Here is a 70,950-nt window from a genome sequence, read left to right as displayed (position 1 = left end):
ACGGTGGCGAGGGCCCCCGTGGCAGTGACTTTGACCAGCCTCCTCTGGTCGAGGAGGGATTCACGGTGCAAACTCTTCTCCAGGGCAGGGACAGGTGACCCAGGCCTGGAAGAGGCCGCCCGAGTGCACAGCGGTGGGAGCCGGCGGGACTTTGCTGTGGCCTGGGACCTGGGAGCGGTCACCACCATGCCTTCCTTTGGCAAGGAAAGAGGCACAATCGTCCTCCCCCCCACCATGGGGTAGTGTCTGCGTGGCCTGCCTGGGGCCTCAGAGCCTCTCGAAGTGGAGCTGCCTGGGAATCTTGCTCACCCCAGGGCAGCGGCAGCAGCAGCAGGACTCGTGACCTTTCACCTTGACCTTTCACTGCAGCCTGACCCCTCTGAGGTGGGAGTGAGTGCAGGGGCACAAGGTGGGGGGGTGTCCATGTCAGAGGAGAAAGGGTTTTTAAACCAGAGAAGCCGGAGCACTGAAGACAGTGTTAGCAGCCGCCTCCTGGATTTGCGGGCTTATAGGAGTCAGGAGGCTCCAAGATGTCATCAGGCATGACCCTGGTCCCAGAGCCAGTGAGGGGCAAAGCCAGGCCTCGAACCTTCTTTTCTGATTACCAAGTGAAGAAAGAAAAGCAGACATGTTAGCAGCCAGAGGAGCACCAGGCCATGCCCATCCTCGGGGTGGCAGTGGAGGGAGGGCCTATTCTGCCCTCTGGCCCCTCCCACCTGGGGTTTGATTGCTCTGCAAGTTCAGTGACCTGTTCAGCGACAGTAGGCAAGGCGGGCTGGACTGCCCCCGACAAATACAGGTGTGCCCCACCCCTGAATATATGAGACCCCCAGACCTGGGGGGCTTGTGGCAGTAATTCAAGGAGCCATCTGCATCCCGAGGAGCATTCCAGAGACCTGTTGAACCCAGAGCTGCTTCCCCAGGGACCATTAATGGACACAGATGCCTCCTGCAGAGTCCTCGGTGGCCCTGCCTTCCCCTCCCCCTCCTACAGCCTCCTTCCCACTCCAGGTCCTGCCCCTGGCCCACCCTCGGGGCAGCCCCATGCCCTGTGCAAACACTCATCGCCCCCCCCAAACACTCACACACACACACACACGCACACACACACACACACACACACACGACTTCAGCACCTTCCAGTGCCGACTCGTCACCCCGCATTCTCCATTCCCCATTCTGCATTCTGCCTCTCAGCGACCCTTCCAACGTCCTCTCTCCTTGCTTTCCACCAGAACCGTTCCTTCCAGCTTGTTCCTGTTCCCCACTGCCCTGACGGTAGGATGCCCCACGTGCATTCTTGCTTCGTTCTTTCCCATCCCTCCTGACACCCCACCACCACCTCCTGTTCACACACTTTCCTCCCTCCTCTGGGCCTCCTGAGTTCTACCCCTCTTTCCTGTCCTGCTCCAGCCCCAGCCTCCCTGCACCTTCCCAGGCCGGCCTCTCCCCTCGGAACAAGGGTCCCAGCACCCTTTCCTTCACCCCCTTGGCTCCTCTTCCTCAAGAGCTGGCTGGGCCCCCCAAGGACCCCCCGCAGGAGCTGCCAGGCCAGGGCCTCTTCTCTGATCTCCTAGGGAGGTGCTCAGTGCCTGTCTGTGGGTTGACAATTGTTCTTACATTTACAGTCGTCTTCTCTGAGCAGCGCAGGGAGAATGAGATGGGTTCTCTGAAATTTCCACTCCTGCGTTTTGGAGGGACAAGCCTGCTTGGAAAGTGCATTGCGGGAGAGGCAGGTCAGGCCGCTTCATCCTGAGTGTGGACCCCAGCGCTGTCCTGCTGGGCCATTTGTCCTTCCACAAACCCCACTCTGCTCACCCATTCTCAGCCTCAAGTCCCAGTCTCTATCTGGGGTTAATGGATCTGCCATCTTCCCTTCTCTGGACCGAGAGCTCCTTCTGGGCAAGCCTCCTATCACCACCACAGCACCCGGCCTGTCACTGTAGGCCCCATGGGTGCACCACCTTTGCTCGTGGTGTAGTTACCATGCTGCCTTAAGGTTCAGAGAGGTTTGTGGACTCAGCATGGGTCACCCCGCCGGGAAGGGGCTCAACTGGGGAACAGTGCCTGGCTCAGTAAATACATGTTAAATAAATGATCAAGACACTTTCTATTGTTCCTGAAACGTGGCAGATTTTATTCTCAAAGTGACACTTCCCATCCCCTGCCATCTTTTGCCCAGACTGTGCTCCCTCCTGACTGCCCTCTCCGCTCTCCTCCATGCTGCCATGCCAGGCTCACACCTTCGTGTCCTCCACGATGACTTCTGGGACTACTCCGAGCCCAAATGACCTTCCAGGCCTCCAGTGCCTATGGATGTCACACTGTTTAGTGTGTGTCTTATATGCTTGGGTCTCTTATATCCTTTGTTATTATTCACATGAATATGTCTCATCTCTGAAATCGGACTGTATGACAGATGGAGGAAGGGACTTATCATTTTGAATCACCAAGTGTTCAGGGTGGTACTGATTCCCTGGCAGTTTCTTCACGGAGAATACCCAGAGCTGCCTTAATTTCCATTTTGGAACAAGATGGGTAGCAATGCGTAGTGGTGTGCCCCTCCTCCACCCCCCAGTTATGTCTCTGACTACATTTCTGACCACTCTCCATCTCGCTCACTCTGTTCCAGCCTCCTTGTCATTCCTTGGGGTCTCCAAGTGCTCCTGTGCCTCAGGGCATTTGCACGTGCTGCTCTCTTGGCCCAGACTGTTTTCTGGATATAAGCATGCTCCCTCCATCCCTCATTTCCATCAGGTCTCTGCTCAAATATCACCTTTTTGGAGAGGCCATCCCTGAACTTAGTAAGACAGGAATTCTTTTCTCCATATTAGAGATTCTGCCTGTGGCTGGTACTGTGCCAGGTGATTTGTTGGGCCTGGGCAGGTGAACAAGGCAGATGCAGGCCCTGATAGCATCTGCCTTCCAGCTCTGCCACTGGGTCTCACTGGAAGGGGACACTGCAGGCCTGTAGTGGGGACAGCTCTCCACCCCCCCGGCTTTATCTTCCATTTAAAATCCAGAAAACAGAAGCTGGGGCCGACATAAGCCTGGGGTGCTTTGGAGGGGAGGGGTTCAGTAAACAGCAGGTAGCTCTCTTCCCACCCTCTGTGTCTGCATGCAGCTGTGGGGCCACAGACACCACAGGGGCTTGATACCCCATCCTTCCCCCACCATTCTAGGGTCAAAAGCAGGTCCTCACACTCTGGAAGAGGTCGAAGCTTAGCCCTGGGTTCATTGTAGAATGCGCTGCAGTTCTTCTTTTCACCACCAGATGGCGCCACAGGGCCCAGGGCCAGTCCCTAGCTCCAAAATGCTTCAACCTTAAACCCTGAACCCGTCTGTCTTACTCTTCCTTTCCTTGTATAATAGGTGGAAGCTCCTCCAGAGATTATAAAGCAGGACCCTTTGACCAGGGTGTGAGATGCTTTGAAGGTCCAAGAACTGGGACATTAACTGTTTGTGTGCCGAACGTGGGAGCTGGGTTGTGGGTTAAGCTGACAGAGGAGATGAATGCTGTTACTGTTTGAAAATGGAACCAACAAAACTAACCCAAAGGCTGAGGACACGCGTCAGTGTGCGCATGCGAGTGTGTGTGCACGTGTGTGTGAGACCAGAGCGCCCATGTACATCGGGGTTTCAGAGCTCATCTCTTGTGTCCAGCTGTCTGAGAGCTTGGACTGATAAAACCGTTCCTTGGAGGGTTGGGGAGGGTGAACATTCATATGTGTAGAGGGAGAGGGATGTGGGGACACTTCCGTCCTGACGTGCCTTCTAGTGTGTCTAGTTGTGTGTGTGTGCGGGTGGGAGTACCTAGATCAAGCATTTGTGGCTGTGCTGTGTGTGTCTGCCCCTGCTTTCGTATTTCTGCCCAGATGACGAGGGCTCTGCCCTAAGGGTGAGTAGGTCACCCAGTAGCTGCTCTGAGAACATACGCCATGGACACACATACGGGTGCTGGTGCGCTGAGCCGCTCTGTATTTGATTTTGTGTATGTATGTGCTCTACGTAGGGACTCTCAGGGCCCAGGCAGGAGGTGTGCAGGTGTGTCCGCATGTTGATATGTATGGCATACCCCTTGTGACCTGCCTCTCCTGGGACTCAGGCCAGGCCAGCTAGCTCTCTGGCTATTTTACTTCTCCATGACCCAGTGTCCTCCCAGGCTGCCCACTCCTCAGTCAACATTGCCCCTGCCTTTCACCTTGGCCAAGGATACCTTAGGGGAGATTGTTTATTTCTTCAATTAAAAGAAGAAGGGCCCTGGGCTTCCCTGGTGGCGCAGTGGTTGAGAATCTGCCTGCCAATGCAGGGGACACGGGTTCGAGCCCTGGTCTGGGAAGATCCCACATGCCGCGGAGCAACTAGGCCCGTGAGCCACAAGTACTGAGCCTGCGCGTCTGGAGCCTGTGCTCTGCAACGAGAGAGGCCGCGACAGTGAAAGGCCCGCGCACGGCGATGAAGAGTGGCCCCCGCTTGCCGCAACTGGAGAAAGCCCTCGCACAGAAACGAAGACTCAACACAGCCATAAATAAATAAATAAATAAAATGTAAAATGATAAAAAAAGAAGAAGAAGGGCCCTGGGAGGCTGCACACTCAAAATTACCACATTTTAAAATGCTCTGGGGCTTCCCTGGTGGCGCAGTGGTTGAGAATCTGCCTGCCAATGCAGGGGACACGGGTTCGAGCCCTGGTCTGGGAGGATCCCACATGCCGCGGAGCAACTAGGCCCATGCACCACAACTACTGAGCCTGCGCATCTGGAGCCTGTGCTCCGCAACAAGAGAGGCCGCAATAGTGAGAGGCCCGCGCACCGTGATGAAGAGTGGCCCCCGCTTGCCGCAACTAGAGGAAGCCCTCGCACAGAAACGAAGACCCAACACAGCCAAAAATAAATATAAAAATAAATAAATAAATAAAAGATTACTATAAAATGCTCTGACCTTCATGAAACCATAAATCTCACAGGGGTGTCTCAGCTACCCTACCCCCTAACCTGGGTTCCTCCCTGCTCTGAACTAAGGGGTTCACAGCCTCCCCAGACTTGGTTGGGGAGATCTGAGCTTTTCCTCTATGTGGCCAGAGAGACCCCGTGTGTCTCTGTTTGCATGTGTAATTGTGTGTTAATCTTTCGGTTCCTACAGGTCTTTTCTGCCTCAATGTGTTATTCCGGAAAGTCTAGAAAGCAGGAAAACAAGATTCCAACACCCCTTCCCTGGCTGTGTGACCTTGGACAAGACCCCTAACTTCTCTGGGCCTCAGACTCCTCCCTGGTAAAATGAAGCTGATGTACCCTATGATCGGAAACTCCTTCCTGCTCTGACGCTGTGAGATCTGAGATCCTTTAAGTAGAACCTTATACAGTGAGTACAGAAGGAGTCAGCATTATCCCCATTTTACAGATGAAGGGCAGCAAGATCTCTCCTGAGACACTGCTCTTTCCACAAGGCCACCCTGAAACAGGCAAAGATGGAAAGAGCATCAGGAACACAGACACACGCTCACCACTGTGGGCTGCGATCTTTCAGAACACCCCCAAATAGCCAGGAGGAAATTGATGAGAACTTGTCTCACAGCCCTACACAGTAATTATTAGTGTTCGTAATGATACCCCAAGGCATTACATTCCCCTGAAATGCCTTCGGAATCATCAAAGAAAGATTAAACCATGCCTAGTATAATTGCTTTTTGAAATATCTTCTATTTTATTCTCTTGCTTGGAAAATTGATAACCTATGGATTTTCAATTAACGTTAAGTTACAAAGAACATTCAGTTTACCCAAGTATCCCATCCATTTTCTGTTCCCTTTTAGGAGGGGTTTATTATCCATCTCAGGCTGAATCCCCCAAAGATGACAGTATTTTGGGGCTGGAAAAATCATGGATCGGTCATTGGAGGCCCTAGCTACAGCCCTTTCTAAGACTGTTGACCCTGCAAGTCACCTAGCCTCTCCCAGCCTCGGTTTCCCCACCTGTACAAAAATGGAGTAATGCCAGCCCTGCTCCCTCAGGGTCACTGCTAGAATCGAGTAGGTTACGGGTGTGTTTGTGAATGTCATGTCTGTGCCAATGAGAGATACACGGGAAGCACTTGAGAATTGCTTGATAAGATCTCGGGCTCAGCCAACAAAACTGCTAGCTTGGGCAAGGAACACTGGACAGGTTTCCTGGACCCATGGATTTCCCAACAGCAACCTGTGCAGCTCTGGGCAAGTCACTAGGCCTCCCTGGGCCTCGGTTTCGTCATCTGTAAAATGGGGAGCAGGCAGACTTGGAGGAGACCAGAAATTGCAAAGTGGCAGTTCAAGAACCAAACTGTGAGGGACAAAGTGAGAGAGTGGCATGGACATATATACACTACCAAATGTAAAATCGATAGCTAGTGGGAAGCAGCCGCATAGCACAGGGAGATCAGCTCGGTGCTTTGTGACCACCTAAAGGGGTGGGATAGGGAGGGTGGAAGGGAGGGAGACGCCAGAGGGAAGAGATATGGGGATATATGTATATGTATATCTGATTCACTTTGTTATAAAGCAGAAACTAACACACCATTGTAAAGCAATTATACTCCAATAAAGACGGTAAAAAAAAAAAAAGAACCAAATTGTGCCCACAGGGCTTTTTTTTTTTTTTCCTGCTGCACTGCACAGCTTACGAGATCTTAGTTCCCCGACCAGGGATTGAACCCAGGCCCTCAGCAGTGAAAACCCTGAGTCCTAACCACTGAACCTCCAGGGAATTCTCGGACTAGCAGTGTTTTAAATTCATTACCAATATTTAAAAACTGAGAGATCGGGGGCTTCACTGGTGGTGCAGTGGTTGAGAATCTGCCTGCCAATGCAGGGGACACGGGTTCAAGCCCTGGTCTGGGAAGATCCCACATGCCGCGGAGCAACTAGGCCCGTGAGCCACAACTACTGAGCCTGCGTGTCTGGAGCCTGTGCTCCGCAACAAAAGAGGCCACGACAGTGAGAGGCCCGCGCACCGCAATGAAGAGCGGCCCCCGCTTGCCGCAACTAGAGAAAGCCCTCGCACAGAAACGAAGACCCAACACACACAAAAATAAATAAATTAATTAATTAAAAAACAAAAAACAAAAAACTGAGAGATCATACAATTACCAGATCAGAAAAAAAATCACAAGAAAAAAAGCCTGATTAAAAAATCGGCAGAGGATCTGAATAGACATTTTCCCAAAGAAGACATACAGATGGCCAACAGACACATGAAAAGATACTCAACATCATTAATCATCAGGGGAATGCAAATCAAAACCACAATGAGGTACCACCTCACACCTGTCAGAATGACTATCAACAAAAAGACAAAAAATAACAAGCGCTGGTGAGGATGTGGAGAAAAGGGAACACTCGTACACCGTTGGTGGGATTGTAAATGGGAGCAGCCACTATGGGAAACAGTATGGAGGGTCCTCAAAAAATTAAAAATAGAACTGCCATACAATCCAGCAATTTTACTTCTGGGTATTTACACAAAGAAAATGAAAACACAAATTCAAAAAGATATATGCACCCAATGTTCATTACAGCATTATTTACAATAGCCAAGCTATGGAAGCAACCAAAGTGTCCATTGACAGATGAATGGATAAAGATGTGAAATATATATATATATATATATATATATATAATAAAAAAATGAAATCTTGCTGTTTGTGACAACATAGATGGATCTAAAGGGTATTATGCTAAGTGAAATAAGTCAGACAAAGACAAAACAAAATCTGTACGATCTCACTTACATGTAGAATCTAAAAATCAAAACGAACAAACAAAACAAAATGAAAAGAGACTCATAGGACTTCCCTGGTGGCGCAGTGGTTAAGAATCCACCTGCCAAAGCAGGGGACACGGGTTCGAGCCCTGGTCCGGGAAGATCCCACATGCTGTGGAGCAACTAAGCCCGTGTGCCACAGCTACTGAACCTGCACTCTAGAGCCCACAAGCCACAACTACTGAGCCCATGTGCCACAAGTACTGAAGCCCACATGCCTAGAGCCCATGATCACAACAAGAGAAGCCACTGCAATGAGAAGCCTGCGCACCGCAATGAAAAGTAGTCCCCACTCACTGCAACTAGAGAAAGTCCACGCACAGCAACAAAGACCCAACGCAGCCATAAATAAATAAATAAATGTATTAAAAAAAAAAAGAGAGAGAGACTCATAGATACAGAGAACAAATGGGTGGTTGCCAGAAATAGGTACAGGAGATTAAGAGGTACAAATCTCCAGTTATAAAATAAATAAGCATAAGGAATATATTCAATAATATTGTAATAACTTTGTATGGGGACAGATGGTTACTAGACTTACCGTGGTGATCATCTCAGAATGTATGCAAATGTCAAATCACTATGTAGTACACCTGAAACTAACATAATATTGTACATCAACTAGATTTCCCTTATAAAATAAATAAATATAAATAAATGAATAAAAATTGAGAGATTACATTAAAAATCTAGAATCATGGTTTTTTAAAAAAAGAAAGAAAGAAAAGAAAAGATCTGGTTAAACCAAGTCAAGTTCTTGCAACGCAAAAGTGGCCAGTGTCAAGCAGCTGTTGGGCCCCCTCTATCTCTCACTCTACCCCTGTGTCTCCCAGCTGGCTCTCCTAGCTTGTGTTTACTTGCCCACCCACCCCTCCCCGGCCCCTGTGGGTTCATGACCCCTAGATCTAGAGGTCTCGAAGCCTTTAGGCCTTGACAGTCACAGTTCCCTCAGGGATGCTGCCCTTTGTCCTAAGGAGAAAGAGTGACACGGGAGCTGCCCAGGGCCACTCTTCTCACCTGGCCCCGGGCTCTGGAAGGGCACATTCCTTTTGCACCTTCCAAGCCGATGCAGAGCAAAGCACCTTTGAGGAAACCCCCACCCCCCCACCCTCCCCAGCCCTCACAGGCCTCGCAGCCAGAGCCAGTAACTCACAGCTGTGGTTACCCGCGCGCTGATTTCTGTTTTAAAAAATACTGCTGGATAAACAGTGAGGGAAACCCGAGCTGTTCCCACACCACATAAATCCCCGGTTTGCTGTCCTATCTGGTTAGCTGGTTTTCCCCCAAATAATAGCACTCCTGCCTTGCATCAAGGACTGGAAAAGTGCGCCCTGGGAAGTGGGCCTGGGAGTCTCCCAGGCTGGCGCCCGGCCCAGGCCTCCCTCCTTCTCTCTTTCAGCACTTCCTGCCCAGGGCACTCACCTTTGTCCTCACTCCCTTCACCTGCACGCCCTTCCTCCTCCCCCTCCTCCTGTCTGCTTTGTCTCACTCCAAAGGCCTCCACGGGAGACCTTCCTGGGGGACCCTGGGCTCCTCTTGCAACCAGAAAGCCCACAGCCAAAGTTAAACCTACCCGACCACCACCCCTCCCCCTGGAATGCCCCCTTGAGAGTTTCCTTCCAGAGCCTTCTGTCAAAGTGCAAATATCCCCGTCTCAGAAAGTAAGGTCAGAGCCTTCTCCATCTTGAAGATTAGTTTTGCCTTAGATTAGGGTTTCCAGACCTAGGGGGGAGAAAAAGACAGCCAGTTAAATTTGAATTTCATATGAACAACAAATACTTTTTCAGCTTAAGTGTGTCCCCAGTATTGCATGGAATGTATTTAACTGGGCTCCCTGTATTTTTTCTGGCTGCCCTAACTTAGAGTCTTCCCTTGAGATCAACGTGCCTTTAACTCCTTCAGGCACAGAAGCTCTGGAAGGGGTGCATTTACTGAGCACCTACTGAGTGCATTTACTGAGCACCTACTGCACATCGTCTATACAGCCAGCTTCCACTTTTCAATTGAGGAAACAGAGATCATGTGACCTCCGGGAGCTGGGGTCCAGATGCAGGCCACTGTGTGCATTATTGTGCTTTCCAGTCATCTGCCCACAATCTCGGTAGCAGACAAGTGACGGTTGCACCAGAGGTTTAAAAAATATGTACACAAGAGAGAAGTTTCATCTGAGGGAACTGTCTCTATTATTAACGCAGTATTTTCTGGGATTTAGGGAAAGACCCTGTAATCGGGTCCCTGGGACATTCCCCTGAAATGTCTTGGAAGCTTCCTGGGAGCATCTGTGACCGTTGTGAGGACTGTATTCCGTGGTTTACTCAACTCCGACCTGTCCATCCAATTGGTTGAGCCTCGCAAAAGTCCTATAGGTGAGTAGTGACCCTTCTGCCTCAAAGTTTTCTGAGACAAAAAGGACATATACATTCCAAATAAATCCCAGGACCAGCAATAAACATTCTGGTCCAAAATGATTTCCGTTATATTTAAAGCTTGTCTGTCTCCCCTCCCATCCCTCGTGGTCTTGCTAGGGATCAGGTGTCTTATCTGATTCACATGTTCTGCTATATGAATGAGTGCTAATGACCTCACCTTGTCCCTCTCAGGTGGCCTTCTGGAGTTGTCCTCAAGGCAAAAACCTCAGGTATTTTCATCATCATCATCCAGACGTTACCACTAAACACTGTACACCAGGCTATGGCACAAGATTTCCTACATCACCTCACTCTCTTCTCAGCAACCCAACGGGGAAAGAAGAAAAAATTTATTCCCACTTTACAGATGAAGAAACTGAGGCTCAGAAATTCCCTGGCAGTCCAATGGTTAGGACTCGGTACTTTCACTGCCGGGGCCGGGTTCAATCCTTGGTCAGGGAACAAAGATCACACAAGCCACTCGGCACGGCCAAAAAAGAAAAAGAAAAAAAGAAACTGAGGTTCAAGTGATAGAGTTGCCCAAAACCATTCAGTTTATTAGTGGCAGAGGTAGGATTTGAACCCACGCTCTCCTGATTCCCAAGGCTATGATCTTGACCCTCTGTTATGTTACCATAGAAGAAAGTATGGGGTGGGGGGCCACTACGATGGGCTGTCTTCACCCTCCATGGAGCTGTGACCTGCCCCGTAGTCCAGCTGAGTAAGGAAGGGGAAGACATAATAATTCCCCAGGTGCATCGCCCTTTACAGTCAGCCAGCTCTTTTCACAGACATCAGGTCATTTATCCTCATAACAGCCACAGGAGGCCGGTACTGTCATCTCTACCTGGCCAGCGAGAAAACCGAGGCTCAGAAAAGGGGTGTGACTTGCCTGAGGCCACACAGCAGAAGAAGGGCAAGGCCACACCTTGAACCGGAGTCCCTGCCTCCAGGCCCCGGGTTCTCCCCTGACACCCCTGAAAGTCCAGGCACAGGTGGCAGGGGGGCAAGTGCGGAAGCAGGTCTGCAGGCGCCAAGGGCACGCCTGCTTGTCGAGCACAATGGGGGAAATTCCGAAAGTTCCTTGGGATGGCTCAGGTCTGGCCAAGCCCACCATCCTCCTCAGGGACCCTCCTCCTGATGCAGCCTTTTCCTCTTCCTCCCCTGCCTCCCCCAACAACAAACCGAAATGGGGGCCCCTCCCTTCCTGTAAGCCCTGCTCCCCTTGGCTGCGCAGGGATCCTTTCTGCCATGTCCATCCACCTCTGTCTCGCAGGCCTCGGGGCCTTGGCGGGGACACGCTGACTTGGAGGAGGTTAAAGGTGCCGGTGCCCGGCCTTCATCTAACAAATGGGTCGCCGTGAGGGGAGGACCATTGTTGTTCTTTCCTGGCCTCAGAAGAGGGGCCTGTCAGGAAGATGTAGAGGCCGGCAGGCCCCCAGCTGCGCCCCGCAGGGAGGCTGACAGACGGCAGCAGCTGTGCGGGCGCCGGGGTGCCAGGGCCCTGCCTTCTCAGCACAGAGGGCCCCCCGCGCCCCTCCTGACCTCTCAGCGCCCCCCCACCCCCGCCACGACCCAGGGCCCACCCTTCCAGGGGCAAAGGGCCAGGCTCTGGGCCTCCCTGGGATGGGGTCCCTGGCCAGATGCGGGAGGCCAGAACAGGAATCCGGTTACAGCCTGCGGGCCAGGCCCCGGGAAGGCTTTCCTCCCTCCCAGCCCCCTGTGGATTCCTTCCAGAGCCCTCACAGCCTGCAGCCCCTCGAGGGACCTCCCAAGGCTGTTTCTGTAGAATTTCCTCAGTGCCCCTCGCAGTCCCACACTCTCCCTTTGGAATCACTGAGGTTAAGGAGAACTAGATGTACTAGGAAGGGAGCCACACGTATCTATTACCTACTTCGCACTTCACATAAACGATTTCATTTCAAATTCTCCAGCGTCTGTGGGGCGGGCATTCTGATGCAGTGGGGCCAGGCTGCCTGTGTTTGAATCCTGGATCCTCCACTTCCCAGCTGTGTGACCTTGTGCAGTTTACGTAGTCTCTCTGTGCTTCAGAATCCTCTTCTGAAAGATGGAGAAGGTGAGGAAAGCTCTTGCCTCCGAGGGCTTCTGTAGGTGTCCACTGGGGAATGTGTGTGAGGTGCTAAGATCAGGGGATGAATGGCAGCTTTAACTACCATCCCAGGTGAGGAAATGGAAGCTCAGAGAGGTGAGGTGACTTGCCCCAGGGCACACAGCTGGGAAGTGGCAAACTCCAGATTTGAACTCAGGCTTGTCTAACCCCAAAGTCCGCGCTCCTTCTTCCTCTGCATCAAACTGCTCCAGACTGGACAGCCAGAGACCTAAGGGCAATTCCTGCTTCTGCCATTTCTTAGCTGTGTGATTCTGAGCAGCTCACATCATCTGTCTGAGCCTCGGTTTCTTCATTTGTAAAATGTGGAGCATAATTCTTACTTTACCCATGATAGGAGAGTTGTGAGGTTCAGAGGAGGGATGTGTGTGCAACAGGTAAGTCCTGGACAAAGCGGAGAGGTGAGTCTGGTTTGTGGCTATGACCCCATCTCCTCTGCCAGCCAGCAACACCCTGGCCACCTGTTCTGGAAGACAGGATGCCTATTTCATGAAGAACGTGTGTGCAGCCTCCAGTCTGCAGAACTGAGACCTGTGGCCCCTTCTGGGGGAACCCTGGGCATCTTTGCAACAAGCCAGCGGGGACATTGTTCTTCTGGTCCATTCCCATTTCAATCCCAATCCTGCTGCACTGGGCCATGGAAATACGCAGTAGGAGAGGAGCTCTGGCCACATGTGCTTGGAAAGTCATCCTCCAAGAAATTATATTAACCCTCCAGAGAGGCCAGCAAGGTCATGGGGATTGAGTAGACTGATTGCCTAGTTGAAATGGCAATGGGTCCTCCTGTGATGGGCACCAGCCCGGAAGATCATGCAACCGTTTGCTGAAGAGAACTCCTTTGGGAATGAGAATCCCCTAATTCCTATTTTCATGCCCAGATTCCATGGAAACCTTGGCCTCTGGGGGTGGGGAAGGGGAAGCAGGTGGGTGAAGTTTAGGGGACCAGAGAGCAGGTGGGGGAGGCCTGGAGAAACTTCAAGGAACTTATCTAAGTGTCTTTCCTTTGCCGTGGAGAAAAATGACTTGAAACGCCTCTAGAGAAGAGTGTGGCTAATTGGCATGTAAGTTGGGGGTTAAAGAGCGGAAGGAAGAATCTGATTGTTTTTTTAAGTTACTGAGAAAGTGAGAATGTCACTTTGGGCCGAGAGAAATAATTTTTTTCTGGGGTGTGTCTTTCTTTCTACTACAGACCATAGTGGGCCGCTGAGACTTGCAAAAAAAGATTTCTTTTAATCCACCTTCCTTTTTGCAAGCAGCAGTAGAAGGGCCTTTAAATCAAATGCAATCAGCAAACTTGTCTCTTGCGCTTATTCCCCGCTTCACTCCCTGGAATTTGGCACTTGATGGATTCTGGATATGACTTAAGTCTTTTTCCAAATCCAAGACTTGGGGAATTTTGTTAACAGTGCAATAAAATAACTTCATAGTGTTACAGGAGAAACATTAAAGAAATTGTGTGTGTGCTGCTCTCTTTCCTTAAAAAAAAAAAAAAAAAAACAGACAATGTTTCTTTAAAAGACTCCATCTGCAAATCCCATTAGATGTGCATATAAGGTTTCTGATGATTAATAGTTGCCTGCTCGGGTTTTGGTTGGAGGGGATCGTGTGTGTGCTGGTTAACCCCTCCCTCTCCTCTCTCACATTTCACTTCAGAAATCTGTCACTCTCTCCCCACCGCAGGATTTAAAAGTGTGTCTCAGCAGCCCTGGACCAGCTCTTTGCAGGCATTTGCTGCGGGCTCCAAGACAAGCACTCATCAGCTGGTGCGTCTGGGCTGGGACAGTGAAAATGTTTAGTGTCATCGGCGACAAATACACGTACAGGGGACCCCGCTAGGCAGGTTGGTGTGTCGGAGGGGGGGACCAGGAAGCCAGGAACGAAGTCCAACATAGGTGCGGGCACACGTATGTGTGGCCAGACACATGTGTGCGTAACTGTAAGGAACAACTTTAGCTTTGGTTTTTGTTTTGGTTCCTGAGGTGAATTTTCTGTTGAACCTTTTTCCCTCCTGTTAAAAAAAAATTTTTTTTTTTGCATTTTTAACACTTTGAATATAAAAAGTGTAAGACTCCAGCCTTTGAAAGGACTGAGGCGTGCATCAGACAGCAGATGGATCCAGTGGCCAGCAGCTGCATGAGGGGCCCCCATCCCCCGGCCCCGGTCTGGGGATGCCTTCGAAACCCTCACTCAGAAGGCAGTGGGGCCTCAGGCCTCCCCCACTACCCGCCAACCCCGTTCTCCTTCCACCAGAAACCAGACTTCCCAGCGACAGCAACAGCAGCGTACCCTGACTTCTCGGCCTCCTGCTTGGCGGCTACCCCACACAGCCTACCCCGGGAGGAGCGCGGCTTCACTGAGCAGCACCCCGCCTTCCCACAACCCCCCGATTGGCACTTCCCTGTCTCGGAGGCCCGGCATAGGCTCAACCCGGGCCCAGCAGGGGGCTCCAAGGAGATGGGGGCCAGCAGCCCAGGCCTGGTGGACATCACGGGAGGCCCAGGCGAGGACTACGAGGTCCTTGGGAGCACTGCCAATGGGACGGAGAAGAAGTCAACCAGGCGGAAAAAGGAGAGTTCAGGTAAGTGGCTGAGGAACAGTTGACCATTCCTTTGCTGTGTGACCTTGAGGAGGTTGCTTGCCCTCTCTGAGCCTAGGCATCCTGACCATGAATGCGAAACAATAAGATCTAATCTACCCAAAGGCAGGAGACTTAGAACAGTTACCTTTGGGGTTGCTTCTACTCAGAGTTCTAGGAGTCTCTGGTGACGGGGGCTATGTCTGTGTCCTCAGCTCTCCTGGGTCCCAGGAAGGATGTGCCGGCAAGAGAATGAAACAGGATCCACAAAGATTTGCAGGACATGTGGGACGGAGCCTCTGGGTACAGGCTGGCAAGGGCTGGAGAGGGGCTTTCCTGAACCAGGCTGCCTCTGGGTCACGCTTCTCCCCACCATGCCCCAGCCAGCTCCAAATGGTCCCAGAGCCCCAGGGCTTGCTCCCCAGGGGAGTCAGCTGAGACCAAGGCTCGGAGGGCTAGGACCAAGGCTGGGACCTCGGGCAGTCAAGTAGAACCAGGACTCCGTGTCTCCAGGAATCTAGAGGGAGAGAAGCAGACATAGCACAGGGACGCAAGAGGCAGACACTAAGATTTGGGGCAGACCGCCCATGAGGTATCGCCCTCTGCAGCTGAGCTGTGCCCAGGCCAAGGGGCAGCTCAGCATGCTAAGGTCTGGGTGACCCCCCAAAAGGCCACTCCTCTGAGGAGGCCTCCTGAGGGATCGCCAGTCTTGGAGAAAGTCAGGGAGGCAGGCAGCAAAGGGCAAGCACTGGACCTCAGAATGCAGGTAAAGCCCTGTTCGGCGCTGGAGCAGCAGAGGCCAGATGATGGAGCTGACCTGCTTGTTCAGACCCCAGCTAAAGTCCATCTCCTCCTGGTTGGGGGGACCTGTTGTTTCCTCATTTCCCTGTGGGACCTCCCCCCTCAACAGCCTCTCTCACTGCCTATTCACCTTTTGTCTGGTTCCCTGTCCCCACCTTGCCCGGAACAAGACAGTGCCCTTGCCTCCTGCCCCCACTGCCCCACTATGTCCTCCTGACGGCCACCCTTGGGGCACATCTGTCTGTCTGAACCTACAGAAGACCTTTCATGGGGCTAACAAGGGGCAGGCAGCAAATGAGAGGACCGACTAACCAACGAGAACACTCTCTGCTTTGCTTTACGAAGCACTTTCAAAGTAGCACAGATTTCCCGATCATCTTTTTTTTTGCCAAGCATTGGCAGAGCTCCTGGGACTTCAGGGATGAATAAGGTGGTCTCACCCCCAAAGAGTTCAGACTGAGAGGGAGGAGAAGCCAGCAGATACCTGTCTGGCAGTGGATGTGCTATGATCTAGGGGGTTCGAGGTGCTGCAGGAAACATACGATAACTCTTTTGAGTCCCACAAGTTTTCGAGTTTGGTACAGCAGGTCTTATCAGTGACTTGATTCTTTACATGTGGAAAAGGAGAGACTGAAAAGTCTGAGGGGATCTCTGCTAGCATGGAGTCAAAACAGAGTGACCCACTCATCTCAATGTACCCAGGACTTTTCTGGTTTTAGCATTGAAAGTCTAGTGTCCCCGGGACAGTTGGTCACCCTAGAAGAAAGCTCAAACCCCAGACTTCAGACCCCGAATCCCACACCCTTCAGTAGATCTCAAGCAGAATCCTCATTGTGAAATATCTGGTCTCCATGCTTGAAGAAGCCCCTCATTGTGTTCACAGTGGATGATAAAAACCGCAGCCTTCCTGGCTGCTAAATAGAAGGGCCCTTTAAATCCCCAGCCAGTTAAACCCGGAACTATTCCTAAGCCTGGATGGAGATCTGCAGAGAATGGGGCACTTTCTGCTTCTCCTCTCCAATGAGCTGTCAGCCACTTGGCTCTGCGCCTAGTTGAAGAGCTCTCCCCTCCTTGGCGCCTGCCACCGTAGCTCCTCCATCTCTGCCCACATCCACCTTGGCTGCATCCAGCCACTTTCCAGGGAACTGTGAGCCAAGAGCGTTGGGAAGGCATGGGCAAAGCCAAGGGCTGGGCTTAGGCAAGCTCATTCCATGTTTCAGCAAGACCCAAATGCACCATCTTTCCTTTTGGCGAGTGGCCCATGGATGGCGCTGCTCACTTGCCAAGCAGCTGGCCACGCCAGAGCACCCTCTACATAGGGTCAGCCTCTGGTGGGGGGAGGTTCCCCGCCAGGAGGGAGCCTGGGCTCTCCCTCGAGGTCCCCTCAGAAGCAGCAGCAGGAGCAGCAATTGCACAAAACAGGGCACAGCAAGCTGACTCTCATTCATTCTCTGGGGTTCCAGACCCTCTCTGGTCAGCATGGAAAGCTTTATTGCACGGCTGCTTGCATCTTCCTTCAGAATTTAACTGAAGGGGAAGGAGGCAGGAAAGATCAGTTTTGTAAGAGCCTAAAGAAAAGGGAAAGCGATGGGCAAGGCACACAACCAACTCCAGGAGTCTGGAGTTCAGTTCACAAGAGACAAACCCACGAGGACCCCCGCCCCACCGTACCAATCCTGAGCCACTGGTTGGATTCTCTATTTTAAATTTTGACATCCTGCTCATTGTGGATTTTTGTATTAATTTTGATTTTTTAAAACTTTGCGTTAAAATATTCTTTCTCTTGATGACTGAGGTTTTTGGCACCCCTTGCATTTTGCACTCATCGTGTCTCACGCACCCCACCCTGGCCCCTGCTAAGCCATCTCTGGAAGGTTAACCAGCGTTGCTCAGAAGTGTGTTTTCCATCATGCTTCACAATCAGGCAGTCAGGTTGCAGGGTCGGCACTGCCACTTTTGGCTGCTTGACTTTGGGAAAGGTCTTAAATTCTTGGAGCCTCTGTTTCCCCAGCTGTAAAATGAGACTCTAACAATATCACTCTCCATATGGAGTCACTGTGAAGGTTAAGTTCTGTGATCTGTGGGATTAACACTGTGCCTGGCACATGAGTTCGATAAATAGCAGCTATGAATGGTATTAGGCCCATATTTCCAGAACCAGTCTTCAGCACATAGAATCTGATAAATAGCCCTATGTTATGGGGGACAGTGGAATTGAATATTTCAAATACGCTGTCTCAGAAATTCCTGAGTCTGGGGTATAAGATGTGGGAATTTCTCGCAATCATTGTTGGTCCTGAAATCCAGTTGCCATTAATTAGGAGCCTGGAGCTCAGAGATCTGCCAGCGAGGCTGGGGTAGGGAGGTGAGTCATGCCTGGTAAACGTGTCCCATACTGGCTGGCCTGGCCAGGGGGGTCCGGTAACAGAGAGTTACTGAAAGTTTGTTTCAAAAGGAACGTTCTCTGCTCTCTCCTCTTCTTCCTCTGCCAGCCCCAGCTGCTCCCCCATCACTCCCCATTACTGGAAGTGGAGCTGATTTGCTCAAGGAAATGGTCAGGAAAGCAGGGGTCCTCGGCTCCCACCCTGAGACTTTCTCTTGGTTCACAGCACAAAACTGATTTAGGAGACAGCTGTGATATTAACTCATCCCAACGACTCCCGCCCTGGGGCCAGGGAGTGTTAAAGACCCCTGCTGGCAAGGACAGCTGCAAGGCCACTCTTGTTTGCCCCCAATCTGTCGTTGCTACCGTGGTCGTCTTTAATTTATGGGAATGAAGGATTTCGCGGTGATTTCCTGACGGGGTTCAAGGGAAGGTCGCGCGTGATCAGCCCGGCTACAGGTGAATCTGATCGCCCGCCTGGGAGAGTCGCGGTGCCCCAGATCAGCGCCACTCACCAACACTCTGACATACTCACTCTGCCTTCATCAGACTCGCTTTGCCCCATCCTCCTGCAGCTCCAACACGCATGCCTCCCAGGGCTCCTCCTTCCCCGATTTCTCCCCTGCAAGATCTGATGTCCACCTCCCCCTGCCCAGCTCACGAGCACTCTCAATTTCCCCTGAGGTTGAAAAATCCTCCACAGATTGGCCTCTTTCCCTGCTTATTTCCCCCTACAGGCCACCCTTCCCACCTCCATCTCCACTCACCTTGCCACGAAACCATACCAGTTTACTTGTCTTGCAAAGGCAGCCCACTTTTTCTCCCCATGCCCCCGCCCCCCACATTTGCTCAGTTCTTCGCCTTGCCTCAAACACCCTTCTCTTCCCGGGCTCTTCTGCCTACTTATTTTAACATCCAGCTTGAAAGCCACCTACTCCAAGGACCCTCCCTTTCTTTCCTTCCTCCCTTCCTTCCTTCCTTCCTTCCATCCTTCTTTCCTTTATGACTTCACTTGTACCTACCATCATTTCAGCGAAAGTTACAGTTTAGAAGTTTCAAACTATAGTATCGCTAGAACCTGTGCTGATTTTATAAATACAGCTTATAACTTCATAAAGGAGCTCCCCTGAGATTTCTTACCTTTGAACATCTTGCATTCGAAATCTGCTTTTTTAAAAATTGTGGTCAAGAACACATAATGTAAGATTTACCATCATAACCATTTTTGAGTGTGCAGTTCGGAAGCATTAACTATATGCATATTGTTGCGCAACAGATCTCTAGAACTTTTTCATCTTATAAAAGGAAAACTCTATATCCGTTGAAAAACAAGTCCCCTTTACCCTCTCCCCACGGGCCCTGGCAACCAGCATTCTACCCTCCGGTTTCTAAAAATTTGATTACTTTAGATACCTCATGTAAGTGGAATCAAGCAGTATCTGTCTTTTTGTGACTGGTTTAGCTCACTTAGCACGATGTCCTCAAGGCTCATCCATGTTGTAGCATATGATAGGATTTCTTTATTTTTTAAGGCTGAATAATATTCTATTGTATGTGTGTGCACATTTTCTTCATCCATTCATCTGTCAGTGGACACTCGGGTTGCTTCCACCTCTTGGCTATTATGAATAATTCTGCAATGAATATGGGTGTGCAAATATCTCTTCGAGATCCTGCTTTGAATTCTTTTGGATATATAACCAGAAGTAGGACTGCTGGATCAGGTGGTAATTCCATTCTTAATTTTTTGAGGAACCTCTATACTGTTTTCCATGGCAGCTGTACTATTTCACAATCCCACCAACAGTGCACAGAGTTCCAAATTCTCCTTTCTCCACATCCTTGCCAACACTTGTTATTTCCTAGGGTTTTTTTGATAGTAGTCATGCTAGTAGGTATGAGGTGATAACTTCATTGTGGTTTTGATTTGTATTTCCCTAATGACTGGTGATGTTGAGCATCTTTTCATATACTTATTGGCCATTTGTATATCTTCTTTGGAGAAATGTCTATTCAAGTTCTCTGTCCAGGTTTAAATTGGACTGTTTGATTTTTGTTGTTGACTTGTAGGAGTTCTTTATATATTCTGGATATTAATCCCTTATCAGACATATGGCCCACAAATATTTTCTCCCATTCCTTAGGTTGCCTTTTTATTCTGTTGATTGTTTCCTTTGCTACACAGAAATTTTTAAGTTTGACGTAGTTTTGTCTATTTTTGCTTTTGTTGACTATGCTTTTGGTGTCATATCCAAGAAATCATCACCAAATCCAATGTCATGAAGCTTTCCCTCCATGTTTTCTTCTAGGAGTTTTCTAGGTCTTACATTTTTAGGTCTTTAATGCATTTCGAGTTAATTTTTACATATGGTGTAAGGTAAGGATCCAACTTTATTCTTTTGCCTGTGGAGATCCAGTTTTCCCAGCACCATTTGTTGAAGACTGTGCCTTCCCCACTGTGTAGCCTTGGCACCTTTGTTGAAGATCATTTGACCATCTACGTGAGGGCTTACTTCTGGGCTCTCTATTCTGTTCCATTGATCTAAGTGTCTGTTTTTGTGCCAGTACCATAATGATTTGATTACTGTATCTTTGTAATATGTTTTGAAATCAGGAAGCCTGAGGCCTCCAGCTTTGTTTTTCTTTCTCAAGGTTGTTTTGGCTATTCAGGGTTCTTTGAGACCCCATGTGAATTTTTGGATGATTTTTTTTTCTATTCTTGCAAAAAAATGCCATTGGGATTTTGATAGGGATTGCATTGAATCTGAAGATCACTTTGGGTAGTATGGACATTTTAACAATATTAAGTCTTTCAATCCATGAACACAGGATGTCTTTCCATTTATTTGTGCCTTTAATTTCTTTCAGCAATGTTTTGTAATTTTCATTGTACAAGTCTTTTGCCTCCTTAGTTCAGTTTATTCCTACGTATCTTATCCTTTTTGATGCTATTATAAATGGAATTGTTTTCTTAATTTCCCTTTTGGATTGTTCATTGTTCATGTATAGAAACACAGATGATTTGTGCATGCTGATTCTGTAAACTGCAACCTTGCTGAATTTATTTATTAGTTCTAAGAGGCTTTTGTGGAATCTTTAGGGTTTTCCACATACAAGATTATTTCATCTATAAACAGAGATTACTTTACTTCTTCCTTTCTGATTTAGATGCCTTTTATTTCTTTTTCTTGCCTGAGTGCTCTGGCTAGGACTTCCAGTATTATATTGAATAGAAATGGTGACAGTGGGCATCCTTTCCCTAGTTTCTGATATTAGAGTAAACTGTTTCAGTTTTTCACCACTGAGTATGATGTTAGCTATGGGCTTTTCATATATGGCCTTTCTTATATTGAGATAATTTCCTTCTACTCTTAGTTTGTTGAGTGTCCAAGAATCCTTTCATGACCTCTCTCCCCTCACACATGGAGCATACCTTGCTGACATCTCCATCTTAGAATCAAACCACAGTTGGCCTGTATCCAGAGTTCTAGATGCATATGGCTGCCTTTTTCCTTAAAATTGAAGTGTCTAGAGGGCCGGAATGCTATCTGATTCACCTGCACAGTCTCCCTAGCACCTACTGAAACATTTGTACACAGGAGAAGCTCATTCAATGTCTGGCCAATAGCCTCTAGTGCAGCCTGGCATTCACTCATTCATTTTCTCACTTTCTCTCTGAGAGTGGCTCCACCGCCTGGCATGAGGGTTTTCACCATGCGTGATGTGCTTCTGTAAAATGCATCAGGATTTTTACAGTCTCACTCACAAAAAAGTGTGCAGAGAGCCAGACTTCAGTCATAAAACCAGCCCAGGGTCAGGGTGAGTGCTGGGTCAGAAAGATGTGTAAATATCCACATGCAGGCTGGACTTGCAGGAATCCGCTACAGGGGACCGGGGTTGCATCCCAAGTACTCCCATGGCTGGAGCTGCTGTGGCTGAGCAACAAAGGGGACCCACCACAGCCAGGCAGTTAGGGGGGCTCACGGCTGGGCAACGAGAGGGCCCAGCTGCCACATGGACAAGTGACTGTGCTCTCCAGTCTAGAGGAAATGGCACCTTCGTCTGATTTGCAGAGCCATCCCTATGGCCTTGCATCAGCCTTGCCAAGCACCCCCCAGTGGCCTTGCTCCCTCTCTCTCCTCAGTGATAAGCGCGGCTATGGGGAGTTGGGGGCATCTTAGTTTGCTTGGGCTGCCATAACAAATACCAAAAACTGGGTAGCTTAAACAACAGACATTTATTTTCCCACAGTTCTGGAAGCTGGAAGTCAAAGATCAAGATGCTGGCAGGTTTGGTTTCTGCCGAGGCTTCTCTCTTTGGCTGGCAGACAGCCACCTTTTTGTCGTGTCTTCACATGGCCTTTCCTCTGTGCGTGCACATCCCTGTGGCTCTCTGTGTGTCCTAATCTCTTCTTATGAAGACACTAGACAGACTGGATTAGGGCTTACCCTAACTGCCTCATTTTAATTTAATCCCCTCTTGAAAGACCCTATCTCAAAATACAGTCACATTCAGAAGTACTGGGGGTTAGAATTTCAACATATTAATTGGTGGGGGGGACACGGTTCAGCCCATAAACAGAGGGTACAGGGACAAGGTTCTAGCAGTGGGACAAATGCTCCAGTCCCGGGTCCGTTGGCCGCTAGAGCTTGTCCATTCAGACAGAGCGCTGCTTCTGGCCACAGGCAGATCCCCGCATTCTTCTCTTACTCCCATCAAGAGAGAAGAAAAAAAGTGGAGACTGTTTTACGAATGAATCTCTAAAGAAGCAGCCTGTTTGACAGAGGAGGAAGGAAAGGAGGTAATAACAAAATAAATGGACAACCTCAGTGAGTGTCACCTGGGTCACAAACGTGACGCCGAGTATCAGGCTGAGTGATCTCAGATCCACACTCACCCCTTTCTGAGGGGCAGGACTCGAGGCCCCTGCAGACCCCTGGGGCCAGCTTCCCCAGTGCCCACTCCGCTCACGGAATCAGGGTGCCCTGGCCTCTGGCCAGGATTCCTCTCGCAGTCCCCACCCCCTTTCCAGCCTCTTCTATGTCATGTTTTCCTTGAACTCAGTGGAGAAGCGGTGTGAGCAATGGGCCCTGGGTGACAGCTGAGGGTGACATCTGGAACTGATAAACACAAACAAAGCCCAGCGCGGCTCACGCCTGCCCCAACAGTCTCAGAAACTTGCCTGCTGCTCCAGCCTCTCATTTCCACCGCCCCCGTGCCCCCTCCACTTCTCTGCTCCCCTCTTCCATGGCCCCCACACCCCATCTCCTCACCAAGTCCATTCCACTCTCCCTCATCACTGCCCACCCTCGCCCAGCCCCCGCCACCTGGGACTCTCAGCAAAGACGACTCTAGCCCCAGGTATTCCCATCCCTGAATCCCCCAGCCCCACTGCTGGGCTCCTCAAAGAGGCTGGGAGCCTCACCAGGTCTCTTCAGGCCCCCATGGGAGAGAGAAAGGGCCCAGACATTGAGGTGGGTCGGAGCCCAGAGAGAAAGTCAAGACAGTCCCAGGAAGCCAGGGAGGTCTGGATGCAAACGCCCATCTGGTCTTGGGACTGGCTCCGTCCAGGTCTTGTCTATTTTCAGGGCTTTGACTCCTCCCTCTGAAGTTGAAAGTATCAAAACTAATGAGCACATTAAAGGTCTGGTCTGTAGCCCAGGAAGCTGTAGACCCCATTTTCAGAGGATTTGCCAAGGGGAGTCCCAGGGAGGCAGACCTGGACCCAGACCCAGACGCCATCCCTGGAGCGAGCACAGCTCCATACTCATCACCGCTGCAGTGCAGTGACATAGCCTGAACTGGTCCCAGGGGACTTCTGGCAAGCCATTCAGTCTCTGGGTCTTAATTTCCTCGTCTGTTCCATGGGCTAATGTGTACCTCACCTACCTCACAGGATAATTAAGAGGATCCAGTAGGAAGCAGCCTAACAGTCAGGAAATAGCTTCCTATCAAGGAAATCTGGGTTCTCAGCCCAATTCTGCTGCTAACTTGCTGTGTGTCTTTAGGCAAGTTTCTTACCTTCTCTAGGCTCACCTGTAAGAGGTAAAGGCCAAATCAGATCATCTCTAAGTCCCCTTCCAGGTCTACTATTCTATGATTCTGTAGTACAGAGGAAAGCCCAAAAGCAGTTTATCTCTGGGGGAAAGAAATCCACTGTCAATTGTCAATTGCAAAGTGCTACTTGAATATGGGGCTTGTGGCTGTCTATCTGGTCCTGGATAGAAATTTATGTTAAATGGCTGTGAGAGTTGGGGAGTAGGAATACAGGACTCCAAAAAGGCATGTTCCCCAAGGTCTCTCTGAACCTCCCCGTAGTTCCGATAAAGCTGTCTGCTAACTTTAAGAAGGTCTGCCAAACGTGACAGCTATTTATGAAATAATTTACCTCGGATAGTGTAAAAGCTCATGGTGGAAACCGCAATCACACACACATCCTGTTTGCATTTCTCTGGGCGCTCTGGACCATTCCATCATGGCCCTGCTCCCTCTGAGGGTGTGCAGAGGGTGAGGCGGGGCCGGAGGGCTCCTCCTTAACCACAGAGGCAGCCAGCTGAGCACCGGCCTCCTCCCTCTGCAGTCCTGGAAGAGGCACCCGCTGGCCCTGAGGAAGAATCAGGACCAGGAGGGCTGACGTGGATCGTCACACTGATCAGTTCTAGTTACTGTGCCTGGAAGCAATAGAGACACAGATTCAAGTACAGATGTGCAAAAGTAGTGGAGAAAGGAAAACAGTTAAAAGGCCAGACATTGAAAAGGCATCCCTTTCACACAGCTCTGGAGACGTGGCACCTTGAGATGCACTGTGTTTTATCTCCGCCTGTGTCATCTCTCCAACATCATCTCCAGTAGAACCTCTTCTGATGGTTCTCCAAAAAGAGCCTCAGCTGTGTGCCAGGCACCGTGCTAAGTGTTAACACACGTTACCCGTCTCGTTTTACCTTCTCAGAAACCTTCTGATCACAGCGGGTGAGGCTATTCTGTTTTACAAATGGGGAAACTGAAGTTCAGAGAACTTAAGGGACTTGCCCGAGGTCAGAGAGCCCTTTCTTGGAGCCAGCTAAGGCTCAGGCTCTCCAACAGGTCCTCAGAAATCTCTGCAAACACAACGCCCTTCCACGCAGCTCCAGGCTTGGGCAGCTGCGCATGTCAGAGGGAGAGAGAAATTCCCCAGCATAGCCCTGATCGCTGGGCTGAGGACCTTGGGAAGGCTGCGGAGGGCCTTGGGACAGAATACACAACACACAGTTCCTTCCTTCTGACTGAAGGGTGTAACCTGGGGCCAAGACAAGAATCTTTGAAACTGGAAGGGACCTCAGATTCCAGGCCGGGGTTTCTCAACAGAAGAGGGAGTAGGGAGAGAAGAGAGTGCCAGGGTGGCGCATTGGAAAAGAACTCTGACAACAGCTCGCCCAGGGAATGAAGGCCCAGCCCAATCCCATACTTCTACCCGTGGGGAAACTGAGGCCAGAGAGGGGAGGGAGGCTCCCCAACAAAGGGATCAAACCACCTTGGGGATAGTATGCATAGGAACTGTGCATGTGAGCCAGCAGAATGGACACTCCCTGGCCAGAAACGGTATAAAAGTACTTATCATTTTTCTTTGTCTTTTCCTATCTGGATGAAAACGTTACCTTTTTTTATACTATTGCAGAACAAAGAGAACCATAACTTCCACTTTCGTTTTCATAGCTAACTTGCCATACTTCTGGCCCCTTTGTCATTTCTAACAGTGATGAAAATTCTTTCCCCTCTGGGAAGCTGATGAGGGACAAGGGTTCTCCCAGTGCCAGATGCCACCCCCTTTAGTGGGTGTTGCCCCGAGGTTCACACAGGGGCTCAGACACTCAGTTCCCAGCCCAGGCTCCTTTGTCCTATTTCTTCTTTCCCATCCTGAGGCCCCAGTGCCTAAATCAGGATACTAAGAGGTGAGAGAGGAGATGGTCAGCTGCCCCCATAACCAGTCCAAGACCAGCTCCAAAGGGCTCCTCCCTTTATCTCCCCTCTTCTCTCTAGGAAGGATTATGTGCAGGACTCTGTGTGTGTGTGTGTGTGTGTGGCGGTGGGGGGGTGGGGGTGGGGGTGGTATTTGTGGGGTTTCCATAGGGCACCTGTGCACACCTAAGCAGGCCTGGGAGAAGGGGAGGGTTGGTGTGGGCATCAACCCAGGGCCCCCAGGAGCCCTGGAGGTGGAGACGAGCAGAGCTGCGATGGTCCAGGTCCAGCCGCCAGCCAGCCGACGCAAGATGGAGAACCTGACGCCAGAGTTGATGGCCAAGGCTCTAGTCAGGTGGATCTGGATTTGAATCTCGGTTCTGCCGCCCAAAAGCTGCCTGGCACACTGGGCAAGTTCCCGGGCCTCTCTGAGGCTGCTTCTGCCTCTATCTACTGAGAAGGATTTAGCAAACATTTAGCAAGGACCTCCTAAGTGCCAGGTACAGTAGCAAGTGAGAAAAAGCAGTTACATCCCTGGGGAGAGAGCACTATTAATCAAATTATCACACAAATCCACATGATAAAGCTAAAGGGATAATAATACTACCTACTCCTACATGTGTTGTATGGGGAGGATTAAAGCAGTGACTGCATCGTACGTAGCACGTGGAAGTCTTTAAGAAACGGTAGCTGCTATTACCCCAGCGCCTCAGATGGCATCTCAAGGAATTGAAGAATCGGAAGAATACTTTATATTTGTCCAGAGCTTTAAAGTTTTAAAAGCATTTTCCACACACAGCAGCTTGTCCAAGCTTCCCAAAACCTCTGGGAGGTAGATTTCTGGATGAGAAGCCCAGAGGGGTTAAGCGACTTCCTCAGAGGCTCCAGTAAGAAGATCCAGGATTCAAACCTCGCGGCAAGCCCTCTGGGTTTGACACCCCCGATGCTGCGAAAGGGAAGGGCTGGGAAATACTGAGCCCCAGGACAGGAGCGGATGGGAAACAATCCAGGTTTCCCAGCCTCGCTCTGGGCGCGCGGGCGAGGATGTGCTCCGGAATGGGCGTCCCTCCGCGGCGTGACCGTGACCGCCCCTCCCTCCCAAGCTTGCGCCAGCCAAGGCTGAAAACTCCTGGGGGACCCCAGCCAGGCGGCGCGTCCTTCCCCTCCAGCCCCGGCTCCGCTTCCGGAGGGGTCTGGGCAGACAGCCCGGCAGGAGAACTCGCCCCCTTCCTTCCCGCCCCCCGGGCGCGCCCGGCAGGCGGCCCACCCGGATCCGGCACGGGCAGCCGAGCATCGGGGCTGCGGGGACCCCCGGCGGCGGCCCCTCCTCCGCCTCCTCTGCTTCCCGGGGGACGCGGGGAGGGGGCGGGCGGCTCCCCCTTCTATCCGGCTCCCGGAGGCGTGGCGCGGGGGCGGAGGACGCGCAGACAGAAGTACAAGGGGAACTGCGTGGAAAGCGCTAGAAAGAACCGGCGGGCTGACGTTCCCATCGGGAACGTGGGGTGCACGAGGGGGCTCCACATCCCCATCCCGCTCGGCAATCTGGCTGCTTGGCCGGGTTCCCTGTCTGTGCAACAAGGGCAATGAAGTGAAAGACTTCTAACTTTTAGAGCCCTGCGTAAAACGTGCTTCCTGGATGGAGCCCTTCCCCGGCCACGTGGCACGCTTTGGTAGTTCATTGTGTAGGTGTGTCGGTCTCCTTCCTGTGCACTTCTCCATCCACCACCGCCCCTTCCCCTGTTCAGATCACGATACAGTCCTTTCTGGGTGCACAGCACTTTACAGTTTGTAAAGCCTTCCTACATATATTTCATTGGAACACTGTGTGAGTCAAACTGCCTGAGTTGGATTCCTGTCCCCACCACTCACTGGCCAGATGAACTGGATGAACTTGGACAACTTGCTTCACTTCTCTGTGCTTAGTTTTCTGGTCTATAAAATGGGTCTCATCCTAGAACTCGCCAGGCTGAATTACTGTGAGGATTAAGTGTCTGATGCATGTAAGGTGCTTGATTCCTGTACCCCTGTTACCAGCTGTGGTTGAGCCCCTGCCCTGTTGAACTCAGAGCCTCCTTCTTAAATGAACTTTCCAGACCTGGCCCCTCCTGGTGTCAAAGGGTTGGGGGAGAGGGGGAGAAACTTAAGGCAGCACTTCTCAATTTACATGTGCACACACCTCCCCTGGGGATCTTGCTGAAATGCGGACTCTGATTCAGTAGGTCTGAGGATGGAGTGAGGTGGAGATCCTGCAAGTCTGACAGCTCCCTGGCCACACTACTGCTGCCACCAGGCACCCGCTGAGTAGCCAGGTCTTAGAGCAGAGGTGTGTAACCTTGACCATGTGTCAGAATCATCTGCAAGGCTTGTTAAAACAGATCGCTGGAAAAAAAACAAAACAAAACAGATCTCTGGGCCCCACTCCCGGAGTTTCTGATTCAGCAGGTGTGTGGTGAGGACCAAGGATCTGCATCTCTAACAAGTTCCTAGGTGATGTTTCTGTCGCTGAGGACAGAGAACCTCAGTTTTAGAACATCCTGCCCCACAAACTTATAGCCACTGCTAATGTCAAGCTGGGGGTAGGTGGGGAGTGGGGTGGGGGTAGAGATCATTAAACAGCCAAGGGCAGCTTCTTGTGCTTTGGGAATTAAAAACAGTTGGGGTGGGGGAGGTGCGCCTGAGGTTGATATCCAAACATCTTTCCAGTTCTCTGGGGTAAAGACGCTAGAATGAATGATAAAGGGACACCGTGGGTTCTTTCTCAGCATCCTTTCAAAATAAGAGCGACAGGGAAAGGCTGCCCCGCTGCTTGAGGACAAAAGAAAGGGAACCAAGGCCCCTGCGGCTCACGTCTTCCTGTTTGGGGCCCTCTCTCCTCAGACAACCAGGAGAACCGAGGGAAGCCGGAGGGCAGCAGCAAGGCCCGCAAGGAGCGGACGGCCTTCACCAAGGAGCAGCTGCGGGAGCTCGAGGCCGAGTTTGCTCATCACAACTACCTGACCCGGCTCCGGAGATACGAGATCGCAGTAAACCTGGACCTCTCCGAGCGGCAGGTGCCCCTCCTCTTCTGGCCATGCCTCCTTTCCTGTGCTCTGTCATACCCCTCTCTTCCCCCGCTTCTCCCAGAACCTTCTTCGTCTTCTCCCTCTGCCCCAGTCCAGTGGTCCTCAACTCTGGCTGTACCTGACAATCACCTGCGGAAATTCTAATAACACCAGTGTCTGGGCTCCACCCCTAGAGATTGTTTTCATTGGTCTGAGGTGAAGTCCAGGCATCAGAATTCATCAAAGGTCCCCAAGGTGATTCTCACATGCAACCAGGGTTGAAACCTCTGATCTGGTTATCCCCAAACTTGAGTGTGCGGTGGAATCATCCAGGCCCTGTTTAAAATGCAGCTTCCGGAGCTCCACAGAGCGATTTTCCAGTAATAATGAGTGGGACCAGGGATCTGCATTTCTAGTAAGTTCTCCAGGTGATTTGGATTTGCAGCTGGTTCCTAGACACACTCTGAGAAAAACTTCCTAGCCCTTTGTTTTGGGCTTTCTCTCAGAGCATTCCACCCATACCCGTGCTCTGACGTGGAATAAAATATTATTATTATTATTATTATTATTGATTGCAGCTTTCAGTTGAGAAAGCATCTGCCAAAGTGCTGGATTTAGAATCAGAGGACTTAGATTCAGATCCTGCCTCTACCCCTTCGTAGCCCTGGGACCTCTGGGAAATGTCTTCTCCTGACCTCTCTTGGTCTCCATCTGTACAGCAGTGTCATAACCCCACCCTGCAGGTTTACCTGCAGGTAAATGCTGAAGCTCAGATGAGAAAATGTCCGGACCAGATCTATCTAAGCTGAAAAGTGCGTTATAAATGTGCCTAAGGGTGAGGCTGGTGATCCTGTGTTCCCAGATCCTTGGGTAACAGAAGCTAGAGGGAGAGGGTGTTGGCACAGGAGGGGAGGGGCTTGTGAAAGGGGGTGGGCCCAGTGTGACTTTTAGAACTGGTTCTTCTGTCAGGCTTTCTTTATCTGGAGACATAAGACAAGCCTCTGGGCAGATTGGTGGGTCTTCCCTTTCAATTCCTGGAGCCTTTGGAGGCGTGGGGAGGGGGAAGCCGAATTTCGAGCTGGGGGTCCCTGGAGCTGCACCCCAGGTAGCTTGAGCATCAATATGAGGAGGTGGTCACACCTGCCGTGAAGTGACCAGGCTCCTCTGCTTCCTTCATCAGGTCAAAGTGTGGTTCCAGAACCGAAGGATGAAGTGGAAGCGCGTGAAGGGGGGTCAGCCCATCTCCCCCCATGGGCAGGACCCCGAGGATGGGGACTCTGCCGCCTCTCCAAGTTCAGAGTGAAATTCTCCAGGGAGAAAAAAAAGACTGAGGACTGAGCCCCGTACCAACTACCCCCACCCCAATCCTACCTTCACCTTCTCCCACCCACCCAGGGCAGCGTCTCCACACCTCGCAGTGACTCTTGGATAGGAAGCTGCCCAGGGTTCCTGGGAGCCTTGAAGTTTCCCAGAAAGCTCTGTCCAGCATTGCTGTGTCTTAGCGGCCCCTTCCCCAGGGCCTTTGCTTCTCACATTTCTCATGGAGTCAGTCATACAGCAGCCAGAACGGACCCTAGTGAATCCGGGGAATAGCTCCAGGGACACTGTTTCTCGGGGTCTCAGCTGCCACTCATGAACACAGGTGCCCCCAAAGAAAGGAAAGGAGACCCACACACCCTAGACCACCCTTCCTTTCTGGGCTCTATATCTGAGGCTTTGGGGGACCTCAAAGGTCCCAAAACCCCAGGGAAAATCAGTGTGAGGAAGTTTGAGGACAGAAACTTAGCTGCTACAAATCAGAAGCCATCCCTGGATCCAAATTTGCTGGTGAAATGGGCAAGTTCATGAGCACTAGCTAGAAGCAGACAGTCAGGAGAACAGCCTGGTGTAGGTCTCTGTGGTCCCCACACAGGCCTTTCACGCTGGCTTGACTGGGTTATGAGAATGGACCCAGGACAGCACCTGCTTCTTCAAAATCAATTCAGGGATCAACTTCGGCCAATAGAATGTGAGCAAAATCAACCCAGGACTGTTGAGCAGGACCCCCAGAACACCGGAACAACTATTCCTTTTAAATCTATAATTTCTGGATTGAAAAACCTATCCAGATGCTCACATTATTGAAGTGAGGGCTGGAGAGGGTCCCCTATATTCTAAGAATGAAGCGATTGCTTCATGAAGCGATCATGAAGCAATTGAGGTAAAGGCTGCTGGGTGAGGACCTAGAAATGTGGAACCCTGGCATGAAAGTTTCTCCAGCTGCAAAGTCCTGTGCTTTCAAAGAACTCTGACCTCAAATAAGGACCCAAAAAAGTCCCCCTTTCTCCATGGGATGCATCTGTGGCCCTCCAATGTGTTCCACAAATACTATTATGACTGGAAGAGCTGCCACGTTTATGTGTGTGGACTGCCCAGATGCCCTGGGACTGTTGGCCAAACAAACTGGGGTGACTGACGCCTTGAGAGAGACCCCCTGCCTGCCTCAGTGCTCTGTCCCCCAAAACCAGCTGGTGTTGCAGAGGGAGGTCAGCAAGAGTTTGGAGCTCTTGTATGTAGATGTAATCATTCACGTGTAAAAAAAAAAAAACCCACCTCCCCATCCCCGAAAGGACAGACGCTGTGGAAAATGATTGCCAAATGGCTGGTTAGAGCATGTGTAATTTTTTCTAAAGCATACTTCATCTGTTTTCTTTAGATTACATCAAGTTAACTGTGTAAGGTCAATTCACTTAGTAAGAAAACTCTTCGAGAAATAAAATCAATAAGAAAAAGCCAGGCTCCTGGCAGAGCTTTTTCCTGGCAGAGCTAAGAACCACAGCTCTGTGCGCACTCCTCTGATGCTCATGTGATGATGGGCCAGACAAGGTCTAGAAGCAACGAAGAAATGGAAGAAATCCTCTGGACCAAGGTATCCCTTGGTTCCTCCAAAGGTGGCGGTGCAAATGTAATTGATGTAAAAGAAAAATAAAAATCCTGTCTTCCCTGCAACTGTAGAGTCTGCATTTCCCATTGAAAAATTTTAGCTTTCAGTTTCTCTAACCCATGGTTTATCAAATAGACAATGTTCTGTAAACAAAAGGTGAACTCTTCTGTTAATAAAGGAATCTTGACCATAAACTAACCAACCCTAATTTTTAAATTCAAAGTTTGAAGATTTTTGTTTTTCAGGGTACAACAATATACACCAACAGTAATAAAAAAATGACACAAGAAAAAATGTTCTCAATTCTGTGTCTTTTTAATTAAAAGAGATTTATCTCACCAAGATGTCAGCAATGGGCAAAAGAGGACTGGCTAGAGAGGAGGGGAGGGAGGGAACTCGGAGAAGAGACCTGGCCAGGATTTGGCATTGAGGCAGTCTGGGCCTGGTGTGGGCGGTGACCAGAAATGACATCATCAGGAGCTGGCAGAGGAAAGCAGACCCACCAAAATCAAGGTTCCAAAGGGAAGGTTCAGGTTCAAAGCCAAGCAGAGCAGACATCCTCAGGCACTCCAGCACTCCCTCCTAACTCAATTCCTGTGGCTTCGGAGGACATCAACCTCTCTTGGTTTTCTTGTGTGTCTAGAATGTTCCTTCTCTGTCTCCCAAGCAGACTTAATCTCCCTTTCGCAATGCTTTTGCCCACACTGCTGGTTCCCAAGTTTTCCACTTTCTGCCCACCACCCTTTTCTCCTTTTCTTGCCCTCCCCAGACAATCCCATCTACCTACATTTTTTTTATTGTGGTAAAATATACCCAATATAAAATTTTAACCATTTTTAGGTGTACAGTTCTGTGGCACTAAGTACTTTCACATTGTTGTGCAACCATTGCCACCATCCGTCTCCAGAACTTTTTCATCTTCCCAAACTGAACCGCAGTACCCATTAAATAATATCCCCACCTTCCCTCTTCCTTCCATCCACCTACATTTATAAAGGGTTTACTCTGTGTTGGGCACTGTTCTAAGTGCTTTACATGGACGGACTAAGTTAATTCTCTTAACAATCCTAAGAGGCAGTTCTGCTATTCCTGTCTTACAGATAAGGTAAGCAAAACAGAGAGAAGTTGAGTAAATCCCCAAGGTTTTATAGCTCATTAGTGGTTGTCATAGGTCATATGGTTGGGCCCAATTATTTTCTTTTCTCTCCACTAGATGAATACTGCTCCCTGACCATTGTCATATGCTGTACCTCCGGTGGAAGGAGTGTATGTCCCCACCTGATTGACTTCAGGCTTGTCCACGTGACCTGCTTCGGCCAATAGAATGTGAGCAAAAGCACCGAGTGCCCTGTCTATGCAGAAGTTTTAGAGTCATCTCATGGCTCTGCCATTGCTTTTCCTTCTGCACAAAGCTGGGCTGAGATGGGGGTTCCACCATTACCCTGGGTTCCAGAATGAGAAAGATGTGGAGCAAAGCCAAAGCTAGCTCCCGATTTTCACCTATGTCAGTGAGAATATAAAAGTTCGCTGTTGTAAGCCACTGGGATTTGGGAGTCATTTGTCACTGCTGCACCACTTCGTGGAAACTGACCACTCCAGTGATGACACTGACATTTGCATCCCGGCATTCTGGCACCAGACCAACGTTCCCCTACCCCTGATGTGGGAGCTTAAAGTTTCCTACTCTGCTGCCTACTGCCCTTTGCCACCTAAATGGCTACAGGCACGTCAAACTCAAAATATCTGAAGGGGAAACCTCCATTCCCCAGCTTAGGCTAGCTCCTCCACCTGCATTCTGAATCATCTATTTTAGTTGGCGACACCACAACCTACCCATTCACTCACGCTAGAAACCTGGGACACATCCTTGATATTACCTTGCTGCTTTGCAGAACCAATCAGTTACCTGGTCCTGTTCATTTCACTTAACTCGTAGATATCTCTCACACCCATGCATGCTTTGTCTTCCAACCACCATTGCCTTTGCTCAGGCTGTCAACATCTCACAGTTGAATTAGAACCTCTAATAGCTCTCAAAGTCCATCCCCTACCACAATCACACACACACAAATTCAACCTTGTCACCCCTGATTTAAAACCTATCAATGGCTTCCTATCACCTACAAAATAAAGTTCAAAACCCTTTATATGCCTCCAGGTTCCCCATGCTCTGGCCCCTGCCTAACTCTACAACCTCGTTACACCACCCCCTGCCACAAAACCCAGCAACACCAAGCCACTGGGCCTTCCATATACACATACCATGTGATTTCTTACCTACATTCCCTTGCTCATTCCCTTCTGTTTGGAAAGATCTCCCAGACCTGGACCCGCCCCCCAAGGACTTAGGCATTTTACTGGCACTTAAAGGGACAACTTGAAAGGCACATAGAGGAAGTTTTAATGGGTCCGTATGGCCCAATTTTCAATAGGAGGCCGATGCCTGACATCAGGCAGCAACATTATCCACTTTCTAAAGTCAATAGAAGAAAATCTCTTTCAGTATGAGAATTTTAATTTCTCCAATAATAGTTAATAAATCCATGGAGGAGAGCCTGATAATGAAATTAAAGGTGCATGCACACATCAATCGAGTTTTCTGGTTTCTTTTGAAGACTCCCTGACTCGTCCCACTCTTCAGTGTTGGCGTTTGATTGAACGATGCTAGGTGAACGGTAGCTGGGACCAACTGCTCCTCAAGTTGGTAAAAATCTTCTGCTTTTTCTTGGGTGCAAAGCTGTACGAGGGAAGCAAGCCCACCCGCTGGCGACTCCCTGGTGGGAACCAGTGACTGTGACCAGAGATGGTGGCTTGGTAGGAATCCAAACAGCCAAGAATTCTCTGACAGTAACTTTTCAGTAATGGGTTTCTCCATCCTTCAGAGAGCATCGAGGACAAGCAGGTACGTGGCTGCCCTTTGGAGAGAGGGAGAGAGAAGAAAGTAAGATGAAGTACGCAGAGAATCCTTTCCAAATGAAAGGGCCTGGAAGGACTCAGGGCTTCAGAAGTCTACCCCCCTGCCTGGGCCAAACCCTGTGATGGATGCACTTCTAACAGCTCTTCTATTCAAAGAGGAGAACCAGTGTCAGGCAGGAATCCACTCTTTCCTGTCTGAACCCCCAAAGTGCCACAGCTCCAGTAACCAGGAAAACCCATGGTGGATGGCTTTCTTTCCTTCCATTGAGTAGAAATGTTTTCTACTGAGAGCTATATATTCTTCAGCCAAGTAGAAGGGCCTATGCCAGGTAATCCCATACAACTACCAACATAGCAATTGCAAGTGGTGTCCTCTCTTAGCCACCATAGCATTAGGCTCTCACCACGTTCCTTCTCTCACTGGTTGTGACTTCTCAGTCCCATTTGCTACAAACCATGAATAAACCTTCAAAAAGTATCTCATATCCATGCCCCTTCTCTGATGCCACAATCAACCCTGGCGACTACTATCCTTTGATCTTTGTCTTCTCACCTTATGTGTGTTCCTTTATGGCTGTCACCACAGTTTATAGTTCTTTTATTTGTTGTTTGCTTATTCATTTGTGGTCTGTGTTCCAAGCTGGAGGGAAGAAAATGAATTATGGTTCTCTGACCATTTTATTCCCAGCTACTAGCATGATGCCTGGAATGTAATAAATGTTCAATAAATAGTTATTGCATGGGTGGACAAATGGATGGATGGATGCAGGGATGGATGGATAGATGGATGGATGGACAGATGGATAGATGGATGGATGATGGATGGAGAGATAGATGGATGGCCAGATGGATGGATGGATCGGGGGGAATTGTTAAATTAGTGGCGTCAATTGGCTTCTCAGCTCACAATTGCCCATTGCTGGCCACACAGACCAGATAGGGGAATCTCTGGCCAAGATGCTGGTTAAACTGGCTGGCTTGATGCAGTCCAGGCCTTTACTGCCCACCAAGTTTGGCAGGCCATGACCTTGCCAAAAAGGAGGGTATTGGACACCCACCCTGTTTCTGTTGCTCAGGGAAACTGTCTCTGATTCTAGCCACAGGACCAAACCAAGATTCTCTGTCACTCCCCAACTCACAGCCCTGAGCCCTGAGGTCTAAAAAAGCCGCTTCCTTTGACCTGCAGTGGACAAAAAATTAGTGTCCAGGGTCGACCACTGACAACAGCAAGACTCAGAGGTATACCTGATAAAAGCTTTGTGAGATGCTCATTCAAGCCTCTGAGGGTGATGCTTAATAGCTTGAAGGTGACATCAGGGTCGGTACTAATATGCGACTGAACAGAAAGAGACATGACCTAACTCGTCTCTCACCATGGGTCTGGCTGCGAGAGCTTCTCTTTCTTTATTAATTTCCTAATTGCAGCTGCTGGCTCAGGACTCCAGCCTGTCCCCAGGGCTAGGGCCCACGGCTGGGCTGAACTCCAACGTTACTGGGAAGGGCACAGGCTTAGCCAGGTCTGAGAGCCCCTGTGAAGGGCGTCTACTATCCAGCCTGCGCTCATCTTGGCCAGAGCCCGATGCTTGGTTTTCTCTCCGATCCAGCAGATTTACCATGCTTTGAGAAAATCCAGTAGGGCAATTTTAAATCTCCAAAGAATTCTTGATGGTACCAAAGAAAAAATGGCTGCAGCCTTTCCCAGCACCTGTAAAGGATGGTTTTATTTGTGTTTTTTAAAATGATTTAAAACCAGTTTTCCAGGAACACAAATCCTTTCTAAGGCACCCAGCACACCTGACTAGGGAGCTGCAGGGCTGTGTCTGAGCTGGCCGGCCGCCTGGCTGGTGGGACCAGGCTCTCTTCGGGTTGTTTCTTCTAATATGCTCTGCATTGCAGGAGGAGAAATCCCTTACTCCTTATAACCTTCCTTCCCCCAGCTCCACCTCCCCTCCCCAACACACACATACACACACACACACACACACACACACACACCATGTTCTAGACAGTTTTCTTCTCCTTCTACAGGGAGGCTGCAATGCAGCAACAACAAAAGCACAGAGCAAGAAGGAGGCCTGGCTTTTAGGATCTGCTGTCCTACTCATTTGCTGTGTGACTTTAAGCAAGCCACTTACCCTCTCTGGGCCAATTCCCAGGTGTGAAAAAAAAAAGCAATCTTATACCTTGCTCTGCTTTGAGTATAAACGATACGCAGACACCCTGGGCAGAATGTTTTCAAAGCACCAAGCTGTCCAGATAAGAAGCACTGCTGTGGGGCAGTAGGGGAGAGTGATCAAGGTCAAGGGCTTTCAGGATGCTGGGTCTAAATCTGCTTCTGATACGTTAGTCCAGAACAGAACCCCTGCCCACTGCCACACTATGGCCTCACACCACAGCCCCCAAGAGAACCCCCTATGATAGAGATTCAGTTATTAAAGCTTCCTTACCCCTATACCACCCCCCCCAACACATACCCTCCACGGGAGGCATCTCTCAGATCTTGACCCAGTGACCTGGCACCTGGGGTGGAGCAGCCTCTTCAGAGGTGTCTCTGGAGGGAGTTAGAAAGCGGATGCCCAGACCCCTGCGGAACGGTGTTCTCCTGGGAAGTCTTGCGATGGCTCTCGGCCCCGTAAGTCCTCTCTTGCCAGCCCACTCTCCCTTCATTCTGTCTTCCTTGGCACTGCCCCCCAGGACCCCACTTCCCCTCCCCAGAATGTCCAACCCATGGAAACTCTAGAGCAGGAAAAACCAGACACAACTGCCTCTTCCCAGCAGCCTGCCTGGCCTTCTCCTCTGCAGAAAGGAGACCAAGGGCTAAGGGCTTTTCTTGTGGGAGAGGGTGGGAGGGCTCCTGTCCCCTTAAAATGCCTTTTCATCCCCAGTCACCACCTCTTCAAAGATTTCCTCACCCATCTCGTCCCTGAAAGGCCTGAGGAGAAGCTACTCCAGAGCCTTGCGGGGCCTGGGAGGACTGGCCGGAGGGTGTGAGTGCTGTGGACGCTGAGGCCTGCGAGGCCGGGGGACCCTTCAGCCAGGACGAGGTTCTTTCTGCTCAAGAGTCTGTGGCCCTTCTGTGGGCTGCAGCTCAGGATGCGGCGCCTTCGTCCCCCAGCTCCCCTCTGAGCGTGCCCCCCGTCGGATCTCTGTGCAGCAGATGCCAGGGGTGTGGAGGAGGACACAATGGCCCTCTTTGTGGGGGGATCTGAGCCGACAGGCAGGGGAGGAAATCAGACAGCGCTCCTGACAGCGGGCTCTGTCTGGGGTGTCTGTGAAATATGGGCCAGAGGGGCTCCTTCCCGAGACCAGTTCAAGGCTGCCGAACACCCCCAAGCCCGCTTTCGGCCGAGGACACTGCCTGTTTGGAGAGAAATGATATACGACACCCAGCTTCGTTCCCTCCTCCCCTGAGGGGCTTAAGGGAGCTCACGGTCTCTCCTGGGAGGTGTGGATGGACATGCATGTGTGTACACACACGTGCACAGGTGTGTGTATATGTGTGTATACGTGTGTGTGCGGGTGCATTAAGTGTGCATTGTGTGTATGTTTTCTCTGTGTGTGTGTGTATGTGTCTGCTCATTCCGTGGCCAGAGGAGAGAGTTCAAACTGCTGGGCCTCCACAAAAAACCAGCCAAAAAAAGTGCTGGCCAAGATGGCCCCCTTTAGCCTGCCTGCTTTTGCCCAGACCAGGAGGAGGGCCCTCAGGACCCAGAGCCTAAGCAAGCTTAAAGAGAGTCGTGCTGTGAGGAGAAGGGCAGGCAGCTTGCTGAGCCCCTGCCCTCTGATCTCATCCTTCAAGTAACCACCTCAGTATAGGAACTGTTTTCAAGATGAGCACAGGACCCGCCTCACGGAGGCTCCGGGAAGGCTCCCAAGCCAGCCACAGCCTGCAGGACCTCCAGTGGCCCCTGAACCATTTGTCTTCAGGGGAGGAAATGGGAGGATGTCCCCACCCACCCACCTCCTCCATGGCCAGCCAGGCCTCCACATCTGGGCTGCAGCTGGCTGCTGAGCTGCCCTTCCAGGCTAGCTCTCTGCAAATGACAAGAAGACAGAGAGCTGTCAGCAGAGGGCTCTGAAAGTCACCACAACTCCTCAGCCAGCTGGGAGCCATAAAAAAGCAGCCTCAGGGGCTTCCCTGGTGGCACGGTGGTTAAGAATCCGCCTGCCAATGCAGGGGACACGGGTTTGAGCCCTGCTCCGGGAAGATCCCACATGCGGCGGAGCAACCAAGCCCGTGCGCCACAACTACTGAAGCCCACACGTTCTAGGGCCCACGTGCCACAACTACTAAGCCCACGTACTGCATCTACTGAAGCCCGTGCGCCTAGAGCCCGTGCTCTGCAACAAGAGAAACCACCACTCGCTGCAACTAGAGAAAGCCTGCGAGCAGCAATGAAAACCCGACGCAGCCATAAATAAATAAATAAATAAATAAGTTCATTTAAAAAAAAAGAGAGAGCAGCCTCAGTTTCCCCATCCTGTAAACTGGGGCCAAGGGCAAAGGGCAACCCTGCCCTCTGAAAGGTCTGTTCGGAGAATTAAATAATATAAGGTGTGGAAATATTCAGTAAACTCCAAAGGTCTGTCCAAAGGATGGTGACTAATTTATACCCAACAAATATCTGCCAGGCGTGGGCTACAGGTGTCCCTGGGATGGGGGCTATGAGAGAATAAGAAAGATGGTATATTTCATCAGAGCCAATGAAGTCTCTTCACTGTTGCTGCCTGTTGAGGTGGGTGGGGGATCTTATGCCCATTATGCAGATGAGCAAACCTAAGTTCTGATTGTTGGAGGAACTCGCCCAAGGTCACATATCTACTCTGTGTTGAAAAAGATGACACCTGGCCTTGTGTCATTTGGGCTGTTGTGTGGGACTCATTCTAGAGCCTTCTCTGGTAAGCCAACCTGGTCAGTGAAGCTGGCCATGACCTGAGATAGGGAATGCAACAGGCGTGAAATCATGTGCAGGGAGCCCAGGGCTCAAGTTCATTACTGTCATGTCCCAGTCGAATTCTGAGACTTGAGAACTTCTCTTCCCCGTCTGCCAAGGAGTTAGGTCTTCAAAGCAAGATCCCATGTTTGCCTACTCTGCCATTCTGCCCCCTCTGTCCTCAGATTGCCTGGAGCCTCACCCAGGAAGAACCCAGATGGCTAGGTGACACAGAAAGGTGATGTAGTGAAGAGAATCTGACCTTTAGAGTCAAACCCACCTGGTCTGAATCCTGGCCCCCTCCGCCTCTTCTTGGTGTGGGAGCTTGGCCAAGCCATGGTTTCTAAGCCTCAGTTTCCCCATGTGAGATGAGACTTATCCATGGCTCTGAGCTGCTGAGAAAATTAAATGAGCTAATATGTGTGAAAGGGCCAGCTTAGTCAGTGCTTAGGGAGAATGGATTGCCTTTCTCTTTCCCCAGGGAAAAAGTGACAAAAGAGAGACAAGACAGAGTGAGTCCAGGGTAGGAGGAAGGTGAGACCTCATGGGCTCTGCCAACCAAGGGGAGAGGGCTAGAGAAAGGAAAAGGAGTGATGCTTCAGTGAGATGGGCCTAGAAAAGATGGCAGAGAAGACTTCTGACTGGGGCTGTGAGTCACCGGGAGAAACAGAGACTATGTGTGTCCTCCCTATTGGAGGAATCCTATGAACAAACACCACCATATGGCAGAGTTGGCAAGACCTTGGAGACCAGCTCATCCAGTTCCTTTGATCCACAGGGAAACTGAGGCCCAGAGAGAAGGGACTGGTTCAGGGTCATACAAGGCATTCATGACAGGCTCCTGACTCCCTCCACTGCTCAACTAACCTCCTAGGAGGCCTGGGGGGGGGTCTGGGGAGATAATGCGCTCCTATGAGTCGGCAGTCAAGAGGGACAGGAGGAAGACCTGGGCCAGAGACAAGAGCCAAAGGCTGGGCTCCTGCCTTTCTGTCCAGGGCCTGATGTCCTCTTGACAGGTCAGATCTGCCCGCGGAAGCTGGCTGGCCAGCGCTGGAGGTCCCTATCTGTCTAGACTGCTTGCTGGCCCATCCCACCGAGCAACTCGACTCAAGGCAGGCTGGGGCAGGCGGGATGGCCTTGGAGGTCCCCGACAGCTCCGGAAGTCTGCACACAGAGTCTCTGGAAGACTGAGAGGTGTTGTCTCTGCAGAAAAGCCGTCGGACATTTCTGTGTGGCGGTGACACAAACCATTCCTTCCTCCATAATCACCCTCGCTGCAGTGCTGGCTCAGGGCAGACAGCCTGCCGTGCATGGGCTTTATTTTCAAATCCCTCTTGCTTTTTAAAAAATCCCTGTGAATGCCTGAACGCCCAGGCAGAGGAAAACACTCAAATCTGTCCTTGAGTGTGCTGGTGGTGATGTGATGGCTCAGACGGGACCCTCCGAGCTCTGCGGCAGGAACAAACCCCCTGCTGATGTAATTTAAAAGAATAACCTCCCAATTTTCTCATCTCCCTTGGCTGGATACACCTTATCAAATGACAAGAGAAGCCAATGTTTGGTTAAATGGTTCAGAGGTTAATACTCAACAGATGGAAGATTTTTTTTTTTCCTTTCTTTTCCCCTCTTCCAGGAGATCTGGTCTGCTCCTCTTGCTGGATATATGAGGCTGGGGGGACCCAGGGGCATTTCTCCCATCATGCCCTTCGAGGGAGCCCATCTCCCACCAGCCGCCGCTGGTCCTCAGGGTGTCTCACGCTGTGTCCACAGCCTCCACAGGGTCTCAGCCCGGGGCAGGGCCAGCCCGGGCTGGCTGAGCTCGGGAAGCAGAACTGTCTACGCTGTGAGGTAGCTAGGTGGGACACCGGGCAGGAAACAAACCAAGTTCCCCACCACCAGGGGAATGCTGTTCTCCTGGTTTAAAACAAATAAATAAATTTTAAAAGTTCAGGGGGTTGGAAGCAGGTGGGAGAGAACATTTACCTCCTGCACCTGGTTGTGTTCCAGGCCTGCTGGAGGACTGTCAGCAAACCTCAGGCCAGCTCTGAGCCCCAGCATCCTTTCTACGGAATGGAAAAAAAAAAACCCTTCTTTTCTTCCTGGCTTCACTGAAGTGGAGAATGAAAGAAGCCCCTGTCTGGGGCCTCGTTCTCCCAGAAGCTGACCCTGGAACGAGGCTTTGAGGGCAAATGGTTTATTTGGGAGCGAGGCCAGGAAGTACGAGTAGGGAAGGTGGACTGAGGTAAGGAAGAGAAAGGGGTCCCTGAAGAGTGTGTCGCAGCATGTTGCCCACTGTGGGCAATTGGGGCCCCATCACATGGGCGCACGGGGAGACTTGTATGGATCTCAGTGTCCAAGGCGGTACCACTGGCCACTTGGTGACAACTGGGCACTTGAAACATGGCTAGTCTGAATCGAGAGGTGTTGTGTGAAATACGCACCAATTCAAAGACTAAGGACAGAAAAAGGATGCCTAATATCTCATTAATAATTTGTTTTATTGTTTACACATTGAAATGATAATATTTTAGATGTATTGGGTTCCATAAAAATCTTATCAAAATTAATTTCACCAGTTTAGGGTTTTTTTTTTCACGTGACTACTATAAAACTTAGAATTACAGATACACGTGGCTCTACTTCCTTGGTCAGAGCTGGTACAGAACAAGCCTCAGAGTTATCCCCCATGAGCTCCAATTCAGAGCTCTGATTCTAAAACCAGTAATAAATCTAATAAGAAGAATGTTAAAATGTACAAACTGATAACTAGAGTTAACACTGCGGTATGGTATTTTTGAACATTGCTGAGAGAACAGATCCTAAAAGTTCTCATCACAAGGAAAAAAACATTTTTTCTTTTTCTTTTTTTTTTTCTTGTATCTATACAAGATAATGGATGTTAACTAAACTTATTGTGGTAATCATTTCACAATATATGTAAGTCAAGTCATTATGCTGTACACCTTATTTTTTATTTTTTTATTTTATCAATATTTTTTATTGAAACATAGTTGATTTACAATGTTGTGTTAAGTTCTGCTGTACACCTTAAACTTATACAATGCCGTATGTCAATTGTATCTCAATAAAACTGAAAGGAAGAAAAAGAATGTTAGCATTCATCGAATGTTTCCTCTGAGCTAAGTGCTATGCATCTTTTCACTGAATTCTCACAATAACACCACAAAGGGGACAGAACTATTATCCTTATTTGACAGATGAGTACACCAAGGTGCAGGTGATTAAGCATGGAAATGCAGGAAACAAGAGACAGAGGTAGGAGTCGAAACCAGGTCTGTGAGCCCCCAGCTCTGGACAGCTGCTCCCATGGTTCTCAGAATGACCGGGGCCACGGAGACTCTTCCCCTCTATCAAACACGGTACATTTAAGAGCCCAGGATTCTGAAAGCATCACATCCGTGCTCTTCCACCCCAGTGATTTTCCATGGAGGCACGGCCAGACCCAGAGACATGGTAAAAGAGAAGAGACAGGCGTTACTAAAAAGCCGTCTGTGGGCAACAAAAATGCTCAAAGAAGCGCAAAGTCCTTCCCTCCACCCGGTTTCCCTTAGCTGAGGCTGGTGGGTGGTTCCTGGGGTAGACGGCAGCTGAAGTATCCATCTCAGGGCTAATTTTTACTCCCGCCATATTTCAGAAATAGGGTTAAAGCCCAATGGAACTGTGAGGTGCCGCAGATCGATCCCCGGGCTGGGAGTCAGGGGATCTGCTCCAGCTAGCCAACCTTAGCTCTGTGACCTTGGGCCAGTAACCGCACCTTTCTGGTTCTTTCTTACTTCAACGCTAAAATCAGGTCCCCTCTGCCTAGCTCTAGGAGTCTGGAAGGATGACCCCCACACAGTCCTTACCCATTCCTTTGTCTTCCTGCTGGGGGATAGCACCCCCAGTCCAGGGTTGCCAAGGACTCAGGGTGGGAGGTCTGTCCCTAAGCCCCTTTCCCCAGCACCACATTCCCCACAGTGCCCCCTCGTGGCTCATCCACAAATCAGGATATTGGAGGCAGAAAGTCCTTAGATACCACCTTCAAGAGAGGAAGAAATAGAGACACAAACACAGCTAGGGCCACGCATGGCGCCTTAGCCAGGCAGAGACCCACCCAACCTTCAATGGGCTCTCAATTCAGCTCTTGAAACTGTCCCCCCCGCCACTGAACATTAGTTGATCAGTGATCAAGGGTCAGTCACCATCCTGCTTGAAACCCAAAGGTCACCAAGACACCCCCCCCAATTCCTTTTCAGCCAAATCAGTATACTTCTATAAAACGCCTACTAGGTGTCAGACTTTGGCTTCTGAAGATGAATGCAGCCCAGATCCTGCCCTCAGAGGCTTTCCATCTACCGGGGGAAGAGACACAGGGCAGATACCTATAATACAAGTGACAGCAGATGCAGGGGAACAGCTGTGGTTTTGGACACAAAACACCTGGCTTCCAGTCCCAGAGCCACCATCTACCTTTGCAGGAGGCATGACTCTCAGACCACAAACTTCAGTATGGGGAAAGGAAAGCTGTATTTTCTATAATTCAACTCAGTATCTATTTTCAGGCCTGACCCTGACAGGCTGCAGAAAACTTTAACCTCAGTGTTTCTGTTTTCTCCCACATGTGCCCAGGGTTTGTGCCACAGAGCCAGCCTCTTACCCAGGGGAAAGTGGGGCACGTGGACTTCAAGTGCTCTGCCCTCCCACGTGCCTGCTGGGATGCTGGGATGCATCCTCTCGGTGCCAGATGTGCCCATGGCAGGCTGGAGCCCCGGAATCTCTCATCTGTGTGTCCATGGGTTTGCTGGTCTACCTACAACAGCAAGCCTTCCGCCAGGGGCTCAGCCTCTGCAGCTGCCACCCTGTCAGGAAGTTGTTTAAAAAACAAACAAGCAAACAGGTATTAGAGACACTTGCTGGTGTTTTTTAATTTAATTTTTTAAATTTATTTTTTAATTGAAGTATAGTTGCTTTACAATGTGGTGTTACTTGCTGGTTTTTAATGGCATTGTGATTTGCGAGGGGGAGAAATTTTTATTCTTGGAAATGCACCCTGAAGTATTTTGGAATGAATTGTTATGGTGTTTATAATTCTTTGAAATGGCTCAAATAGTTTGGCCATTTCCTATAAAGTTAAACATACACTCACCATATGATGGATCCAGAAACTGCACCCAGGTTTCTATTCTAGGTTTCTACCCTAGAAAAAGGAAGTCTTTCATTCGTATGTAAACTTTTACACGATATTTCTTACTGCTCTGTTCATGATTGACAAACACTGGAAACAACCCAAATATCCTTCAGGAGGTGAATGGATAAACAAAGTGTGGTACGTCCACACAAGGGAGGACTATTCAGCAATAAAAAGGAAACAGCTATCGACGCGCTCAAACGCTTTGATAAGCTCAAATGTATTATGCTGAGTGCAAGGAGCCAGTTTCGAAAGCTGTTTCCATTTTCATGACATTCTCCCAAAGACAAAACTGTAGGGATGGATCAGTGGTTGCCAGAGGTTATCAATGGGGGGGGGGAGGGGATGTCTATACAGGGGTGATGCCAGGGGGGGGTTTGGTTTTTCGGGTTTTTTTAATATGTATTTATTTATTTGGCTGCATCGGGTCTTAGTTGCAGCATGCGGGATCTTTCGTTGCCGCGCGAGCTCTCTAGTTGTGGCGCGGGCTCTAGAGCGCACAGGCTTAGTTGCCCGTGGTGTGTGGGATCTTAGTTCCCCGACCAGGGGTCAAACCCGCGTCCCCTGCTCTGGAAGGCCGATTCTTAACCACTGGACCAGCAGGGAAGTCCCACCAGGGGGGTTTTGAGGTAGTGGAACTGTTGTGCATCCTGATTGTGGTGTGTTACACAAATCAATACATGTGTTAAAACTCATAGAACTGTACACCCAAAGAGCCAACTTTAATGTATGATTTTTAAAAACCTATCTACCTATCTAGAAAGAGAGGGAGAAAGTGAATGTGACAAAATGCTGACTGCTGTCAGGTCCAAGTGGCGGGATACTGGTTGTATTGTACTAGTCTTTCTGTTTCTCTGTACGTTTGTTATTTTTCTTAATGCAGAGGAAGAAGAGGTGGAAGATTCTCTCTAAAGAGCCTGCCTGGGTCCGTCCCTCTGAAGCACTGGTTCCCTCTCCCCCGGGAGCACAGGGGAGGCAGCCATTCTGCTCGAGGCCTGAGGAGGTATGATGTTTCACCCACACCTCTTCGGCCCCCAAGAACTGACAAAGTGCTTTCCAGGTCAGCCCCCAGCCAGGCTGTTCAGTGTTTGATCAGAATCTTCTTCTGTGGCCAATGCCTGCCTGGTACAGGCTGCAGGAGAATGAGTATATCTGGCCCCTTACTCTTTTTTCCTATTTATTTTTTTTAATTTTATTGAAGTATAGTTGATTTACAATGTTGGGTTAATTTCTGCTGTACAGGAAAGTGATTCAGTTATACATATATATTTGCTCTTTTTCATATTCTTTTCCATCTTGGTTTATCACAGGATATTGACTATATAGTTCCCTGTGTTATACAGCAGGACCTTGTTATTTATTCATCCTATATATAATAGTTTGCCTCTGCTAATCCCAAACTCCCAATCCTTCCCTCTCCCAACCCTTCCCCTATGGCAACCACAAGTCTGTTCTCTATATCTGTGAGTCTGTTTATGTTTCATCGATATGTTGATTTGCGTCATATTTTAGATTCCACATTTGAGTGATATCATGTGGTATTGGTCTTTCTCCTTCTGAGTTACTTCACTTAGTTACTTTTTACATGCTCATTCTAGAGACCAGCTAGATAACTTCAGGACCCCTGCTCGGGGGTGGTGCTCCCTCAGGACCCCCCTCCTCCAGGTTCCTGTTTCACTGCACACATAGGTGCCCATGGCATTTCTCACACCTCAAGGTCACTGCCTCTGGAATAGGAAGGAAACAACCTTGTTCCATGAGAGGGGCTGCCATCTGAGTGTGCACTGACAGGGGCTGGGCTTCCCAGTGTGCTCTGGGGCCCACCTGCCTCAGAATCATCAGATGCTGATGAAAAGGCAGCTTCCTTGTCCCTGCCATGGACCCATCTGGAATAAGGCCCAGGAGTCAGCATTGGAACCAAAGTCCCCTCACAGAAATCTAAGTACCACTGGCCCAGGGGAGCAGTTCAGTTCCTCTACAGATGAGAAATGCTCTTCTAATGGGCGCATTAGGCTGGGGAAAAAAGCTTCCCCCCCCTCCTCCCTCACCTCCACCCAAGTCCTAGCCCACATTAGAGGTCAGAAAACTTTTCTGTCAAGGGCCATATAGTAAATACTGTAGGCTTGAGGGCCACAGAGTCTCTGGTGCAACTACTCAACTCTGCCCTCCTAGCACAGAAAGCAGCCCTGGACAATTACATAAACAAATGGGTGCGGCTGTGTGCCAATAAAACTTTACAAACATTGAAATTTGAATTCCATGTAATTTTCACATGTCACGAAATCTTCTTTTTTGATTTTTTAAAAACCACTTTAGGGGGCTTCCCTGGTGGTGCAGTGGTTAAGAATCTGCCTGCCAATGCAGGGGACACAGGTTCGATCCCTAGTCTGGGAAGATCTCACATGCCGTGGAGCAACTAAGCCCGTGCGCCACAACTACTGAAGCCTGTGCGCCTAGACCCCATGCTCCGCAGCAAGAGAAGCCACCACAATGAGAAGCCTGCGCACCACAATGAAGAGTAGCCCCTGCTCGCCACAACTAGAGAAAGCCCGTGCGCAGCAACGAAGACCCAACGCAGCCAAAAAAACAAAAAACAAAAAAAACAAAAAACACCTTAGGGACTTCCCTGGTGGTCCAGTGGTAAAGAATCCGCCTCCCAATGCAGGGGACGTGGGTTTGATCCCTGGTCAGGGAACTAAGATCCCACATGCCGCGGGGCAGCTAAGCCCACACGCCCCAACTACTGAGCTTGCGTGCCTCAACTAGAGCCCACGCGCCCTGGAGCCTGCGCACCACAACTAGAGAAAACCCGCACGCCACAACCAGAGAGAAGCCCACGCACCACAACGAAGAGCCCACGTGCCTCAACAAAGATCCCACATGCCGCAACTAAGAGCTGACGCAGCCAAAAATAAATAAATAAATAATAAATGTCTTTAAAAAGGTAAATAAATAAAATAAAATAAAATAAAAACCACTTTAAAATGTAAAAAGGATTCTTAATAGAGATAGAAAGTAAATGAGTGATTGCTTAGGACAAGGAGGATGGGGGAGTGGGGGGTGGGGACTGTGAAAGGGTATGGGGTTTCTTATCGGGGGTGATGAAAATATTCTAAAATTGACCGTGGTGATGGTTGCACGTATCTGTGACTATACTAAAAACCACTGACATACACACTTTAAATGGGTGAATTACATGGTATGTGAATGCTACCCCAATAAAGCTATTAAAAATATATATATATGTATATATATATTCTTAGCTCCTAGACTGTACACTAACAGACAGCAGGCTGGACTTAGCTCCTGATGTAGCTCGCTGGTAGATAGGAAAGATTTAGCCTAACAAGATTTAAATGCTCTGCATAATAAGGAAACACTGTGGGATGGGGACCTGAGGGTAGGTGGAGAGGAGATGGGAGGAAAGGTCTGGAGGAGACAACTTGAAGACAGAGCAATGCCTACACCTGAAAGCTAGTTATAGAGGCAGGGAATGGCAGATGGATGTCTAGCCCAAGGGTCACAACCTACGGTCCATGGGCCAAATCCCACCTGCCACCTGTCTTTGTAAGGCCCGTGAGCTAAAACTGTTTTTTACAGATGATCATGTCAGTTTGATGATGGGGAACACTAACTTTGAACCAACTAAGCAAAATATTATATCCCCCCCAAATAATTTCATTCTTCTCCTTAGTAGACCTGTGTTACAAAGAAATGTACTCAATTATTACTATACATTGAATTTCATTAATTAAAAATTTATGGAAATTTGCTTTCTCTGTTGTTATATAAGCATACTATACATAATATGCTTGATTTTGCTTGTTGGTCCATAAGCCTAAAATATTTATTATTTGGCCCTTAACAGAAAAAGTTTGCCGACACCTGGTCTAGCAATAGATGATTTTCAATTTCAAGTGGCTTCCTGTCTGGAAACCCCATATTATCTTAAACCCGGAATGAAAATCTATAAAACACACACCAGCCTATGTTAGGGGGGCTCTGATGACCAGCAGCAAGTTGAACGAGGCCCCAGAGAAAACTGGGCGAGTTCAGAGAGGTGGAGCCAGGTGAGAACTGAGAGAGAAGATACACAGAGAACTGAATGACCCAGGAGCCCAAGGGAGAATATTCTCCCTGAATATTCTAGAGGAAGTTGGTTCTGGAGAGAGGAAGGGAAAGGGCTAGGTTCTTTTGTTACCTAAATGGGAACAGACAGTTGATTACTTCCCCACCAGGAGGTCAGTCCCCCAAAAGTGAGAACTGTGTCTTATTCATCTTTGTTTTCACCCTATGCCCAGACTGGCATTTAATAAACATTTGATGAATGAATGAATGAATGATCAGACTTAATTGGCCTGAGTGAAGAGGTTGCTCTAAGGGTGACTTGGACTAACCTCTGATATGTGCTCCTGTTACTAATCAGGGCTCTTGGCCTTCCCCAATCAATAGAATGACTAAAGGCCAGACAAGAAATTCAGGCAAGGCTTTATTGGGGCCCCTGCTGCAGCAGCAGGGAGTGAAAACAAGTAACAGGTTGCCTAGCTTGTAAGGAACCAGGAAGCTGTTTCCTTATATGAGGTGAGGGTAGGGGGGTGTCCACGGGTTGGGGTGGAGGGGTGGCTCAGGGGGTCTGCCCACCCCTTTGGTGGTGTTGAGTGCAGGGGGCATGCACAGTACCCTGTTTTTGCTCCCGGCTCTTCAGAAGTGGCAGTTGGGGTTTTTTTGGTCTTTTTGTATCTTGTTGTCCAGAATTTGCCCCGACCAAGCACACACACAGTTATTTTTAGTCCCTTATAGTTTCTTTGTATTTTATTGCTTTGGTCCAGGTGCAAGCACTGCAGCAAAGGGTCCCAGGTCCCAGCCTGTCTCACTCCCACCCCAGCTCCCAGCCGCTGGCAAGTTTTAATAGCATTGCCCAAGCTATGTTGCCTCAAGATGTTTAAAAGTGAGGGGGGGAAAAAATGTCTCAAAGATAAATCTGTTTATAAAATGCTGCCTAATGAATCCCATTTGTGGACAGTCTCAATATAACTGCACATCAGCTTCTTAAAGACCCTGAGAACTCCTGCACCACCAGCTGTTCAGAGTGTCGGAGGGACCTGGGACCGTTTCTCAGATTTCCAACCCATCTGCCTGAGTTGAGCACTCACCCATTTCCCCAGAGGATCCAGAGGTTCCCCAAGGCCACCATTCCTGAAATTCAGGACATGAAAATCAGATGGTTTCTCAGCTTTTCCCCAGGGCTGGTGTAAGTTTAAGTTTTCTTCTGTTGCATATTGTTTTCCTCTCCTGGTCTTCTTGTTCTTGTGGATTTATGCCTTTAACAAAGACCCAAATCTGTTGTTTCCATGGGATTTGGGTTTGGGAGGGAGCAAAAGTTGATATGCTTGTTCATTTGCCATCTTTTTTTTTTTTTTTTTTTTGGCCACACAGCAAGTCTTACGGGCATCTATAGTTCCCCAACCAGGGATCGAACCCGGGCCCTGGCAGTGAAAGCACCGAGTCCTAACCACGGGACTGCCAGGGAATTCCCTCATTTGCCATCTTTCAACACAAGAAAAGAAAGGCTCTGCAGTGGGGTCACGTCGGGCAGCAGGAAAAGACGGGGAGCAGGTAAATGAGAGACGGGGTTTGGGAGTAGAGGGCTTGCCTGACTTCCCCGAATGGGAGGGTAAGGCTGATTGGCCAAGAGCTTTGCTAGGGCCTGGAAAAACAAAAATGTAAAGATGTGGAGAAGATTCCTCCTTCAAGGGGCTTAGTGGGTGAGAAGTAAGTAGATGATTAGAAAAACAAAATGCGGTAGGACACTGTGACAACCGAGCTTGGAGAGGATGCAGGGGGAGGACAGGAGGGCCTTGAGCACCACCTAGGAGCTCGGGCTTTATCCTGTGGGTGATGTGGAGCCTCTGAGGCTCACTTGGGCAGCTGAGTGGAGGATGGGCCCAAGGTAGACGGCACTGGAGTCTGGGAGGCCACTTAGGCAGCTGTTGCAAAATCCGGTGAGGAATGAACGATGAGGCTGACGCTCAGGCAGCGAATGTGCTCGTGATGGAGCACTGGGGACAGAGTCAAGGAGGTGAAGTCAGTGGTGCGTGGGCTGGGGCGGAGGGAAGGGGAGGGTGGCCTCCTGGAAGTCTCCCAGGTTTCCAGCTCTGGTTGGCGGCTGGGGGAGGGGATGGATGATCCCTTCCAGCTCCCCTCCCTCCTGAAGCCCAGAATGTTCCCCCCAGACCATGCAAAAAGTGTTGGCTCCCCTCACTGCCCCACCTTCCCTCCTCCAACTGTTTGCCTGGAGTCCCCAGGGAGGAGAGAGAGAAGGAGATGAAATCATGGAACAAAGAGGATTAGAGACGCATTTCTTCCCTCCTCTACAATGGAAAACTCTCAGTCTGTTGAGAGAGGGGAGGCTTTAGGGGGGCGGAGGGGGATATAGTTTTGAAATAGGAGCTGTGGGGACCTGCCAATCTGACAGGAGACAAGGTTCTCATTTTTCTTTCTTCTAAGTGGGAGCCCTACTTGGTTGACCCCAGTTGAGAGCCTCCTCTGCTGGGGTGAGTCTGGCCAGTATCTTCCCAGCCTGTGTGTGCCCCCTTCCACCTGGCTCACCACTCAGCCTGGGCACCCACAGGGGAGCAAGGCACCACCTCCCAAAACAGAAGCGGCTCCCCACGGCAGGAAGGAGGTCCAGGGCGAAGGAAGAGCCAGAAGTGGAGTTGGAGGGTTTGATTTCACCTTGAAGTTCTGCCATTTTCCAGCTATGCAGACTCAGGCCAGTGTCTTAACCTCCCTGAGCCTCAGAGTCTCCATTTGGAAGAGAAAACGATCAGACCCAGCTCACAGGCTTAGAGGAGACCAGAGGTGTTTGGGAAACCAGGCCCGTCCCTAACAGTGGCAGGGCCTGGGGCCACAGTACAGATAGGGGCTCCTCTGCGTGTGTCTAAATCCTTGGGTTAAAAATCAAGTCTAACAAACTCTTAGATGAAATATGTGCTATCCTCCAAACTTGACAAATATTCTATGATAATATTTAAGAAAATATCATAATCTGGAAGGCCAGGTCTGAATTCAGAGTTCCTGGACTCCTTGGAGTAGAACTTGGAACACCACGGCATGGGGAAGCCCGCCACAGCCCACAGCCCGTTCCCCCTTCCCTTCCCACCGCGGTTCCATCCTGCACAGCGAGGGCTTCATGCAGATGCAGGAGGGCGCCCAGCCCTAACCTCTAACCTACACGTACATACACACACTGCAAACAGCTATGGACCTAGAGGTCCACACTCTGAGGGCGTCTGGGGAGGATGGATTTGGGGAAGAAGCCCATGCAGATCCTGGGAGAGGCTCAGACATTCCTGGGTCCCAGGTACACTCAGCATGGTGTAGAAGGGGGGCATTGGTGCTAGTGGGTGCATCCCCTTGGCCTTGCACACTGTTCGGCCCACGGAGAGGGGTGTGGCTGGAGGAAGCTGAGCACACAAATCAGGGGCCCCTTTTGCCTGGTCTAAGGTGCTAGGTACTGCTCTAAACTCTAAAGTGATCACAAGTAGGAGGGATTATTATTCTGTCCCCCAGGTTTTGGTATTTCTTTCCTCTCTTTCTCTCTCTCTGATTCCCCACTCCTCTCTTTTCTATTTTCCTTGGGAAGAACTGGGAGATAATTTACACGCCAGCTGGTCAGAGAAGTGGGAGAGCAGATACCTTAGGGGACAGATGAACCAGGATGCCAGGAACTCTTGGGTCAGGTCCAAATCTTCCTCGGGCCTCGGTGTTGCTGAGTTTCTTCCTTCCCAGATCTCTGGAAGACTTAGAGGCTTGTAATTTATTGTCTGAAAACAGAGGATCTTTAGAGCCTTAGACAAGAGCATGGCCAAAAACCTGGGGGGAGAAAAAACGCTCCAAGCACTCACCAAGCACCATGAAATATGTAGTGCTGAATGAGGACATTTGGAGAGACTCAGTGACACCCACCTGGACAGGAGATCCAGGGGGAGGGCTGAGCTCAAAGCCTTCCCGTCCCTGCCCCCACATCGGGTGAGCCAGCGCACCCAGGCCCTCGTCAGCCTGGAATCGAGAGGAAGAAGCCACAGGAAGCAACGCAGGAAGGATGGAGTCTGGACCAAGAATCAAGAACCAGGTGCCTGGGCCTGGATGAAGGGCTGATGGGCATTCTGGGGAAGAAGAACATGGACTCCAAGACCCCAGACCTACGACCAGCGCAGCTAATCACACCTACCAGCAAAGTCCCTTCCCTCTCTGAGCCTCAAGTTCCTCATCTGTAAAATGGGGTTAAGGGTGTTTTCATCACAGAGTGGCAGTGAGGATTTAATTAAAGCATGAGATATGCTTAGCTCTGTGCCTGGAATGGAGAAAAGGATCAATACATGTTAATCACGTGACTGTTGCTATGATCTCGGCACCTGGAAAATATCAGTCAGATGCAAGTTGAACTTGTGTGACCTTCAGCAGATCATGTCCCATTTACAGACCTCGGTTTCCTCATCTGAAGAATTTCTGTTCTTCTCTAGACACATTTCACTGTCAATGCCCAAGGAGCTCCCTTGACACAAAGAATAGCTAACACTTGCAGAGCACTTGCTGGGGGCCGGGCGCTATCCAAAGCTCTTCACACATATGACATCATTTCATCCTCACAATCCCCTTTGAGGGGTCTTCTATTATTTTCCATTTGGCAAATGAGGAACCTGAGACATAGGACGATTAGGGAATTTGCCCCATGTCACCCAGCAAGACTCAGGCAGGCTGGCCGCGCAGTCCATCCTTCCGATGGCTAATCCATCCTCCTTCCCTGGCCAGATGTGGGCCCTGCCTCTGCTGGAGCCACCAGGCAGCGCATTCTGACTGATTCCACCAGTCAGTTCAGCCAGCTCACCGGTTTGGCTGGTATTCCTCACACTGAGCTAGTTATGGGGCCAAATTAGTCATTTTGGCCCTTGAGTCAACGATCCTGCTTCGGGACTTCCCTGGTGGCACAGTGGTTAAGAATCCGCCTGCCAATGCAGGGGCCACGGGTTCGATCACTCGTCCGGGAAGATCCCACATGCCGTGGAGCAACTGGGCCCGTGCACCACAACTACTGAGCCTGCGCTCTAGAGCCCTCAAGCCACAACTACTGAGCCCACGTGCTGCAACTACTGAGCCTGCACGCCTAGAGCCCGTGCTCTGCAACAAGAGAAGCCACTGCAATGAGAAGCCCGCGCACAGCAACGAAGAGTAGCCCCTGCTCGCCACAACTAGAGAAAGCCCGTGCAACGAAGACCCAACGCAGCCAAAAAAATAAATTAATAATTAATTAATTTTTAAAAAAATGATCCTGCTTCAACGTGTTTAGACTTTCTGACAGCGACACGTCCCTCCGCCTCTGGGTCTGAGAGAATCAGTGGTAAGAAATACTGATTTTGAATAAAAATGGGAAAATGGCCATTCCTAAGATCATTTACATCCTAACCAAGGATGCTGACCCACCTTGTCTCCTGGGGGACCCGCCATCATGCAGTGAGATACACAGGCTGGGACTGTCACCTCATCCCACTGATGAGGAAACCCAGCTGGGGCAGAGGGGTACAGTCAGTTGCCTGGGATGGCACAGCCTGCTGGCAGTGGGGGCAGAGGTGGGATTTGAATCCATGTCTCCTGATGCACCATCCAACATGTACCCTTCTGCCTGGACAATTCAGCTGGTAACACCCTCTGTGGGCCCAGGAGCCCCCAGCCACTTGTGGCATCACCCTGAAGGGTGGGAATGGCTGCAGACCATTTGGCCAGGCCTCTCCCATTTGCTCTGCCTTTTGGCAGTGATCTGCAAGGCTACATTAAGCGTTCTTTTCTGAGTTGTTTGTGGGCAGGAGAAGCCTGGAAATTACAAGGAACGAAGGCACCTGGCTCCCCGAGGACAATTTCGGAGTCCATCTCCTCACCTTGTTTATTTGTAAAATGGGAACACAGACACAAATGGTGTATGTTTTACATTAAACCAAAGAAGAGACTGTGGCACTTCTGTCTGCACTTGAGACATGTTTATACTGCTGGGTCCATTATGAATCTGTTTAATATCCTCCAAATTCTCCGAGTCCTTCCATCCCTTCAGCCAGGAAGTGGGTAATGTGCACATAGGGAAGAAATTTCCAGGCACTCAAGCCTTTAGGTAAATGAGTCTCTCTCTCTCTCTCTCTCTCTCTCTCTTTTAAGAAGGAAAAAGCCTGGTACAGAAAAATTAAATTCTTCCTGTTCAAAATGACTTTTCCAATGATCCTTTCCTTGTAGGAAATCGCTTAGGTCCTAAAGAGATGCCAGGGGAGCCATCAGCTAGGGCAACCTGTGGTCTATGCTGGTGAGAGCAGCATCCCTTTGCCCTGGAGAGCCAGGGATGGGGACATGGAGATGAATGAGCCTCCAGGGCTGAGAAAGACAGCAGGGATCCACAGCCAGAGGCTCGAGGTTGCCTGAGGGCTGCCTTGCCTGCTGGGGGGCTCCTGGGAAGCCAGCATCAGACTAATCCTGCCGGATTGGGAACAGGCTTCCCACAGGACTGCTGGCAGGGCAGCTCTCTGCTTGCTGGCAGAACAGAGAGGTATTATTTTAAGGAGAAAAATGAGAATCCTGTTATTGCTTTATTCCTCCTGCAGAAATGTTGGTGTGGCCCATCCAGGGCCAAGATGGGATGCGAGTCGGTGCCAACAGAAGAATGAGCTCATCGCATGTGGGGATGTGAGGTGTTTCCAGCAAGGCGCAGTGTGGAAAAAAAGCTCCCTGCCTGGAATCCAAAATCCCTTGTCAAAGCAGAACCCTTTGACCCTCCCCTCCCCTCCCTCTTCCATCAGCTAGTCTGTCTGTCACCTTCCCTCTCCATCATTTCCCACCTCCATTATCTGAGTCCACTGTCATTCAATCCCTCTATCTTCCTGCATCTGTGACCAAACACCCCCTCAACACCCTTGAGCATCTGTGCACGTTCTTGTTTGGGGAATGTGAGGGAAGAAGAGCCCAGGCTTCGAAATCCGAGAGATCTCAGTTCAAATCCCAGCCCTGCCACTTACTGGCTGTGTGGTGTTGGACAAAGGCCTTCACCTCTCTGGGCCTCTGCTGTCTCATCTGTTACCATGTTAGATGGGAAAGCAAATGGGAAAATACCTAGCACACAGTAGATATTCATTTAGTATTTCCTTCCTCCCTTCCTACCTGTGGAAGCAAATGATATTGTATAATTAAAGAATTGTAAGACTTTGGGGTTTACAAATGTCAAATTCCCACAACTCTGGGAAATATGGGGTCACAGGTTATTTGTTGTTTTCATCACCAGATCCCTGGCATGGCCTAGGCTTGACACAAGTCACTCTGAACTAAACCCAGAATTAAGAAGAGGGGTTCCAAATTCATAACAGCACTATTACAGTAGACAAGACATGGACGCAACCTAAGTGTCCATCGATAGAGGAATGGATAAAGAAGATGTGGTACATATATACAATGGAATACTACTCAGCCATAAAAGAGAATGAAATAATACCATTTGCAGCAACATAGATGAACCTAGAGATTCTCATATTATGTGAAGTAAGTCAGACAGAGAAAGACAAATATCATATGATATCACTTATATGTGGGATCTAAAAAAATGATATAAATGAACTTATTCACAAAACAGAAATAGACTCACAGACATAGAAAACAAACTTATGGTTACCGAAGGGGATGGGGGGAGACAAATTAGGAGGTTGGTATTAACAGGTACACACTACTTTATATAAAATAGATCACCAACAAGGACCTACTGTATAGCACAGGGAACTCTACTCAATATTCTGTAATAACCTATCTGGGGAAAAGAATCTGAAAAAGAAAGGATATATGTATATGTGTAACTGAATCACTTTGCCGTACACCTGAAACTAACACATTGTAAATTAACTATCCTTCAATTTTTAAAAAATGGTAAAAAAAAAAAAAAAAAAAAAAAAAAAAAGGAACAGGGATTCCAAGGAGCTAAAGGGAGCTTTCCTGGTCTTGGCCAAGAAAGAAATGATGTGGCCAGGAGCCCAGGCCAGAGGAGGCAGGAAAGAAGATGATGCTGGTTGGATAGAAGCAGACTGAATGTTCAGGAGCAAGAGACTCCATAAAGTGGCCACAAAGTTGTACCAGGTGGAAATTCTGAAAGGCAAGGGTGAAAAGGTGCAGGGCCCATGGAGTGAGTCACCTCTGGGAGGACACAGAGCTCTAACTGGCATTTTAGCTGCCTCAGGCAAGGCCTAAAACACATCCTCAAGCCAGCTTTGATTTTCCATCTGTGAATCACGAAGCGGGTGTTATTAACAATGGGCTTCTAGAAGCTTCCTATAGAAGAGCCAAATCCCTTTGTTTCAGTGTCACTGAAGGAGCACATGTGCTAACAGTATGTATATTTCACAACATTTAAAATTTTATCACCTTCTGGAATTATAGTTTTAAATTTCACATCCACTAAATTTCCAGCCCCATGGGCAAAAACCACCGTCAGCCTGCCCTGGTCATGGCTGCAGTTGGGTAAGGTATCTCTTAAGATAGAAACTGGATTGGTTTATGCTTAGCTTCCTGGATTTTGTTTCTCCTTTGATTTCTCTTTATTTCATGAAATCCCTTTTTTTAAAGAAATCCATCCTGTCTCACTTTTGCTAAGGAAAATTAAGAAAAGGGATTTGAGTTCACATTTTGGTGAATGAAGGACAAAGAGTGGACCAGTGGCCTTTAGAGGCCAAGTGTGGGGGGCGATGAGATGGCAAGCAAGTGACCTCGTGTGGGCTAATGTACAAGCTGAGATTCTGGAGCAAACAGAAATATGGCATTTCATTCTTCTCCCACGCTGTGGCAGGCAAACTGGGCCAACACCAAGAGCTTGTCTGGACGCCCAGATTCCTTCTATTGTGCTGCTCTGTCATCCCCTAGGTATTGTTGTCCAGGTGAGCCCACGTTCCAGCCCAAGGCAAGGGGGAGAGAGAAGGAGAAGGCAAGCATCGTTCTCATACAGCTGACATCAGAAGATGCCTGTAGCTTTTCCGCTTCATCCCATTGGCCACAGCTTAGTCACATGACCATGTCTAACTGCGAAGGCGGCTGAGAAATGTGGCCTCCTGTGGGCACCATGTGCCCAAACTAAAACCTGGGGTGTTCTATTACTAAAAAAGAAGAAGGGGGCAATGAATAATGGGGACAGTCGTCACTTTCTGCCATAAACCCCAAGAGGAAAGTAATATCAGGGCCACAGGCAGAACTCTGGGACCAGCAGGGACTCTTCTAGAGATTCTCCCCAAGGAATAAAGGAGGTTCAGGGCTTTTTCTTAAGGGAGGCTGTGGTAGATTGTCCTTCAGCTCTTCGTTCTCACCTACCTTGTGACCTTGGGGCAGGAGAATAGGCAGAATATATCTCTCCACCTTAATAACGTTGGGCTTGGCCATTTGACTAGTTTTAGCCAATGGGATGTGAGCAGAAATGGCAACATGCCAGTTCCAAGCCAAAGCCTGAAGGGGCACCAGAAGTTTCTGCTCCTACCCTTCACCACAAGAAGGACGTGTCCCAAACAGCAGCTTGCCCAGGAAAATGAAGAAACACGTGGAGCATACCTGAGCATAAGCCTGGAGCCAGGAGAGCTGAGCCCAGCCGAGACAGCCCACCCCAGGACTCATGAGTATGGAAACAGATGAACATTGGTTGTTGTAAGCCAGTGTTTGGGGAAACCTCATCATGGAGCATTATTGCAGCAAAACTGACCAGCACAGAGGCTATGGCGCCTCTAATCCCTGGTCCTGTCCCCGTCTTTCCTCCTACCCACACTTCTCCAGTTCATTAACTTGCTTAGTCAACAGTCATTTATAGGATGCCTGTCCTGTGCCAGGCACTGGTCCAGGTGCTGCGGCTACAGAAACCTTAAGGCACTTCCAGGCTAAGGAGAGGGACAGATGATATATAAATAAATGATGATACTCTCACATGGTATGATATTGTGATTTATAGTAAGAAATATACATTTGGTCTTTACCCCTTCTCTGCCAGGAGCTCTTAAAACCCTTGGAATTTCCTAAGTGAGGAGAGTGATCAATGTATCTTTTGTTACATTAATGAGGTGATTTTTGAAAAGCCCCTGGGTCACCTGTGGATGAGGGCTGGTCCCCAGCGGAAGAAACCTTATGATTGGAGGGCTGGAACCTTCATCCCACTTCCCCTGACCTCTGGAACAGGGAGAGGGGCTGGAGATTGAGTTCAATCACCAATGGCCAATGATTTAACCAATCGTGCCTATGTAATGAAGCCACCATAAAATCCCAAAAGGTCAGGGTTTGGAGAGCTTCTGGGTTGGTGAACGCATGGAGATGCGGGGAGAGTGGGGCACACTCAGAGAGCATGGAAGCTCCGTGCCCTTTCCCCAAACCTTGCCCTATGCATCTCTTCCATCTGACTGTTCCTGAGTTATATCCTCTTATAACAAAGCAGTCATTTAGTAAGAGAAATGTTTCTCTGAGTTCTGTGAGCCACTCTAGCAAATTAATTAAACCCACGGAGGGGGTCGTTGGAACCCCCAATCTATGGCAAGTCAGCCATCTACCAGTGACAATCAGGACTTATGATTGGCATCTGGAGTTGAAAAGGTGGGCAGCCTTGTAGGACTAAGCCCTTATCTATGGGATCTGATGCTATCTCCAGGCTGATAGCTTCAGAATTAAGTCAAATTTGTAGGACATCTGGTCAATGTCCTCAGAGAATTGAGTTATTTAACGGTATGGAAAAAAACAACAACAACAGGTATTTCATAACGGTAAGCGTTATGGTTGGAGTCTCTACAAGCTGCTGGGTGAGGCGGAAGCTCAGCACAGGACTCTGAGAATGGGAGCGCCAGATAGCTCTGCTTTGCTGCCTTTTGCTCCCACCCCCTGCCCACAGCCCTCCTAACCATCCAGAAACTTGAGGCCTGGTCCGGAGCGAGTACAAGACTCCAGGATGTGCTACAGAAACAGCTGTGAATCACAGATGGTTACTGTTCTTTCACAACAGCCAATATTTATTGGACACTTACTAAGTGCTGCGGTGCCAGAGGAGAGTCACATGCCCTGCTGTCAAGTTCATCCATTCCCCTGGGGATGACACTCAGCAAACAAGTGCTAATAATCAGACACAACCTAAAAGCACATCTGTGACTCTGGGGAAATAACTGACCCACTCTGAGCCTGTTTCCTCATCTTTAAAAGAACATCCATCTCACAGGGCTTGGTGAAGATTTGGGAGCACATACATGGCTTGTCTGGCACAGTTTCCAGCACAAAGCAAACCAGCAATCAACAGAAGGCATTCTTACTTACTGACTTACTTCACTTACCATGACAATCTCTAGGTCCCTCCATGTTGCTGCAAATGGCATTATTTCATTCCTTTTTTATGGCTGAGTAGTATTCCATTGCATACATGTACCACATCTTCTTTATCCATTCCTCTGTCAATGGACATTTAGGTTAAGTAAGTCAGACAGAGAAAGACAAATGTCATATGATGTGGAATCTAAAACGATGATACAAATGAACTTATTTACAAAACAGAAAGAGACTCAGACTTCAAAAACAAGCTTAGGGGAAAGGTGGGGGGAAGGGATAAATTAAGAGTTTGGGATTAACACATACACACTACTATATATAAAATAGATCATCAACAAGGACCTACTGCATAGCACAGGGAACCCTACTCAATATTCTGTAATAACCTATATGGGAAAAGAATCTGAGAAAGAATGGATATATGTATACGTATAACTGAATCACTTTACTGTACACCTGAAACTAACAAAACATTATAAATCAACTATACCCCAATATAAAATAAAAAGTAAATTTTTAAATAAATAAATAAATAGAAGGCATTCTTAGCTAACTTGTGTAAGGCAAGTGGTGAAACCAAGCATGTACCTCGAGCGTGAGGTAATCGTGGGGAGCATGTGGAGTCATGTCACCCACAGGGCAAATGTTGGCTATTCTCATCACTGGACTTTTAGGATGTTGCTGGTTGAGGTCACTACCATACCAATGGATACCTTCCTGCCTGCAGCGTTTTTCTTCTTTCGAATTATTTCCCTGGGACATATTCAAAATCCTTTCTCCAGCCCTTTCTGCATCTGTCAGATCCAAAAGAAGAAGGTAGCAGTAAATCCTGCAGCAGCTGAGGCCCAGGACCAAGTCGTGGCAGCTCCCCTGCTATGAGCTGCCTGCAGCGGGTGACCCAGAGCTGCTCATTCTAGCTGAGGCCCGTGTGCCAGAGATGACATCATCAAGGAAGATGAGTTCTCAGCAGTGGAGACGGGAGAGGAGAGGGGAGCAGGACTTTTTGTCTCTTGGGATTGCTACCTCATCCAGAGGGGGGAGGAAAATGGTACAAATGCAGAAGACAGGCTTGCTTAGTAGTCCTTTGAGAACTGTCCAGAAAATTCCCATGGGAGTGTAGGTGTCACATTGGAGCGGAGTTAGATGGGGCTGAGTGTTGGGGTTGAGGCCTCAGCCTTGGAATCTTCTGCATGAGAAGAAATGCATGACTAAGTGTGGAGGAAGGAAGGAAACTCCAAAAGAGGAGGCAGGGTCCGAGATGGGGGCTCTCCACTGGATAGGTTTCAGGGGATCCTGAGTCCTCAGAATCGTATGCAATATTTTGCGTGTGTGTGATCTAGATGTCAGCTAAGACACCCGATCCTTTGAGTTCCAATAAAATCAGTGCCTACTCCATCCCACACGCACCCCTCCCAGCCCCTCCAAGGATTCTGGCATCTCGATAATGAATTTCCTGTTCATCACTGGCTCTATGGTCTTCCAAATTAGTTGTTTGCGGAGCATCTCACCACCTTGCAGGTACTGCCCTTGTTCTACTCTGGATTGATCTGGACGTGGAAATCAGCCCCTCTCTGTGACTTCAAAACACACACTAAATCACTCATACACAAGTATATTGCAGACTGGGCTAAAGACAAGGGCCAGTCAGGTAGAGTAGACATTCGTTTTGTTTCAATACTGTTTGTGTGTGTGTTGTGTCTTTGTTTTTTATCTGCCCAGTGTCTCTTTCACCATCGGGTAAAATCAGAGGACTCTTTTCCCCAATTCCATGATTCTGAAAGTGTTGCCATATACAGTATCCAAGCTCACCAGCCACCGGGCTAAGCACCTGACCCAGGCCTGGCCCAATCCAACTAAGGTACCCCGTTCCCCAGAGACTGGGGTGACTGAGCTGGCTCAAGGTAGGCCTGGGGCTGCTGGGGCCATCTTCCCAACTGTGTGGAAGAGGCCTCTCTACAGGAAAGAGAATGAAGACCAAAAGATGCCAAGCCAAGAGAGACAGAGGGACAAGAAGGGAGTGTCCTTTGAGTCCCTGGATTCTCTTGAGCTACCACAATGTGAACAGCGCCCCCTTGAGTTGTACATCTCAGTGGGACCATGGCTCTATCATCAACTTCCCAGCTAGGTGGGTCAACACGTTTCATTTTTCCTGGGTTTTTTCTGAAGAAATTTGAATTGTGGTTTAATCACTTGCTACCAGAAGTCTGAATACAGCAAGGGTTTCCGTCTACTTTACCTTGCCGGTCCTCAAAGTTTGGCCAAGTCTGCTACACATTTTTTGGTATAGAAGTCATGGAGAGGGGCTGATTTCCAGTCTGGGTCAACCCAGAGCAAAAGGAAGGCAGTACCTGCAGGGCAGTGAGACTCTGCAAACAGAACTATTTTCTTATACAGCACGGTCAGTCATCCCTTTGTTAAGCTTGGGCCTTTCATGCCCTGCTCTGGGACCTGAAGTCCCATCAAGTCATTTTTGCAAAGGAAAACATTTTCTTTCCCAAAAGGATCTGAAGGCTAAAACAGTTATATTTTCATAGTGTGTGTATTTTTTTTCTGTGTGAATTTTTCTGGAGAGAAGATTGGTCAGCTTCATTCAATTCAAAGAGTTCCGTGACTCAGAAAACAAGATACAGTAAGTCCCCTACATACAAACGAGTTCCGTTTCGAGAGCATGTTTGTAATTCCACTTTGTTCATTAAGTCCAACAAAGTTAGCCTAGGTACCCAACTAACACAATCGCTATACAGTACTGTACTGTAATAGGTTGATAATACTTTTCACACAAATAATACATAAAAAACAAACACAAAAAATAAAGAAAACATTTTTAATACAGTACCTTGAAAAGTACAGTAGCACAGTACAACAGCTGGCGCTTCTTAGCAGTACCAGCTGCATCACTGCTGCTTTTACACTTGCTTCCGGACATCCTGGGCTTGAAATAAAGATATTGTACTACTGGGCTTCCCTGGTAGCGCAGTGGTTGAGAGTCTGCCTGCCAATGCAGGGGACATGGGTTCGAGCCCTGGTCTGGGAAGATCCCACATGCCGCGGAGCAACTAACCCCGTGAGCCACAACTACTGAGCCTGTGCGTCTGGAGCCTGTGCTCCACAACAAGAGAGGCCACGACAGTGAGAGGCCCGCGCACCGCGATGAAGAGTGGCCCCCGCTTGCCGCAACTGGAGAAAGCCCTCGCACAGAAACGAAGACCCAAGACGGCCAAAAATAAATAAATAAATAAATAAAAATTAAAAAAAAAAAAAAGACCTATGTTAGTAAGGGAATGACGTTTTCAAAAAAAAAAGAAAGATACTGTACTACTGTACTCTATAACAGGGGTCCCCAACCCCCGGGCCACAGACCGGTACCGGTCCGTGTCCTGTTAGGAACTGGGCCGCACAGCAGGAAGTGAGCGGCGGGCGAGCGAGCAAAGCTTCATCTACGGCTCCCCGTCACTCGCATTACCGCCTGAACCATCCCCCGCCCCCGGTCTGTGCAAAAATTGTCTTCCATGAAAACCCGTCCCTGGTGCGGGAAAGTTTGGTGACTGCTGCTCTATACAATACTGTAAGTAAAGTACACAAAAGCACAACCACTGCAGAGGATGCATGCACGTGACAATGTACGCCAGACACGTAAACTAACTTACGTGATTGGACATGTGAGCTCACACTTGCATCTTTGAAATTTCACAGTTTGGAGGTTCATATGTAGGGGACTTACTGTAGAAGAAAGGAAGATGATGGGGGGGAGGGCAAGGGGTCCTCATACACTAGAGCAGGACGGAGGAACTCGCTGCCAGAAGGAAGCCAGAGTCAGACACTACAGGGCAGATCGCACACTGTTCCAACCAGAAGAGTCCTGAGAAGTTTTCAAACATTTTCAGCCTCAGGACCCTTTGTTTCAAACAAAATCTTACCAGAAAACCCAATCTGTAAAACAGACAAAAGGAGTCAGGGAAGGTGGTAAGGGGGAGAGGAAGCCTTGAGCACCAAAGCCCCCAGAGAGACCCTGAGGAAGGTTTTGTGAAATCTTTAAGTCTCCTCAGTGGGCACTTTGGAAAATCCCTGGATCTAATCGACTCATTTTACAGATGGGGAAACAGGCCCACCAAAAAGTGAGTTGCTTGAGTGGTCCAGCTAGTTGTAACATCATCGGAACTAGAAAAGAAGACTCCCAGTCTCCAGTGGTCAGGTCTGTGCTCTTCTTGCTGCCTGGGAAAATGTGAAAAATGCACTTTCTGCCCCCAAAGCTCAGGGTGCTCTGTCTCTCCCAAAGCCCACACACGGGGCCTGCCTCCAGTCCTGTAAAACGCGCCCACTCCAGCCCCGTGGCCCTCCCAGCCTTTCTGGGCAGGACACTGGAGAGAGCTGTGGAGGAGGGGCCAGAAGACGCCTCCTCACTCAGCTGGCAACACGAGGGTCCAGGCTGAGTGTCATCTATCACAGCCCCCCGAGGAGGAGCCCGTGTGAACCCGGGGCCTCAGGGAGCAAGATCTGCTCGGGGCAGAGTCCCAAGACATCTCACTTTACAAGGATGGAATTTCATGATTTGTGTACTTTAATTAAAGTTTTATTTTTATGGAATTTTAGCTAAAGTTCCCCCACTCCTGCAGCTCGCTCATTGTTATTAAAAACTATGACAAGAGGAGGGCAAAACAAAAAACAAACAAACAAAAAAACACTGTCCGAGTGGCGAAAATGAAGCCACCTTTTAGAAAAGATCTAACAGCATTCTATACTTCAAACCCGCTCCCAACCTTCCGATGCTGATTCCGCCCCCATGACTTCACAGATCAGACTTTAAGTCTGTGGCTTATTGCCTTCTGAGCCTCCTGGGGCTTATAGGATTATTCTGGATTTAATCCTTTAATAATTTTTCCTCCCTCCTGTCTAAGGCCTGGTTTTCCAGCTGAAATCGGCCAGGGTGAAACAGCTTGCTTCCAGCCCTGATGGATTCCCCTCTCAGACTGCTCTCCTCTGTTACTGTAAGAAAATTAAGGAGGGGAGCTGGGACTCACAAAGAGGAAGTTTAAGGTCCCTGTTCCGAAGCTGTGGTGGAGAAGAAGAGGCAACCAGCCAAGACCTGTGCCTGAAGCCTGCAAGATATTATCCTCTTTATTCCTTACCACAGCCTGGCAAGGGAGGGTTATACTCCCCATTTTACAGAAGAAGAAACTGAGGCTCAATGACAAAAATAACTTGCTCAAGTTGACCCAGGTGGGAAGAAGCAGATCCGGGCTTTGAACCCTCTGCAGCTGGACTTGGGAGTCTCTGGGCACTACCCCCCTCCACACCAACCTGTTGTCCCATTCAGCTGAGCGCGTGGCTAGACAGGGGCCACCCTGGAATGGGGAGTTGGGGGGAGAAGACCCCTTGCTCAGCCAAGCAGCCCTGGCACTTAAAGAGTCAGTGATGCCCCAAGCTGATCCCTCTCACCAACACGTTCCCCGAGATGAGCAGGTGCAACCCAGTTCAAAGGGCCCCGACTGAGCACCCACTGTAAACCGGGAAGGGTGCTAGAGGCGGGAGAACAGAGGAGGAGGAACAAATACCCCATCTGGGGCGGAAACAAAACCCATTCGAACAAATATAACAGACCGTGATGTTGCCGCCGGGTGGGAGCCCAGGGGAACCAATGAGGCTCTGACCTGCACGGAGCGGAGGTGGCACATCCGGACTCAGCCTAGAATGGATGTGTTGGATTTCGACCAGCAAAGAAGGAACGAGGGGATTGCTGAGCAGGGGCGACAGCATGAGCAAAGGTGTGAGCTGTGGAAGAAACGGTACATTGAAGAAACTGTAGGAAACACGGTTCAAAGTGTGGAAGGGGAAAGGGCAGTTACAAAGATGATTAAGACATAGGATGTGTCCTCACAGTTTGGGGCAGGGGCTGAGATCTCACCTGGCCATGTGGCTGGAGCATGAGGTGGCAGGAAAGGCAGCTGGCTTTCAGATGGTGCTCAAGAAAAGGGACAGGGTCCCCATGTCCTTTCGTCATCTGGGCATTCCCGGGTCTCAAAGGGAGAAAAGCAACTTGAAACCCTGACTCCCATTCCTCCTCTGGCATCTCTGCCTAGCAGCTGAATCAGTGACCCTCCTGTTTCAGGCTTTCTGGGAGACCTGCAGAAAGTGGGGGTGACCCCCACTCATGCTCCAGAGATCCCCCACGAACCGGCCCTCTTGCCCGGGCGCCCCCCTCTGCACAATAGCAACCAGGTCCTTAAAGGGCAGGCTCTGTCTGCCACCCTCCTCCCCTCCGCTGAGCTCTGTGACCAGCAAGTCGGTTCTGCGTCCACAATTCAATCAACAAACCTCCAGTTTGTTGAAGCGGGCAACTTCACTGTGTATTGGGCTATAGAGCTGAAAAAGACCGTCCCAGCCCTCCCAGTAGAAGAAAACTACAAACAGGTCATAGCAACACAGCAGAATAAGTTCTGTCACTGGGGGTGCTCACGTGGGGCTAGAGCAGCATCAATATCTCCTGCGATCTTGTTAGAAGTACAAATTCACAGGTCTTGCTCCAGACCTGTTGATTAAGAAACTGGGGGTGGGCCTAGCAATCTGTATTTTAACAAACCCTCCAGGTAACTCTGATGCAGGCTAATGTTTGAGAATCTGTGAGCTATAGGAATACAGAGGAGAGAGTGGTACTTAACTCTGAATGGAGTGGTGGGGAAGGCTTCCTGGAGGAAGAAACTCTTTCAGGAAATCTTCAAGAACAAGGAGCCATATGAAGGGGCAAAAACATGCCCCGAGTGGATGAAGCTGTGTGAGCAAAAGTACAGAGGGTGAGGGGCTCTGGGTGTTTTCAAAGAACTGCAGGGACAGTGGGTTGTAAATGGGGTGGTTGTGATGAAGCTGGAGGGGCTGGGAAAAGAAAGAATAAAAGATTTCAGAGTTTCTGAGAAAAGGAAGGTGAGAAAGAGAGTTCGGGTGCGCAGGTGGACCCCCTGCAGTAAACAGCCCAGCCTGAGCCATGCAGGACAGATCCCCCAGGGACTTGGAAGCCCGCCCCCCACCTCGCCCCAAAACTCCTCCGGTTAACCAAAGCGGCATGACCTCATGTGTTATGGCTGCAAAGGCGCGGGAGAGGCCAGATCCGGTGTTTGTATTGAAATTAATTGGGGACTCCGTGGATGATGGAGGTTCTGAGGAATGCACAGCACACACCCCCCCGCAAGTGACCCCGCGAACAATGGTGTCGCTTACGACCACCGCGGCCCCCAGCAGTTCACATCTGCACATCCACAGCCCTTCTCGATGAAATCATAATCACAGACAGATATGAATATTTAAAATCCAAAGCAGATACCTACAGGGATTTGGGATGGGGAGGACTCAGGACAGCACCCCCAGAGCTATTTTCAGCCTAGGAAAAGGAGCCCCCATTTTACCAGGGTAGCGGCTTGTCAATCAGGAAAATCCCATCACTCGCCCCCAGCCCTGATTTATGGTGATTCAGAGGGGAGATGCTGCCAGGAACAGGGCTGGGGCCAGGAAAATTTCATCTGTCTGGAATCCGACAGGAAAAAAGAGGCCTGGAAATTTCAGAGGAAGCTGGGATCGGTGCCGGCACAGCGCCTCTGTTTGTGTTCGCTCAGCTGGCTCCTGTTAGCGAGTGAAGGGTCCGCTGAGGAAAAGCGTCAGGCCAGGTTTTTCCATCACTCCAGAACCTTGAGCTTGATCCCCAGGCAGCGGTTGCTCCTGCGACCTCCGCCCCCAAACAACAGGAGCCTTCACCAGGTTTCCCCTGGGCCCCCAGCCCTGGGCCGCATCTTAAATCAACATTTTGTTTTCTTCTCTTTTCTCTTACCAAAAAAAAAAAAAAGTAGCTAAGCGATTTTATCTTTTTTGTTGTTTGTTTAATCAGACTTTGGCACATTCAAGAAGCAGGGTTCAATATGACCACTAATTAATTCAATTTAGTTTTCATTTCCTCCCCTGGAGTGGCCCAGCTCTCCTGAAGTGTCTTCTCATTTGACCTCTCTACTGCTGGGGCACCAGGAACCCCCTGACTTCCAAATCTGATGCTGTGAGCTCTAGAATGAAGCCAGGGCTGAGGGCTCTGCTCAAAATCTTGCTGCAAGCGTAGCAAATCCTAGAGGGGCAAACAAGACTATGTCCTCTCCATTCACACATTCGTTCATTCACTCAGAGCCTATTTTCTGCCAGGCCCTGTACTGCGGGTGTGGGGCTGGGGCGCTGCGGGAGGGGAGGGGATACAAAATGGTCATGACCTGCCCTCCAAGAGCTCACAGTTTGGTGGGGGTGGGGTGGGGGAGGGGTGTGGGCACAGCCCTATAAATAAATAACCACGTGGCAGAGGAATGAATGGGATAACTGAGGTAAACAGAGGAGAATCACAGAGCACAACAGGAGAAGACCCTCGGGCTGGTTCAGGGGACAAGGCATCCAAGGGGAAGGAACCATATGTGCAAAGACAGAGGAGCAGGAGAGAAGGAAAGACACACACAGCAACATCCCGAGGAGTCTGGTGAGCCCAGAACACAGATGGGATTCGAGGGCTGGGCTGGCTCAGGAACAGGGTTTGTTTAGGGTGTTGGGACTTATGCCCAGGGCACTGGAGAGTTTATCTGGGGAACACTGAGGTCAGATGTGCACTTTGTCCAGGTGACCCTGATGGTGCTGTGGAAGCTAGGGTGCAAAGTGGTGAGGCTAGAGGAGAGGGACCAGTCAGAAGAGAGCACAGGGGCGGATCAGGCAGGGCAAAGGGGCTGAAGGGCAGGGTTTAAAAGGCATTTAGAATCCCAATTCTGTTACCCCCAGTGGCTGGCAGATAGGAGCTGTTCAATAATCAAATGCCGGTGGGCCAGGGGAGACCTAACTTCCTAAGGAATCCAAAGAAAAATCTCATGCCACAATCTCCAAAGGACAGAAAGTGTCCAGGCCCACAGCTCCTTCATACAGGCTGGCTGGGGCTGTGGTCAGCCAGGGACCCAGGGGAAGTGAGCCCTGGGGGCCTGACAGTGACCTACAGCTGCCCGTCTTGGGACCCAGGGTCTCCAGGACACTGGGGGAAACTCTGGAAGATCAGTGAGGCACTTCCTGGGGCACAGAAGGTAAGGGGGGGTGCCCCAAACCTCAGAAATCAAGATAGATAATATTTGAATGCAGTATTTTAATCAAAATTAATGCAAAAATTCATGATGAACAAAATACAAATTTTTCGAATAAAGACAAGATCCAACCTTGTTCTCAGTCCCCTGCCTCATCCTTCTTAGCCCAGCCCTGGTTCCAATAAAACTTTATTTTAAAAAGCAGGCAGGCATCATCAAAAAATCTACAAACGATAAATGCTGGAGAGGATGTGGAGAAAAGGGTACCCTCTTGCACTGTTGGTGGGAATGTAAATTGATACAGCCACTAGGGAGAACAGTATGGAGGGTCCTTAAAAAACTAAAAATAGAACTACCATACGACCTAGCAATCCCACTACTGGGCATATACCCTGAGAAAACCGTAATTCAAAAAGAGTCATGTACCACAATGCTCACTGCAGCTCTATTCACAATAGCCAGGACATGGAAGCAACCTAACTGTCCATCGACAGATGAATGGATAAAGAAGATGTGACACATATGTACAATGGAATATTACTCAGCCATAAAAAGACGCGAAATTGAGTTATTTGTAGTGAGGTGGATGGACCTAGAGTCTGTCATACAGAGTGAAGTAAGTCAGAAAGAGAAAAACAAATAACGTATGCTAACACATATATATGGAATCAAAAAAAAAAAAAAAAAGGTTCTGAAGAACCTAGGGGCAGGACAGGAATAAAGACGCAGATGTAGAGAATGGACTTGAGGACACAGGGAGGGGGAAGGGTAAGCTGGGACGAAGTGAGAGAGTGGCATGGACATATATACACTACCAAATCTAAAATAGATAGCTAGTGGGAAGCAGCTACATCACATAGGGAGATCAGCTCTGTGCTTTGTGACCCCCTAGAGGGGTGGGATAGGGAGGATGGGAGGGAGGGAATATGGGGATATATGTATATGTATAGCTGATTCACTTTGCTATAAAGCAGAAACTAACACACCACTGTAAAGCAATTATACTCCAATAAAGATGTTTAAAAAAAAAAAAAAAAAAAAAGCAGGCAGGGACTTCCCTGGTGGTCCAGTGGGTAAGACTCCGTTCTCCCAGTGCAGGGGGCTGGGGTTCGATCCCTGGTTGGGAAACTAGATCCCACATGCCACAACTAAGACCCAGAGCAGCCAAAAATAATAGATAAATAATTTTTTTTAAAGTCTTTACCAAAATCATAAGTGAAAAAAAAAACCAACTTATGTTTAAAAACTTGATAAATAAAATAAAATAAAAAGCAGGCAGCCAGCCCATGGGCTGTAGTTTACTGATTTTTTTGAATATTGTGTTAAATTTCATTTCTCTTGATTACTGGGTTTTTTGGTGCCTCATTATATTTTGGGCCTATAGCAAGTGCCTACTCCCCTCATCCTAGATCTGGGCCTGCCACAGAGGGTCCCTTTCTGGAGTACAAACCCCAGGGAGAAGAGGTCAGGCCTGCAGAGATCAACATACCTATGTGA

General features: G+C 49.4%; 1 protein-coding gene and 1 pseudogene across 6 annotated transcripts in view; both read left to right on the top strand.

Annotated features, from left to right (window-relative positions):
• Nucleotides 1–13,315: 13,315 nt before the first annotated feature.
• MEOX1 (mesenchyme homeobox 1) lies at nt 13,316–32,052 on the top strand. 5 transcript variants are annotated; one of them, XM_082371539.1, is made up of 4 exons: nt 14,029–14,092; nt 14,580–14,907; nt 28,901–29,073; nt 30,245–32,052. In XM_082371539.1, exons 2-4 carry the CDS (start codon nt 14,784–14,786, stop codon nt 30,365–30,367), a joined length of 420 nt encoding a protein of 139 aa, XP_082227665.1. In that variant the 5' UTR covers nt 14,029–14,092; nt 14,580–14,783; the 3' UTR covers nt 30,368–32,052. The 5 variants fall into 5 exon arrangements, with proteins under 5 accessions (XP_082227666.1, XP_082227665.1, XP_082227663.1 ...); XM_082371537.1 differs by having other exon boundaries at nt 14,031–14,092; nt 14,391–14,907; XM_082371538.1 differs by having other exon boundaries at nt 14,034–14,169.
• Nucleotides 32,053–68,673: 36,621 nt separating this feature from the next.
• The window catches only part of LOC309618906 (V-type proton ATPase subunit e 1 pseudogene), a 6,289-nt pseudogene continuing 4,012 nt past the window's right edge, over nt 68,674–70,950 (top strand). Inside the window, exon 1 of the transcript in view lies at nt 68,674–70,950. This exon is cut by the window's right edge and continues 4,012 nt beyond it. The product of the transcript in view is annotated as a V-type proton ATPase subunit e 1 pseudogene (transcript).

This window comes from Balaenoptera borealis, assembly GCF_965194805.1.
Source record: "Balaenoptera borealis genome assembly, chromosome: 20".
NCBI classification, from domain to species: Eukaryota; Metazoa; Chordata; class Mammalia; order Artiodactyla; family Balaenopteridae; genus Balaenoptera; species Balaenoptera borealis.
The sequence above is the reverse complement of the archived record's forward strand: the minus strand, read 5'-3'. Positions and strand labels throughout refer to the sequence as shown.

Bases quoted from the DNA above. Each gene is read 5' to 3' on its own strand.
- MEOX1 (XM_082371537.1), top strand. From the start codon at position 14,439: ATGGATCCAGTGGCCAGCAGCTGCATGAGGGGCCCCCATCCCCCGGCC. The intron at 14,908-28,900 runs GTAAGTGGCTGA...CTCTCTCCTCAG, and splicing joins GCGGAAAAAGGAGAGTTCAG to ACAACCAGGAGAACCGAGGG. The intron at 29,074-30,244 runs GTGCCCCTCCTC...TTCCTTCATCAG, and splicing joins TGGACCTCTCCGAGCGGCAG to GTCAAAGTGTGGTTCCAGAA.